The sequence below is a fragment of the Equus asinus genome, chromosome 3, assembly GCF_041296235.1.
Source record: "Equus asinus isolate D_3611 breed Donkey chromosome 3, EquAss-T2T_v2, whole genome shotgun sequence".
NCBI lineage: Eukaryota > Metazoa > Chordata > Mammalia > Perissodactyla > Equidae > Equus > Equus asinus.
The window spans coordinates 44197249-44269337 of record NC_091792.1 but is presented as its reverse complement, the minus strand read 5'-3'; positions in this window follow the sequence as shown (position 1 = coordinate 44269337).

Genomic DNA, 72089 nt, shown 5'->3' with positions numbered 1-72089 from the left:
CTCCAGGTCTTTGCTCACCTTTTTTTCTGTCCTTGATGTCCTTTTGCTCACCATTCTTAGCCCCCTCCTCTATCTCCACCAAGAACCCCCTGTAGCACTTTTGTTTGCTTTTGTAGCCAAATAGTCTTTAATACTGTGAAACGTCCAACATGTAATTAAAATAAAATCTCAGCTATCTAAATAGATATATTTATCAAAGATTTACTCTTATTCAACTTTTTGGTTGCATGTTTCTTTTTCCATATTTTAAGTTAAAAGTTGAGTCAAAGTTTACAATTTTTTTTGGGGGGGGGACAGTTGTAATAGATCAAATATTGTAACGCTCAATAAATGCCTGACAAATCAGGTTAACAGAACTTAATATAAATAAATAAATATGTATATACATACACACATGTATGTACATATATATATACAAGGGACTTTTAAAAGAGAATTTTTAAGCAAAGGTAAACTTTTTGCCTTAGGACATAGTTCATGCTGGTCTCTGTGCCTCTTGAGTTGATGCATTATTTTGGTGCAGTGTAAGAGTTTATTTCATCCTGAGTTACCCTGTAGCATATTCTTAACCCTATCCTAACATTATATTGAAATCATCTCTTTGTGAGGCTGGCTCTTCCACTAGAATGTAAGAATTTTGAGGGTAAGGATTATGTTTTCTTTTTCCCTCTTATGCCTTCTGAACCTAGCCCAATAACTTCACATTTTAAGTGTTCAATATATTTAATAAATGAATAATTAAGGTTTTCAACTGATAGAAGCACACTGGAAATAAAGTTTGTCATCTTTTTTGAGAGAGACACTCTCCATTATGTCTAGACCACTGGTTCTCAGGCATGGGTGCGCATTAGAACTTCCAGAAAGCATTTTAAAAAATACCAATGCTCAGGGCCCAGTATTTTAATCATCCGAATCCCTGAGAGGTGGTGCCCAGACATGCACATCTTTAAAGGTCCCGGGTAATTCTGTTGAAACACCTTAGTCAAGAACTCCGGTCTAGAACAACAGATTTTCAGTATGCCATTCACAAGAATATTTGTAAACAAGTCTAAAATCCTCTAATCTGAATCCTTACCTCTAGTAGTATGCCTTTAAAAAATTCTGATTAATAACAAGTATTTAAAAGGTTGTGAAATTGTAGGTATTATTAATCAATTTTCCAGTCATTTTATGGAGCTTTTCCCCTACAGCCGTGGAAATTATTTTTTGTTTCCGTCAGGTAACCTGGATGAGTTGAGCACAACTGTGCCTGCAGGGTTTTATTTAGCTGCAGAATTAGGTTGTGAAGATGTCAGTCCTTGGATGTCCTAACTTCCATTTGGGTCATGGTAAAAAAGTCCTGGGTGAATAATAAATTTGAAAATTTATGTAAAATTTTCCTCTCCTGAATGTTTGATATGCATCCCAACTTCCCAACTAAGACTCCAGTCACTGAAACATGATTGGTAAGGTCAAAGTTAGAAATGTCAGCTAGACCATTAATTATGTTTATGTTATAACAATATTTTGCATTATACAAATATTTAAGTCAACATAGCAGAATTCATTTTTAATCCTTGAGATTTTAAAGATATTAGAGTCATAGACTTTGGTTTAATTTGTTTTTAAATACCATATCTATTTCTAGAAGACTTAATTCATGTCAGCATTTTGATAGAAAAATACTGCTATTACATAAATTCTTATATTGTGGAATTTTTGTCCTCATTTTCTTTCTTTCTTTCTTTTTGGGTTTTTTTTTTTTTTTTTTGGTGAGGAAGATTCACCCTGAGCTAATATCTGTTGGCAATCCTCCTCTTTTTTTGCTTGAGGAAGAAGAGCCTTAAGCTAACATCTGTCTCAGTCTTCCTCTATTTTTTGTATGTAGGATGCCTGCACAGCATGGCTGAGTGGAGTAGGTCCATGCCTGAGATCCAAATCTGCAAACCCAGGCTGTTGAAGTGGAGTGCACAGAACTTTAACTACTCAGCCATGGGGCTGGCTCTCTTTATCCTCATTGTTTTACTGTTTATAAAAGCTTGAATGTCCTACAAAATAAAACCAATGAAGCTATTGTAATAGCTTCGATGTCCTTTATTTTTGGAATTTGTTCATTTATTGATCAATATCAAATTTTCCCATGTTTTCTATACTCAGCTGCAAAGTTGAACTAAATTTAATTTTTTAAAGTGTCACAAAACTTGGGTGAATAATGTAAATATTAGAAAACGAATTGTGATAATCTAGTTTTATTATAAAAATGAGATTTTTCTAAAGGTAGACCAGAAAACTCTTCTAAAATTGAAAGATAAAAGTAACTTTGGGACCAAATGTCCTGAGAAAACTGGAAAAGTTAAAAAAAAAAGTTAAACGATTCTCACCATTTCAGTGCTAAAACTTACTACTTGTATGGGGGATCAGAATTGGCCACCCCTAAATGTGTCTCTTTGGCTTGATTATTTTTAAGGACAGAAGACTCTGAAAGAAACTTTGATGTTCTCCCTAACTGCCTAAAAGAAATTAAGATAGAAGGCCTGTCCCCAGAACAGGCACCACCGTAGATACGTCTGGGTATAGTAGACCGAGAGGATCCTTGCTAAGCCCATTTTTATCAAAGCTCTCTCTCTCTGGTTACATTGTCTGTAGATGGCCGAGCAAACATTTGTTTATCAAACATTTGCTTTTCTGTCTCCATGTAAATTGTCTTCCCCCTCTTTGAAATCCCAAACCACCACCCCCAACATCCTCCTTTGTCTTTAGCTGAAGATGGTATTTAAGGTGGCAGCTTCGGCCATTCTGGCGAGTTACTCAGCTTTCCTGGGTTCCTCTCATGTATACATGTTATTAAACTTTGTTTGATTTTCTCCTATTATTCTGTCTCATGTCAATTTAGTACTTAGACCAACCCAAAAGACCTAGAGGGTGGAGTAATGATTATTCCTCCCCTATACCTGTTAGAGAACAATAGGCTTCCCACAAGACTAGCCAAAAAGTCAGGAGGCAAGTCTGTGGAATAGAAAAGATTTATTCATTTTTGCCAGCAAAGATGGAGGGTGGTGGACTAGTGTCCTTAAAGTCTATCCTCCAGAACAAAGACTATAGGCCAGTTATATAGGGGCTGGTCTCTGGGTGGGGCAGACATCTGGTCTTTGTTCTTGATAATCTTTTGTTTTTCTTCCCTTGTGACTGATGTTCCTGTTTTCAAGAGACTGGATATGCATCAGATACTGGAGCAATGCCCTATACCCTGATTTAGTTTAAAGATAATAAGACCAAAAGCTTTAATATGTATAGTAAATATGACTCTTTAGGTGAGTGGCCTCAACACTTCCAACTTAGATACCACTATTTTGTTTATAAATGTTTAACGCATTAAAAAAAAGGAAGAAGGAAGAATATAGGGGATTTCAATCAGCCAAGCTGTCAGTCAGTCTGTCAGCTATACACTAAGTTACTTCTTTTTTTAATGTTGTCTTCTGGGTTTGAGTACTATTGCTATTGTTGAATCCTAATGCCCAGTTTTCAAATTGTGCTTTGGCTTCAGAAGACACGAACACTAACAAGTCCATTCATATTTATATTCACATCATACTATATAGTCTCTGAAGGAAGTGTGCTAGTGAAGGGCTGATTGAGCAAGCAACAGTTTGAATATAATAATTGAAATTGTGTGAAAACTTATTTTAATTAAGTTTTCTTCACCTTGTATAATATTAGAGGACTTTTCTCTGTATAATTTTATCATTTAACAGTTGGTGAGGGCCAACCTACACACATTTTTCTCATAGGCTTCAGAATCTGTACTAGGTTCCAAGTTATATTTCAGGACTGCATGACTGAGCTCAGGAAAACTTGAACTTAACTAACGGTATGACTTTGCAGTATTCTCAAAATATATTATGCAGTCAAACCACCTGGGTATGTTGTTAAATAAATATTCTGATTCAGTAATTCTAGAGTGTAGATGAGATTCTGCAATCCTAACAAGCTCAAGTGATGTCAATGCTACAGGTCCATGGACCACCCTTTGAGCAGCAAAGAGCAGACTATCAGGAGATTTGCAATAGCCTGAATTTTTCAGTCCCAGTGCTTCATTACACAGATGAATGTCTTTTTTTTAGATGGTAAATTTGTTAATAAGCAGACAACGTTCACATTCTGTATACATTTTCTTCTATGACATCTACCAAGTAAGAAAACATCTTTAGAAAAATCTTTGAAGTAATGGAGAAAGAAGAAGACCCTTACCATTTACATGTAATTGATTAACTGGTGACAAGGATGACTATTCCTAGTTAATTCCAAACATAATATAATTGCACTGCTTTTAACAAAGGTTGTGACTCTGCCTCTACCACCATAACCTTCAAGATATTTATTTCAAGATATTATAACCTTCGAGATATTTGGCAATCAACAATAAGTTCCAAGTCGTAGTTAGACAGCATGAGTGATAAAACTTGGGTTTTGGGATAGATATTGTACTGTTAAGTCATATAACTAAGCCACATGATCCAGGGTGGGTGGATTTTAAATCTCTAATCATTTCAAACTTTTATATCAAATACATGTATGAAAAATTCCTGCAAAATTCTTTTGACATTTTCCTGTAAAACAAACGCATCATATGAGATGATAATCTTCTGTCTTTTCACTAAACATTATCAGAAGGCCATTTTAAGGGAAAAAACCCTGTTCCCCCCCGCACCCCCCCGTGTCGGGAAAAACCCAGTTCTTCCCACTGTGTTTGTCTTCTGTGAGTCTTTACTCTCACACGGAACACTTAACTGACACTTCTGGTTACCAAATTTGTGGGTTCCACCCCCCCAACAACAAGCAAGTCTCTGAAACCATCTGGGTGTCCTACAATTTCACTATCTACTCAGAGATACATAGCACAAGGTCTGGGAGGATCTTGAGCACAGGAGCTTCTGTCCCCATGCAGCTGGGGTGCATCATCTTCCTGGTGTGGATGCATTTGCCAGCTTGAAGGCTCTCTGAATCTCGTACTATTGGGATTTTATGGAGGCTTCCTCGTGTAGGCATGATCTATTATTAACTCCATTGCTCTCCCCTCTCTGGAGGATGAGGGGCGGAGCTGAAAATTCTAGGCTTCAAATCATGGCTTGGTCTTTCCAGTAACCAGCCCCCATCCAGGAGCCCACTCAGAGTCACCTCATTAGAATAAAAGATGCTCCTAGTCTTATTATGTCTTAGGAATTTGCAAAGGTTTTAGGAGCCCTGTGTTACGGACAGGGTCAAAGACAAATATTAGAACAAAAGATGCTTCTAGTGTTCTTATCACTTAGGAAATTACCAGAGTTTTAGGATCTCTGTGCCAGGAACCAGAGACTGAGGCCAAAATATATTTTTTCTATTATCTCACAGCTACTACAGCTGTGTAGTTTTCCTCTAATTATAAAACTCTGATTTCATTCAAAGAGTAAGTGTTCTCTCCTAGTACATGGATGATAAATAACAAGTTCCTTTGTTTTCAGCTTTATTGGAGTATAATTGACAAATAGGAATTGCATATACTTAAGATATACAACTGGATGTATTGATATACAGATACATTGTAAAATGATCACCACAATCAAGTTAATTAACATATTCATCAATTCACATACTTATCATTTTCTTTCGTTTTGTGTATGTGCCGTAAAAACACTTAAGATTTATCTTCTTAGCAAACTTCAAGTATACAATACAGTATTGTTAACTATAGTCATTATGCTGTCTATTAGATCTCCAGAACATATTCCTCTTGCATAAAAGAAACTTTGTATTCTTTGACCAATATCTTCCCATTTACCTCTCCCTTCAGCCCTTGGCAACCACCATTTCACTCTCTGCTTCTATGAATATGACTAGTTCAGATTCCACATATAAGTGAGATCATGCAGTATTTATTTTTCTGTGTCTGGCTTTTTTTACTTAACATAATGTTCTCCAGTTTCATCCATGTTATTGCAAATGGCATAGTTACCTTATTGTTAAGACTGAATAATATTCCATTATATATATACCACATTCTCTTTATCCATTCATTAGCTGATGGACTTGGCTGGTATGAATAATGCTGCAATGAACATAGGAATGCAGAAATCTCTTTGAGATCCACAAATTTACAGTCAACTGATCTTCCAAGAACAAACAGTGTGAAGGATACTCTCTTCAATAAATAATGCTGGAGAAACTGGATATTTACACGTAGAAAAATGAAATAGGACCCTTTATCTCACACGTATACAAAAATCAACTAAAAATGGATGAAAGACTTAAATGTAAGATCTAAAATTGTAAAACTACTAGAAGAAAACTTAGTGGGAAATCTCCTTGACATTGATCATGGCAATGATTTTTTGGATATGACCCCAAATGTACAGACAATAAGAGTAAAAATATACAAGCGGAATTGCATCAAACTAAAAAGCTTTTGCACAGCAGAGGAAACAGTCAACAGAGTGAAAGGCAACCTATAAAATGGGAGAAAATATTTGCAAACCACATATCTGATAAGGGGTTAATATCCAAAATATGTGAGAAACTTACACAATTCAATATCAAAAAAGCAAATAATTAAAAATGAACAAAGGACCTGAATACACGTTTTTCTAAAGGAGACATAAAAATGGCCAACAGGTCATATGAAAAGGTGTTAACATCACTAATCATCAGGAACATGTAAACCAAAATTAGAATGAGATATCATCTCAGATCTGTGAGAATGGCCATTAGCAAAAAGACAAAAATAAACACGTTGGCAAGGATGTGGAGAAAAGAGAACCCTCAGACACTGTTAGCAGGAAAGTGAATTGGTGCAGTCACTATGGAAAATAGTATGGAGATTCCTCAGAAAATCAAAAATAGAACTAACATTTGAGACAGCAATCCTACCTCTGCATATATATCCAAAGGAAATAATGTTACTTTTAACATTTGTATTCATTTTCCTTATTCTGTTTTAATTAAGGATAATGCCGTAAAGTAGACTCTAAAATAATTTACATAATAAATGCTGATTATCTTATATATATTTTTTCTGTGTGTTTTCCAAAGAAAAAGATATATGAATGGGTGTGCAATTCCCTCTTTGACATAATTTTGTTGTTTTTTTCCCCTAAGTGTCCTGAGTACGTTTACCCTCTTCTTTTCTCTTTCATATGTTTTCGTTACACTGCTTCTGTTTAACAAAGATTTACCAAATAAGTACGTGAACATGAATTGATAGGGAAGCAAAACAATAAAATACTAACTTGAATATGCAACAAAAAAAATTAATCACATTTACCTCAGTTTAAAACCAGTAATTGGAGATCAAGAACTAATACTTTCACATTAAAGTTATGATTATTTGATAAGTAGGATTAAAATTGAGTAAGATTCAAATGATTTGATTGCTAGTAAATGGGATAATATTTTTAAACAATTTAAAGATTTCGGTACTAACATCAACTATAAGCAATGAAATAATGCTTATGAAACCAAAACTATAAATCTGAAGTATTTAGGATAGAAATATAAATGTAATACAAACAGACTCTGGAGTAACAAATGAGCAGTATTTAGATTTGGGGCAAAATTTAGAAATAGCCTATCTTCAAATAATAAGACAAAATGTTTAGATGGCCCCAGACCCATTATGGAAGAAAAACATCTATTTTTGTAGCAATTGTTGCTGCTTTTCTAGCCTTTTAAACAGTCATAAAGTGCAGATTATCCCAAAATCCCTGGGGAAATGCACATCTTTCCCTGGCTTTGGCTGTTAAAAATAGATAAATATTGTCATATCTTAAAGAAGCAATATTTTTGTATTTAAAGTTTAGAGAAAGGTCAAAATTCCAATATTTTGAAGGTAGACATGTCTCTCCATAGTAGTAATTAACTTCTAAGAGTTGTCTTATTAATTATTTTACAATGTGTGTTTTCCCTCTGCTTTAACAGATTTGGAATATGCAGCTTAGCTGACTTCCTGACGCATCACAGCTAGAGTGGCAAGATACGGACTGAACCGTGGTCTGTCTCTGACACCCACTGTCATAGCTCTTTCCCTATAAATCAAAAGAGAGGAATTTATTGATAAAAAAGAGGAGCAGTGGTACATTGAGTATCTGTCATGTTCTAGTCCCTGTGAGAGCAAAAACTTTTTTCATCATTACTTCTTTCATTGCAGCGCTGTATGTTATGAACTCTCTATTAAAGCAATTATCATCTGGTGCAAACTTACTTAACATTTTTAACTGTCTTTGTCTGTGACGTTAAGTTTTAAAATAAGTTTTATGAAATCTATGCATCGAATCTTCTGAGAACAAATGAGACAATATATTTAAAATATTTATTAAAGAATCTGGCACACCACAAGCCTTTAATAAATGTTGGTTATAAAATTACAATTCCAGTATTGTTATGATTATTATTTAATTCTTACAATAGTAATGAGGGTAGATATAATGCCTATTTTTGTTAACAAAGAGCTGAGGTTCACCTTTTAAGTAAATTTTCCAGAATTCTCAGAGCACAAGGGAAAAGTCAGGATCTCAACAGAAATCCATCTAATATCAGTTCCCTACATGCACTGGGCATAAAGGTTAATGAAAAACTCCAAACCCTACAAGTTGTATATCTTTGATTTAAAACTTCTTCTCTTTTTTTCAAATAACTTTACATAAAACACTGTATTTACTTTATTTTTCACTTCTAGCCCCTAAATACTTACACAGGTGTATGTATTTGATTAGGAAAATAAAATGAATCTAGAGATACATTATAAGTGGGTGTCATCAACTTTCTGTATAGCAAAGATATATGTGTTGCAGTTTAGAGAAACTTGTAGATATTCTGATAAATGCATTGTGAATAAATCGCCAATTTTTAGAAGTAAATATCTTTGAAGGTTTTAACTTGGCAAGCGCTTTTGAAATGATTTTGTGTATTCTACAAATACATTTTTGGAAAGTCTTAATAATTTTTAAAGAGTATTTATAGCCTCCTTGAAAATAGAAGTACTAGAAATTATATGATAAAGGTTTCATGTGACTTCTATGTTTATTTGCTATATCAAAGATATTAAAATAGGTGCAAATATTATTATTTGATTTATTCATTCTCATTTGTTTTAATATTTGTATAGTGTATAGTTAGTACCAAACAAATAAGTGCATTACTAATAGTACAATTTAATCTTTGCAATTTTGCTGGTGATTGTTAAGATTTAAAGTGATATTAACATAGAGAGAAGTTGATGTGTGATGGAATGAATATGTACTAATTTTATATTCGTAAGCCATGCTTATGTAGCTGACTCTAATACCCAGAGAATTTGAGAAATTCATATATCAATCTAGATAATTCAAAGCAAAAGAAATTTTGCAAGTCATTGAGCTCTGTCTCCTTTTTCTATGAACACTTCGCCAAGAGATACTGAAAATATATTCAATCGAACATTATTCCACAGACAATATAAGAATTCTACATGGCAGGACTAAATGTATATTTTTGTGATCTTTCCATACATTTTGTCTTCTAGGCTTAAATTTAGTTCCTTGTTTTGTTTCGTATCATTTTGTTTTACAGTTTCTTATTTGTCCTTACTGAATAAAAGAAACCTCCTCTTCAAGTGAAATGTCCAGGGCTAGTCTGGGATTTCTATCTGGACTATAATTATGATTGTTTTTAAGTGCCAAGGATGGAAATATAAAATTCAGCATCTTTCCCACTGTACAATATTCCCATTATTTGAGTAAAGACTATAGCTCTAAAGAGTTATGATAAATATCTTTTTGGATTTTCATCAGCTCAAACTGCATTGTCTCTGCTTTTGTCACCTGAACACCTGCTACAGACATAGTGACAACAGAAGCTAGCTAAAAGCACACCGCACATTTCAAATTGAAGATATTTTTCATCATGAATGGAAACTGAGGGGGCTTGTATCCGAGAGATGCTTTCTGAATTTTTGTTCTTTTATGAAGACCCTTCCAATAACACTCATATGGGGAAAATACTTATTGGCTGGATTTTTTTTATGATGATACTAATGTTGGACTTCACGCAAACAATATACTTAATCTAATCTAGTTTACGGTTACTGTTCCCCAGAGAAAAGAGAATTGATGATAGAGTCAGATCTGAATATTTGCAGAAAATAGGACTGGCCAGCAGCAAGGAGGCAGCAGATGAGGAGACCTTTTAAAGTTGGTTTCCAAGGGAACATAGGAGAGGAAGGGACGAGCTGGAATGAGTTACTGCCTTCTCTATTTTCCTCCCACTCCCACTGCCACAAGTGGATAGAGGAATAGCCAATAAAAGAAGTAAAATAATTTTTTATTGAGTAATAACTATAGCCCAGGACTTGTGATAAGTGCTTTACATTTATTATATCATTTAATATTTTCTAATGAAATTTATTTTGAGGGAGAGGAAGGCAGATTTTTCCCAAGTAGATCAGGACAGGGTAATTAATTTAGAGAAAGGAAACTAGAAGACAGATACCTGTTACCTTGAAGTAGGGCAAAGTTTAGGATTCTACCCAAGCGGAATTCATCCCCTTGGGTTACCAAGTTACCTGTTCAAGTTGGTAGTTCTAAGGTTCAGGAACTGACCCTGGGGGAGAAAACAGGATCAAAACATACGTTCCTCCCTTTCTTCCGCCTTCTGTCTCTCATTCTGTCTGATCTGTCTTACATTTCTCCTGCCCTGAGCTGTTGATGTCTTAGAGACCCCCCAAGATGCGTAGATTGGGTAGTTTGTTTTCACCCTAAGAATTGTCTGTAAGGATAAGCACTAGTTAGTATGTACTAAAATATTAACTAAAATCTGTCAGAACATTTTTCAGTTAATTCTTATAAAACGTTCATGCAGAAATCTGGCCCTCTCAGAAAAAAGAAGGCAAACCAAAATGCTTGGCTCAAGAATCCTAATAAAACATCAGCTACAGTATTCAAATAGGTCAAACTAGCAAATCACAAATCCGAAACTTTGGATAACAATACAGAATAATGAAGCTTAATGTCAGTTACTCGTTTGGCTTCATAAAGATTTTTTAGATAAGAAAAAGTAAATTTAATACTTTTAAAAGTCTCAAGTATTAAAAGAAGAAAATTTGGAAGGGACTTGAATCCCTGGGGAATACTGACAGTGTTTTATATCTGTCACAGAAGCTCACTCATTAAAATTATGAAAATGACAACATGAATGTAATGGATTTTGACATCTGGTGCATCGCACTGAAAAAATGTTTCTAAGCAGAATGTCTGAATAATCACTCTTAACTATGACTTTTTTTTTTTTCCTTTTTCTCCCCAAAGCCCCCCGGTACATAGTTGTATATTCTTCATTGTGGGTCCTTCTAGTTGTGGCATGTGGGACGCTGCCTCAGCATGGTCTGATGAGCAGTGCCATGTCCGCGCCCAGGATTCGAACCAACGAAACACTGGGCCTCCTGCAGCAGAGCGCGGGAACTTAACCACTCAGCCATGGGGCCAGCCCCTTACCTATGACTTTTATGTTATAAAAGTGTCATATAAAGTATTAGAAAAGAAAACTATTATATTTTTCCTCTAGATATATAAAAATTTAAATTCTCAGGGTTTCTTTTCCAGTTCTTTTCTTAGACATTCAAAATATTTTTTGAATGCCAGCTGTTTAGTATTCACAACTAATAAAACAAGTGCCCTGGCTTCAAGGAAATTATATTTTTAGCATTTTATTTCTCTCATTGGCAAAATATAAGGTTTTGAGATGAAGTATAAAGTTGCTTCTTTTGATCTGACAGCATTTCCCAGATTGGAATCCAAATATACCCAAGGTTCTAAGAATGTCTACTCTGAATACATAGGATTCCATTGGCAGCAAAGACAGACTATGATGGCACCAGGCAAAACAAAATTGGTTTCAAGGAGAGATGATTAAATTTAATTATGATGGCAAATTATTTCTTCATCATTCATTTGTGGATTCGAAATTCAGTTATTTTAAGTCAAATCTACAATGTCATTGAGAAGTGAAACATATTTGGGAAATTGACACTTAATATCTCCTAGAAATTTGACCTTGATGCTAAAGATTACCTGCAGATGATGTGTGAAGTTTCTTGCAAATTATTGCATGAAACAAATATCCATGTAATAGTACCCTCAAATCTACAGTGAAATATTTTCTTAACCTCTTTAATAATCTTGTGCTAACATTTAATTCTTTAAATCATTTTATCTGAGTAGGAAAAATGTAAGTATAGCTGTATATATACATTTATATGTCTACCCAGTCTCTCCCTCCATACACACACACACACACACACTCAGACACACTTATGTATAGTGCCAAATGCATGTTAGATACTGTATTAGCTATAGGAAACATAAAAATATATATGACATATGAATCTGCATTGTTTTTTCACATAACTTCAAAATTAAGAAAAAAATCAGATCTATTAAAATGCATGGCAAAGATCTTTGCATGCAAACACGACATAGTAGCTGAGTCAGTTGTACCTTCCCACTGTGAAGCACTATTTAGGCTAGACAAGCTTTAAAAACAATGCTAGTAGTTTTTGGACAGCAACCAATATGGGCCTATAATGCTTGAGAAAAGAACACGTAAAATGAGCCTTGTATTTACACAGACTTTATCTCTGACAGTATTTTCCAAACCATGGCACAAGGAATGAGATTGATAGTCTCAGTGAGTAGAAGAGAGAGTGACACGAGTGTGAAGATTCCAAGGCAGCTGGGATTGGGGGGCAGGATGCCAGTGAGAAAGGAGCTATAAAAGTGCTCCCAAAATCTATGCAAAAATTCTCCTCAAGTCTTTAGCCAGCTTCTACAATGCACATACACACAGTGAGGTTTTAAAAGATGTAGCTGAAAAAACCCTAAAAGCAGAGATTTCAAGAAAATTTTGAATTTTAAGCATATCGAGAATACATCTATCTTTCAGATGGGAACCCTGAAAGGGTACTCCCTAAGAATTACAGCTATGCACTAGGAGAAAAAAACCATTCTGTAGAAGTAAGGGAAACTAAATGAATGCGGTTTAATGAGGCTTAGAACCAAGACTCAATAGGATCTACACAATTTGACTGATAGTCCTCCGCAGAAGAAGACTTCTTCACTCAGACTCTCCACAGCCTTTCATGTGCAATATTGGACACAACAGAAAAAAATTGTTAAACATACTAAGAACTAAGAAAAGGTGACTGATATTTGAGAGATAAATGAATCAACAGAGGCAGACTCAAGGATGATCCAGATATTAGAGTTAGCAATCAACGACTCCCAAATAGCTAAAGAAATAGATGGTTAAAAATAGATTAAAACATAAAGTATTTCAAAAGTTGAGTCAATTCAATAAAAATAATCAAGTTAATATTCTAGGGCTGCATAATACAATATCTGAAAATCAGAATTAACTGAATATGTTTCATAGCTCACTGGACACAGCAAAAAATAGACTCAGTGAACTCAGAGAGAGGTTAGGAAAAAAATATCCAAACTAATACAAAGGGAGAAAAAGAGGAAAAAAAGATACACGTAAATATCAGAATTCAGGTGTAACACGTGAACATGCTTAAGAAATGTTATAGGACATGTACAGTTATAATACAAAAAGAGGAGAGAGAAAGAACTGGAAGACAAATGTACATCTAAGGAAATAGTAGGCAAGACTATTGAAAATCTAGTGAAAGACATCAAGCTACAGATCAAAGAATCTCAGGAAATGCCAAGCTAGTCCACTAAGAACTTGTCCACTTTATATAGGGCCTCTTGTTTAAAAATAGTATAGGCAGCTGGGAAACATTGTGGTAGCATTGTAAAGTACTTAGTGAGTCCTATTTTTGACTTTATCACTAAAAATAGAATTGTACAACAATCCTTCAAATGATCATAGAGGTCACAATGTTTGTGTATACCACTGGCTATCTAGCCCCCAAAGGTGTCAATTAACAGACCCAAAGGTAACTTACCTTTGGCATAAAAGTGGTGATACTCCTCTAGTAAACTCTGATTAATATGATTGACTACTTTTCTCCCGGTTTCCAAACAGTTCAATGGATATTTTAGTACATAGTTTTATTGTATCTTTTATATATGAGGTATATAAAAGTTTTAGATATTCAAAACTTTCTATTCAATACAAAAGTCATGCACCTGAGATGGAATGGCATAAAAAAGCACTGGAGCATGGAGTCCTACTTGAAAAATTACCTCTAATGTATTTACAAACTTTACCACCTTTAGTTAACAAGGATATGTGTACCCCAATGCCTTTCAAAAAATTATAATAAAGGAATTAAGATACTACCTAACACAGAAAATTAAAATAAAATATGAAGAGTCATATGTGGATTCCGTAGAGTTGTACTGTCTAACATGATGGCCACTAGCCAAATGTGGCTACTGTGCGCTCAAAATCGGTATTTTTACCATTTTCTGTCTGCCTGGAAAGAATATATCCCCTACGGTTTTTACCTACAGTGGTCATTTAATCCAAAGATTATTTGGTCAAAATATCATTACTGCTTCTTTTATCTGTTTGTTACATTCAAAAATCCCACAAATATTTTGGGTTTGTCGTTTTTCTTGTAATTTTGGCAATTTTTGCTTCATATATTTTGAGGCCTCCATAATAATTGTATATAAATTTAGAAGTCCTACATCTTTCTGCTAAATAAAACCTTTTTATCCATATTAAATGACCCTTATATAACTACTAATGCTTTTATAACTACTAATACTAATGTTTTTGGTTTGTCTTGAAGTCTATATTGTCTGATAAGAATATATTGATGGCTTTGTGGATGAGACTCCAAAGATAATGGAAACAAAAATAAAAATAAACAAATGGGACTATGTCAAACTGAAAAGCTTCTGCATAGCAAGGAAACCATGATCAAAACAAAAAGGCAGCCTACTGAATGGGAGAAGATATTTGCAAATCATACATCTGACAAGGGATTAATATCTAAAATACATAAAGAACTAATACAACTCAACAACAAAAAAAACCAAACAAGTCAATTAAAAAACAGGCAGAGGATCTGAATAGACATTTTTCCAAAGAAGACATTCAGATGGTCAACAGGCACATGAAAAGATGTTCAACATCACTAACTAGTAGGGAAATTCAAATCAATACCACAATGAGATATTGCCTCATGCCTGTCAGAATGGCTATTATCAAAAAGGAGAGGGTGTGGAGAGAAGGGAAACCTTGTTCACTGCTGGTGGCAGTGCAAACTGGTGCAGCCACTGTGGAAAGCAGTATGGAGTATCCTCAGAAAATTAAGGATAGATCTACCATATGATCCAGCTATCCCACTGCTGGGTATTTATCCAAAGAACTTAAAAGCACAAAGGCATAAAGATACTTGCACCCCTATGTTCATTGCGGCATTATACACAATAGCCAAGACACGGAAGCAACCTAGGTGCCCATCAAGGGACGAATGGATAAAGAAGATGTGGTATTTATACACGATGGACTACTACTCAGCCATAAGAAATGACAATATCTGGCCATTTGTGACAACATGGATGGACCTTGAGGGTATTATGCTGAGTGAAATAAGTCAGAGGGAGAAAGTCAAATACCATATTATCTCACTCATAAATACAAGATAAAAACGACAAAAAAAAACACACACACATAGCATTGGAGATTGGACTGGTGGTTACCTTCGGGGAAGGGAGGAGGGGGGAGGGCAAAAGGGGTGATTAGGCTCACATGTGAGGGGATGGACTATAATTAGTGTCCGGGGGGTGAACATGATGTAATGTACACAGAATTCGAAATATGATGTACATCCAAAAAAAATAAAAATTAAAAGAAAACAACAAAAAGACAAAATAACAAGTGTCGGAAAGGATGTGGAGAAAAGGGAAGCCTCATACATTGCTGGTGGGAATGTAAATTGGTGCTGCCACTGTGGAAAACGGTATGGATACTCCTCAAAAAACTAAGAATAGAGCTAGCATATGACTCAGCTCTTCCACTTCTGGGCATTTATACAAAGAACATGAAAACACTAATTTGAAAAGATGTATGCACCCCTATGTTCATTGAAGCATTATTTACAATAGCCATGATGTGGAAACAACTTGTGTCCATTGATGGATGAATGGGTAAAGAAGATGTGATATGTATATATACAAGGGAATGCTACCCAGCTATAAAAAAGAACGAAATCTTGCCATTTGCAACAACATGGATGGACTTTGAGGTTATTATGCTAAGTGAAATAAGTCAGACAGAGAAAGACAGATACTGTATGATTTCAATCAAATGTGGAATCAAAAAAAAAAACCAAAGGAACAAACAAAAACAAACTCATAGATAAAAAGAACAGATTAGTGGTTACTAGAGGAGAAGGGAGTTGTGAAGTGGTGGTGAAATGCGTGAAGGGGGTCAATTGTATGGTGATGGATAGTGACTAGATTATCACTTTGTAGTGTATACAGATGTCGAATTATAATGCTGTACACCTGAAATTTATATATTACTGTATATATATATAGACACTTCCTTCCTTTTGGTTGTGGTTAAATGGTACACTTTTATCTGTTCTTTTCCTTTGAACCTTCTGTAAACTCATGTTTCCCATGTCACTTATGAGCAGTCAACAGCTATTCTTACATAGTGTTTGTCTTTAACTAGATAATTTAGTTCATGAATATTTAACATAAGTGCCAATTTTTTTGAGATTCATATCTGCTATTTCACTACATACTTTCCCTTTGCTTACATATTCCATATGGGGTTTCTTTTTTACCTTTTATTTCTTTCATTGGGGTTATTTATCATTTCATTTTTAAATGTTTATCTTTAATCTATTATTTTTTATCTTTGCAAAAGATTGAGATCTTTTCTAATATTTCATTAGTAATGCATTAGTAGCTGCCCTAGAAATTACAACATGCCTCTTTGACTTATCAAAATGTGTCAGTTGGTACTTTTCCTGACAGAAGGACCTCAGAATACTTCAAATTTCTTTAGTCTTTTCTTTTTTTATGTGGTATCTTTTATAAAACATTTCTATCATATAACTTCATGAGATATCTTACACAGACAATATTCATTTATATTTACTCACATATTTTCCTCCTTTCATTTTTCTTCTTTCTTTCATTTCTTTACTTATTTACAGTCTTACATCTTGAACAATTTCTCCTTTGCCTGATAAAAGCATCTTTTAGCATTTTGTTTAGTGTGGTTCTCCTGATAGTGAATTCTCTCAGTTTTTGCCTGTCAGAAAATATTTTTATTGATATTATCCTTGAAAAATATTCTGCAGGGAATAGAAGACTAAGGGCATACTCATTTTCTTTTATACCGTTAAAAATATGGTATTGAGATGTCATACGTTATAATATTGAGATAATTGTGCTTTCCAGAAGTTAATGTTTATATTTCCTTTGGTTGCTTTTGAGATTTTTCTATGTTGGTTTTCCTGTAGAGTCATTGTAATATGTCTTTGTGTTGATTTCCTTTTCTTTATCCTCTTGGATTTGTTAGCTTGTTAATTCTATGGCTTGTTTTTCTTCAGTTTGGGGTAATTCTCTGATATTATCTCTTCAACTTTGTTCTATCACAATTTCTCTCTCTTCTCCTTCCAAGATCCAATTAAACACATAGTAGAAGTCCTCATTTTCTTCTGTATAAATTTTTCTTACCTTCCATGTTTCACTCATTTGGTTTACCTTTGTTATTTTGGATAGTTTCTTCTGATCTATATTCCAGTTCATTCATTTTCTTTTTACTTGTGTCTGATATGCTCTTAAACCATCAATATAAAATATAACATTTGTTTTTATATTTTCCAGTTTTATTATTTCTATTCAGGTATTTTTCAACTGTAAAAATACTTTATACGTTTTATTTATTTCCTGAAAGAGAAAGCTTCACATTTTTATATCCATGAGTTTTTTAGTCTGCATCTGGTGATTCCATTATTTGGAGGGAATATAGTCTGTTTCTGCTAACTATTATTTACTTTGGTTCTCCTTCATGTCTTCATATATCATCATATATCTAGATTATTTTTTATTGTGTTCTAGACTTTATATTAAAAAGTCATTATTTTAAAAAGCAATTCAGGCCTAGAATGATGTTATCATCTTCCTGAGAGGATTTATATTCTTTCTGCCAGATGCCTAAAGAAACTATAAATCTGGCATCATCTTAGTCGAGACTAATCTTGAGATTTACTAGGCCACTCAGATGATTCCAATCGGGGCTGTGATATAGCAAGGGATGGTGTATTTCTAGTTTACCCTTTCTCTCAGGGCAGAGCTTTTGAGGTTTCCAATCTACATCCTGGGAGGCCAACTAGGGCTTCACTTTGGGCAGAATATGGGCCTCCATTTGCTTTTCCTCTAACCAAGTGAGGTTATGAAAAGTGTTGTTCAGCCTCTCAACTATCTCTTCTGGATCAACAAACAGACCCAGTGCAAAAATTGTACTTATAGTCAATTTACTCGACATCTCCGTGCCTCAATTTTCTCCTTTATAAAATGAGATAAATATTAGGACATAGCTCCTAAGATTGTAGTAAGGATTAAATGAGTCAACAATACATAAAACACGCAGTATCTGGCACATGGCAAGAGCTTAAATTTTTATCTATCAATATTATTTATAATGTTAGCTCCTCAGAAGTAATTTTGGTAGTCCCAGTTTACTACTGCTGCCTGGACAGCTGCCAACATAAATCAGACTGATTTATCAGTTTTATTCTACAAATATTTATTGAACAATTTTATGGATTAAAGTGCTTGTCAAGATAGACATGGGAAGCACGTACCCTGATGGATTTTACAGACTAGCGATAAAGATGAATATACAGAGTACTGAGGGCAATGGAGGAATTATCAGTCAAGGCATTCAAACATTTCTTGAGTAAGAGACTTCTGAGAAGCTTGTTTTCTTGATGCCATCCAAATAAATGTGAACTTTATATTTCAAATCTCAGTTGTTTCTGGGGGAAAAGTTACTATTTACAATGAAATAATGAAATTTTGGTGGTAAGGCTTAAATCAATTGCAGTTGACTATCAGGCACAGGCTAAAATAACCAACGTTGGAATAGAAGAGTTTTTTGTTTTGTTTTGCATTTTCTTTCTGCTCCATTTTGCTGAGTATGAAAGTTCTTTGGTTAATATACAGTTAAGTTAGATAGGAGAGTAAATACCAACTCAATCATTAGTTCAGATAACTAGTTATATTTGAAAGCCTTATATTAATACATTGTCACATTAAAATAAAGAGTAGTCCCGAGAGGACAGAAAATTGTCATGATTAAGGGTGATTTGGATGAAATGTTAACTGATTAGAACCAGATCATATTATATGCTGATATTAGGCACGGAATAATTTTTCATCCTGAGATGTTTTATTCTTCAGAACTATTATCCACTGAATATTTTAGTCCTACTTTACATGCTATATTACCAACATGATGAATATTCCAATCGTCTCCATGCAGATTGTTTCTTCAATCCCTGTGGAGAGGAAATCAACATTCTTTGTTAGGAGAGCTCTGAGTATCCACTTCAATTTTACAGTTAAATGAACTAACATGAATGTTTATGTCACCTGTATGAGAATCAGGAAAAAATTATTAATGTATTCTATTAAATTGTACATTTATTAAGGTTTCTGAAATTGTGATTTTAAAGTCGTTAACTTGTGAGATGTTGAAGGGCCCCTACAATTCAGTCCCTTCCGATCTTGGAAAGTGAGTGCGTACATTTCCCTTCTGCCTTCTGAGGAATCTGTATCCCGAGTAAATGAGATCTAAGATTTTTCACCACACCAGCAGGGACATAACAATGTTGAAGTGATGGGAGCTGCTCCACCCAGAGTGCAGGCAATAAGGAGGGAAATTGTCTAAAGAGAATTCAAAAACATAATAAAGTCAACCCAAATCAGTCTGCTTTTTATTATCACCATGTATTGGCAATTCTAAATAATGTCATTACTAGTATTTTCCATACCCAAATGTTTTTGTTAGGATAAGCTCTAAATAATTGTTGTGATTGTTGCTATATTGTCCCATAACACTTAATAGCATTCTTTGCACATTGCTTGTGACTAATAGTTTTCATTAAATAAAAACATACAAGATCAAGTGAATAAAATAATTTTCTCCACGTCTACTATGTGTTATTTACACTACAAAACACACAAAATAAAAGGAATTCTATTGAAAGGAAAAACAGACTCTAGAGGCAGGAAATACTATTTGGACAATACTAATTACTATTTTTAAAATATTGTGAGCAAGATCGATTCTTTGGTAACTTTTATCTATACTTTTATGAAAATACACAAAAAACGTCAAAACTTCTATACCTTAAGGTACCACTAGAAACTATACCTCAGGCTGATAATAACCAATAAGTAAAGTTCTTTGGGAAACTTTATGAATGACCCTCCCTGTTCCACCTTCTAAGTTAAATTTTTTCTTTTTTGTAGTAAGATTAGCCCTGAACTAACATCTGCTGCCAATCCTCCTCTTTTTGCTGAGGAAGGCTAGCCCTGAGCTAACATCCGTGCCCATCTTCCTCCACTTTATATGTGGGACACCTACCACAGCATGTCTTGCCAGGCGTGCCATGTCCACACCCTGGATCTGAACTGGCAAACCCCGGGCCACCCAGGCAGAACGTGTGAACTTAACCGCTGCACCACCAGGCCAACCCCTACCTTCAATGTTTATAAAGAAGTTGATTTTTAATGCTTTTTGTTATTCAATTCATCCTCTTAAACCCTTTCTTAATTGGATGTTCTAAAGGAGTTTGTTTTATTGAAAGAATAGATTAGTGTGCAACTAACGTAAGCATCGGTAGCTCTGCATGCTTTTACACTTTAAATCAATGCCACTCATTACCTCCCACAAATAGTAATGATTTTTTATGAGCTTTGTATTAATGAAAATTTATAATAGTTATTTACAGTACTGGCTAATCAGAGTAATTAGAAGAATAAGATTAAGTTCTGAGGCTGCAAGGAATAAAATAATATTAAGCACCAGTACTTAAAATTTAGAAATAACTGGCTTCTTAGTGAGAAATGTTATACTGATGTAGAAATGGAGACACATTTTTCAATGTGCTTCTAACATCACTAAGAAGGGTTAACTTTTGTGAGCAATGGTTTTATGTCAGAGATTGTTTCAATTGCTTTATTTGATTATCTTTTTTAATTCTTGTTAACAACTCCACGAAATGGGAACATCGCAATTCTCATTTTACGGAGTAAATGAAAATGATAGGAAGTGAAGAATTTGCCCAAGGCAATACAGTCTCGTGTAGCTGATACAAATTCAGTTAGTCTGACACCAAAACTAAGTATGTTCTGAAACCATTCTGTAATAAATATGACCTCAAAGTTTAACTGCTGACATACGTCAGTGAATAGAATTTAGTTTGTTAGTATTTGTATTATAGTTATTCATCATGGGAAAAATAGTCATTCAAAGCACTGGATAGAAATCATTAATTCAATTTCAATACTTCTAATTGTGACATATTGAAATTAGAAATCAAGATACAGTCATGCACCACATAACAACGTTTTAGTCAACAATGGACCGCATATACGATGATGATCCCATAAGATTAGTCCCATATAGCCTAGAAACGTAGTAGGCTATACCATCTAGTTTGCTGTAAGTGTATCCCATGATGTTTGTACAATGATAAAAATCACTTAATGATACATTTCTCAGAATGTATCCCTGTCATCACGTGGCACATGACTGTATATTGGTCTTACAGGTAGCTGAAGACATTGGTAATTGCCCAAGACCACATTTCCTGATATTTTCTCCAAAAATAAAATAGAACAAAAAGAACAAATAAAACATCCACACACAGGCATGTACACATGAACACAAGCATGCCCTCAGTGTAATGTGAGGACAAAGAATGTGCAAACTTCAAAATAACTATAATTTAAAAAACATCACACCAAATTCCATCAAGCAGCCTCTCACATACCTATCTTGCCACATACCTTTGCATAGAACAAGGACAGAGTAAGAAAAATAGCAGAAAGGAAGAAGAAGCTAACAACAGGCCACTGGTTGATAAGACATCACAGATACAAAGAGTAAGTCTACCATAAACGTGAAAACACAAAAATAAGTCCCAGGAGAACAGAGTACAGAAGACAAAGAAGAAACTGAAGGGTACATGTGATTTGAAACATCAGTCTTTGAAAAGCATAGCTTCTCAGAGAGTAAAAAGAAAGAAGAGGCACTCATTGGCAAATGGGTGGTAAAGAGGTAATGAAGTGAAAAGAAAAGTTTAAGTTTCAACAAGATGAAAAGAGAATGAAAAAATCAGATAACACAACACCCGTCACCACCACCAAAAATACCAAACTCAAGAAGTTGACTTTGCCACATTACAGAAGAGGGTTTCATTGGACAAGGAATCCTGGAAACAACTCAAATTCAAAAAAAAAACACAAACAGAAAAGAACTTAATAAATATCTGCAAAGGTATAATAAATTTTTAAAAAATGAAATTCAACACTCTTCAACTAAGGAATCCCACTACCCTGCCCCCCAAAAAACAATGATAAAGTAGAATAAACAAAACACAAAAAACTGCGGGACACTCTATTTATCTGAAGACTAAAAAAACAAAAATACTTGAGCCAGAAATGCAAAAATTAAAAGACAAAAGAATTAAAACTAAGATATGAAGAAGAATGAAGTGCAATAAAAAGACAAAATTATCTCAGAAATAATATTAAAGTGTATGGTGGCCAAGGAATAATGGACGCAGATGAAAATCTAACAAGATTGTTGAAGAAATGCAAGAAAAAACCCGAGAATGAAATTGTGATAAAGGAAAGACAAAAGTGGGAAAGAACAAAAGTGGGGGAAATACAAGACAAGCAAAGAAGGAATAATATTTGTATAACTGCAGTTCCATGAAGAAGAACAAAACAATTTAACGTTTAAAACTATAATCCAGGAAAACTTTGCAGTAATAAAAGAAGACCTGAATATAACTATTGAAAGGGTCCACTGAGTAAATGAGTAATTAACCCAAAACTATCAATTCTGAGACATAATCTAGAAAAATTGCTTGACTTCAACAATGAAGAATAAATCTTCAACACTTCCGTGTATGTGTGTTTGGGTGTGCACGTCTGCGTATACATGCATTTGTAATATAAGACTAAGAAATGATGGGAACAAGAGTAGAATTCTAATGTATGAATATTATATATGGTAACAATGTAGAAATATTGCAATTAAAAATAGAACAGGAGAGAAGAAAAGAAGAAAGTGAAAGAATCTCATTGATTGTTGTGGTAAAGGCAGTAGGTGTGAATTAAAGGACAACATTAAAAATTGAGAAATTAAATTGTCAAATGTTAAATAATAAAACAGAGGACTAAGAAGAACATTAAAAATCATGTAAATACTAGAGTAAAAATACTAGAGTAAAAAAAACAACAAGTAGATACCATGTAAATACAACAAAATACAAATCTTAAATATCAAAACAGTTAAGTAAAAAAAAATCTACATCTTATAAAAAAATAGCAAATACAACACAGAGTTGAGAACACATACTAAAAGAAAAAGCTTTTCAATTTAGCTCACAATGCAGCACTCAATATTATGCTGTGTACTAAAAATATACTTAAATGAATTCTGAAAGGCTAAAAATAAAGAGAAGGACAGAGATATATGACCAAATGGAACAATAAGAAAGCAGGTAGTATAGTGATCCTGAGGAGAAATCAATCCAAAAAATATATTAAACATGACAAAGAAAGGCATATTTTAACATTAAAAGTCTCAATTCACAATGAAGATATAACACAAAAACTACAAGAAGGAGAGTTGGCTTTTCTTTTTGTAACTCAATTGCCCAACTCAAGCTTTGATTACTGAGGCAACCACTTCAAAGATGACCATCTCCAATAAACACATTACCACCACACAACTAGATGAAGAGTTAGGCCAGCTCACCTCCTGAGTCTCCTTTGTTTTAGAGATCTTGGTTGAGTTCTATAACTGACCATTTGGGTCACTTGCTTTTTTCTCTTTCTGAGCTTTAAATTCCCGCTCTTATGTTTTGAACTCAACAATAAAGAGTGAGTCCAGAAACCCTAGGCCCCACTCTCAACCAAATAAAAGCAGAACCCCAGTCCGGTGCTGGCTTTCTCTCTCTACCTGTGACCTTGCTGTGTGGCCCCAGGTATGCCATGTGCTTTCCAGGACTTGTGAGTAATAAACCTTTTTTTTTTCCCCCAAGGTTTCCTAACAGTTGTTGCTGAGGGCGGCTTGCAATCATAATAAGAACCACAGGCTGGTCCAGCCACAATAGTGGTTTTCAATCAGCTGAGAATGGCACAAAACAAAGATGTAAGCAATATACTTAATATGATGGATTTTGTGGATGTCTATCAAACTTTACACTCTGATAATTAAAAAGATACCTTCTTCATAAGCACTCATGTGACATTTACAAAATTTATCATATTTTAGGTCAGACACACACAAAAATGGAGTTCCATAAAGTAGGTTTATTAAAAATAACAATCTCTCATCAAAATACAATAAAATAAATTATTAACAAGACTGGAAGTCATTAACCAAATCAAAAGCAAAAATGAAATTTAAAAGCCTAATATTAAACAACTCAGGTAAAAAGGGAAATAAGACTGAATCATGTGTATTTATGGTATATATCCAGGCAATGATCAGAGGAAAATTCATGGCACTAAATAATCTTTTTAGTAAAAATGAAGGCGTCAAAATAAACTCAAAATTTTTAGAAACTTTAAATTAAAATTTTAATTTTTAATAAATTTAATATAATTATGAGCTCAAAAACAGGAAAAGAGATAAGTAAATCAAAAGAAAGCAAAATGGAGGAAATAATATAGATAAAAGCCAGAATTAATGAAGTAGAGAATAGAAAAATAATAGATATAATTAATACATTAAAATCCTCTTTTGGGTTTTGGTTTAAGTTAGCCAACTAGATAAATTACCACATAATTTGATCACGAAAAAATTGGGAAAGCCCAAACACAAAAATGAGAAATGTCAAAGGGGAAATGACCATTGAAAGAGAATATATTTTTAAAAATCATCAGAGGCTACTTCAAAACACACTGCAAATAACTTAGAATGAATGATTAAATAGAAATCACCATTTGGCAAACACCACAATAATTGTTTCAGGCAAGAGTCATCGATGGACACCGAACTTCATGGGTTAAGCAGGATGAAAAACAGGATATTTACATAGTTTCAAATATTTCTGCAGTACATCTTTATTAATTGCAAAGGGAATAATATAACTTTATACTGGAGAAACTTGGACCATACCCCTTACACAAAGTGGTGAAAATTAACACCTGAAATGAAACAAATCATCGTGTTGCTATGATTAATGGAGAAAGGGGAAGCATCACTTCTGCTGTGTCCTTGTCAGAAGTACATAACCTGAATTTGGTCGTGATGAAACATCAAAGAGTAAACTGATGGACATTCTGCAAAATATCTGTCAGAACTTATAAAACTAAGATGGTTACGAAAGACAAAGAATAAGAAACTATCCTAAATTAAAAGGAAACATACAACTAAATGCAGCGTTATCCTGGATTAGATTCCTATCTAGAAAACGAACATTAGAAGGACAATTGATGAAATTCAAGTAAAATCTGTAGAACTAGTTTATAGAATTCTTTCATTGTTAATTTCCTGGTTTCGATAACCGAACTGTGATTATGGAAGACATTAATATTTGGCTAATCTGGGGGCAGGTATATGGAGACCTTTTGTAATATTTTTTGAAAATTCATTGTCTTTGATTTTATTTCAAAACAAAAAGCTAAAAACTAAAAACATAATGAATAAAATAAATGTAAGCAAAATAATCTTTGCTAAATTTTTAGAATCTGGAATCTTATAAAAACAATAGATTAATTTTGGACTTGGGCAAGCCAACTTTTTGTAGATAAACTAAAGAATCAGACAACTTAACTATAAGGTAAACATAAATATTGATTTTTTCAAAGAAACTACTTTGATTTCTGGGATATAATTCCAGAGGAAAATATAATTTTTTAAAGAGAATGTGTTAATAGATAGATAAATAGAATGCAATAACTTGACATAAGCATAAAGTTCTGTTAGGAGATATAAAAATAATTCACTTGAGAGAAAAACGAAAATTGATGAGCTACATTTTAAGGACCTTTAAATAAAGACTGGATTTTTTTTGTCAGTTAATTAGCCAATGGGAGTTTAGATCATCCATTTTTATCTACATGCTTATTTTATGTTGTTGTTTTAAAAATACATTTGTATATGATTCGAATATACCCACGCGTGTAATAGTTTTGCTTTATTAAGGATAAAAACTTCAGTTCTCACCAAAATATTGCTTCAAGCTTTCTTTTCGGTAATTTATGGGGAAAGAATGGACAATTTGAGGACATGACAAAAAGTTTTAATTACTCATTTGCCTATAAACGAAACGCATAAAAGATGAGAAGGAATATTTTCTTTGGGGCAGCTGTATCCTATGAATTTTTACCTAGTCATTGTGAATTTAAGAAAATATACAGTTCTAAAACAATGAACAAAGTGAACTGCCAACTTAAGTAGCAAAGCATCTTAAATCTATATTTTAAATGTATATTTTAAAAAGTGTTAAGAAAAGGCTATCTCTAGCGGATCAATTCCTGTATGCCAGCTTTAAGCCAGTTAACTATACTGGAAAACAGCCCTCATTTCATTTATACTGACAACCCACCTGTGGGTAATTGAGTTTAGCTTCCACTGTTTCTCCTAAGATTTAGAGGATTTTAAAACTGAGCATTATAGTGTGATATTAAAGTTGATGCCATGCAATTCCATACACATAAAATGTAGTCAGAGGATTTAAAAGTAAATCACTTGAGATAAAATGAAGATGATTTTTAAATAAATCTAAGAACCGTGAACTTACAGTAAAATCCAAGGTGCGCAAGACAAACTATGAGCACATAAAGTTCATCTATAAGGCCAAGCTATGAAAATAGGCAGCATGGAAATCAATATTTCTTGTGGAATTAAGAGATATCGCCCATGGGTGGTAAACATCCTGGGTAAACGAACATGACGACAGACCACAAAATATATTAAATGCACCAGTAATACTACGCACGTAACCAGAGCAGCATCTACCTGCACATTTAAAAAGAGAACAATTATCGTCATGAGATAACTACCATCAGGACTGAGGCTGGAGAACACCCACCAAGAGTCAAGCAAAACACATCAGATTTTAACTTGAACATGGAGAAAAATAGTCACATTTTTCTTAGTAAATATAAGACAATTTCAACCCAAAACTTCAAGAAAATTACCATTTCAATCAACTATCTATTAGAAAAATTGAAATAATCTCGTGCTAATAATCCCACGGAAGCTTTAATTATATTTTTTACATGTTTTCAGAAATACAGAATTATAAAGGGATATACTTTTAAGAATTCCTTTCTATCCGAGGGTAAATTTTTTTAAATATATGAGGAAAGAAAGCAACAATATTTATGAGTATAATACTGGGAGAGAACAGCAGTTACGTGGGTCATTTTTCAAAATTAATTTTTTATATGGTAAAGCTGAAATAAATTACCCAGCTTTCTTTAGCATGTTGTCACTCTTAGTAGGGTGAACATATCTGTATTTCTTGAGTTGCTTGCTGTCCCAGTATAGTTACAAAAAATGCCTCTTTTTGTTCTCAAAATGTTGCAGTTTAGACAACAGGTTAATTATGTGATCTCCATACTATAACCTATGTAGTGGAGGATACTGTAACTCATCAGGGTTAAAGAATTGCCAATTAATTGACAGACACTCTGTGATCATTCTCATTAGCCCACCTGCATGTTTAAGGCAAGTGCAATACATTTTACCTTATGTCCCCTAAGGAAAAGAAGCCCATTTATTGGAGAAATAAAAAGATAATTCCTTTATTCCATTGAGAATCTTGTTACTTACATTACAGTCAGCCAACTAGCAGTACTGGCATCACCTGGAAACTTGTTAGAAATACAGAAGATGAGGCCATCTTAGACTTGCTGATCCTGCATTTTAACAAGATTCAAAGTGATTCAGATGCGTATTTTAATTTGAAAGGCACTGGTTTACAGAGTCTCTAGAAAAGAAACTGCCTGAATCCAAGCTTAGTTCCCCTCTGGATGCAAATGGACTACTGACAACACCAAATTAATGGCTCCTTCTGCATCATGGTTGGGCAGTGTTGGTACCCATCATTTCCAAGCCAATCAATGGAGAATATTTATTTTCAAGATGAATTCCTAACGAGATCAACAAAGAACATACAACTGCCTGCAATAGCCCTAGGGCCTCTTCCAGCTCCTGTGATCAGAGTTGTCATCTCCCTCAAAACAACTGTATAAGAAACTAGGATGAGGAAGAGTGTTAGGGTGGATCTCATTGGCTTCTTTCCCCAAAGACTCATGCATGAGTGGGAGTGCTCTAACTTATGGCGGATCAGAGTGTTTCTTATTTAGGCAAGCATAATTTATGAACTAGATTATCCTTTTGGATGGGTAGGATTAAATTCAAAACATGTTTTATTTTTGTTCGTGGTACATTTTGAGCTAGAGCCACTGTTTAAGTGTACCATAGGAATCTATTTCCATCATCATTTCCCAGGATGGATCCGGAATGGGTTTGTAGGGGTCAAGTTCAGTAGATGGGGCATGAAAATTGTTATCTGCAAAGGAATATTTGCATAAAAAGCCTTAAACTGGATTCACTCTTTTCTTTCCAATTCTGTAAAATAATCATAATAGCAGATTTAAGAAATGATCTTAATAACAGTAAATTTGCAAGCTACTGTTGTTGCTAGCTACTTTTTGGATCTTTCGTTTTTTCAGGCTTCAAATATGGAGTAGCTATCTATAAAGAGGCCTTAAAATGCCTCTTATTATCACCACATGCAGAGAAATCATTCAAAAGAGTGACAAGTCTAAATGAAGGAATTAATAGCCAGAGAGGACAAAATACTTTCTTTCATCAAATGCACATAGAAAAGCAGCTAATAGAGAATGTAGACCCAGCATTTGCAGAAACAATAGAAAGAAGCAATACTTTTCTTTTTTTGCCAAAAACTCATCACAACACCTTAAGAAAAGATATGAGCAAAGAACGAATATAGGTTGAGGTCCTGCAAAGATGATCTTTTCCAGTGGGTAAGAGTTATTACAGTTCCTTAATAAACAGGACCTGAGCACTATTATTTAAGTTGTATATGTGTATAAAATTGTAAAGTTCTGGTAATCTTTTTGAATCTAGGTGTGATAGTCATCAAGTCCTGGGCTGGAGTTGCTAGTGAATATTTGATCATCTTTATCTGATTAGCATCAAGTTTCAGGTATTGAGAAGGAAAGAAAACCTCTAAGTAGCTTGCCTTAGAGAATTCAGACTGAAGAAAGTTTATTTCCTTCTGAGGGCCCCATATATCACATTAAATTATTGGAAGCATTGTATTATGCAAATTGGAAAAATCTGCCAATATCAGAATCAAGGCTGTCAATATCAGAATCAATATTATAGTGCATTCTTTCCCAGTTAAAACATCTTCCCTTGTTCTCTTTCGTCAGTTTTTCAAAAGGAAGGTGAAGGTGGTAAAATCTATGGAAGAAAAAGAAGAGGAAGACATGAATTATGTGAGGATATTGGGAATGAGAAAAGCGATATTTAATGCTTAAAATAACATAAATATCAAAACAACAATTAATCTAAATAATGAGGCTGAGAGACTGATTTATTTCAAGCTACAGACACCATACGAAAAGTCAGATATGAATGTTTCCCATCTCATCTACTTTGACTCCTTTAAAGGAACTTTGATGATTTCTCTAGTAGAATTCTGTGCTTTAAGAATCAGCCATGTGTTGAAGCAGTGTAAGTTCCCTCTGGTAGACTAAGAGGGATTATATTTCTATTAAAAAAAAAAAAGAAGAAGAAAAGCAGGACAACTGAATTCTAGGTCAACTTGGACTGCAATGTAGGTTACTAAGAATTTCGCTAGCAGTGTGAGCTATAAATAACAAGCCTGGCAGAGAGAGTCAGGGCCTGAGGTCTAAGAATTCCCCTTCTTTTGTTGCACCGCTTTGGGAGACGTCCCTGTCCCACTTCTATTCCCTTTCCTGTATCTTTTACTCACAATCATTTTTCCCTACATACCTCTCCCTCCCCCTATTTCTTCTCATGGTGAATACTTTTGTCTCCTCTTACACCTTATGTTTGGTGCCAGTTTCATGCTGGCATGTGTCCTCCAGTCCCATCCTGTACTCCACTTTCAGTCAAAAATATATTTTTGTAACCCCAATAGGAAAATGTATACGCGTAAATGCAAAGAATCAATAGCTTCTACCCTCCTCAAAGCTTAATCCATTCCTTGGTTTCTAAAATGTGGACTGAACTCTATGAAGGGCTAACTAGAAATATGGGATAATAAGAAAAGATCACAGCCAACAGAGAGAAAGATTTCAATATCAATTGATGAAAGTGCATTAAGTTTTTCATTTTAAGGAGACATAATGATTCTATAAAGCTATCAAATAACATTTAATAAGCTAGTTTTTTCTAGACACTACATTATCTCCCTGTATATCTAAAATGTTAATAACCTTAAAAATGAAATCAAACATTATTTTTGCCTTTTTCTTAAAAAAATATTAGAAGTTATCTTTTTCAATTTCTTTTATTATATTCAGATGTCTATTACTTCACTTCAAACTTGCTGTTTAGTGATTTGAAGGATCTCCTCTCTTTTAAAACCCCTTCTTTCCAAAGATATAATCAAGCTTATCAATATATTAGTATGTTCTTTTTAAAGTACAATATCTTTTGGAATTTAATATGATAAATGTCAGTTTGGTATTTTATAAATATTAAAGATACAAAATCATTAATTTTGACACATTTTTTAATTTAAATCCCTTGTGTAATTTATTATTAGACTAGAGATGATATTTATGAATTATAAATATATTCTTTTCATATTAGCATTTTATTTTTCAAGCATATTTTGAATTAGAGTCATATAATATTCACCTTCCTCCTTATTTATATTGGAGAAAACAGATTCAATAATCAATTTCCCTATCCTTGAGGAGTTCACTGTGCAGAGGACAGATGACATAAAATACAGCATGAGTGCTATACCATTTTAAACCATGGTTCAATCCGACACAGAGGAAGACAGAAGTCAGCTGCAGAAAACAATCATGGACGACTTCTTGAAGGAGGCAATATTTGTCCTGGGTCTGGTTAGATGGGTTCAAATATTAAGAGTGTTGAGAGCCAGAGGGTATTCTAGGCAGAAGGACAAGCATGATTAGATGCATGGAAGTATGAAATGATACAATATTTGGAAGGGAAAAGCAGGAGTTTTTTGTAAGTACGTTTTTTGTGAAATATATTTGGATTTTGTTTGAGGATGCAACTAAAGAGAAGAGATGAACTTTCTGTATCTTACTAAGGACCTTTTCTCATAGAAAAGGGAATGTCAGTAAAGATATCTGAGGAGAGAGATACAAAATTTTTTTAAAAAAAAGATATCCGAGGGAGCATTTTGAAGAACTGATCAGACTGAGAGGGCAGACAGTGCAATCACGAGATGGCTGCAAAATCCCGTGAAGGATGAAGGCTTCAAAGGGGAGGAAGTGATGTAAGAGGCCAGGGGGAAGAGTGAGGCTATCAACCTGACGGCTGACGTATTACATATTGTGAGAGAGGAATGTGACACTGAGTTGACGATAAGGATAGTAATCATAGTTGAGAACACAGGAAGAGGAGCAAGTGAGAGAAGTACTTTTTGGAGAACTTGGCTACCCCAGATACCTCAACTCCATTGACAGGTGTCAAGGGGAGCTCTCAGAATAAGGCGGCCCTTCCCTTGAGAGTGATCAAGAGAAAGTTTCAAGCACTAGAACTAAGACGATATTCCCCTACTTCTTCACTTTCATCAGCAAGATCAAAAGGGAGCCCCAGATACCCTATCATCCTATAACTCAACCACACATCATAGCCATCCCCGTCCGTCTTGAATCAACCAGGATCAAGTTCGTTATGCCCTTCATGTCTCTTTTTATGTCAGTCACAAGAGAACGCTTGACACCCAGGTCACTCCTCACCTTCTGTGCACTGAGTTCCTTAACACTCTGGACATTGCCTATGTGGTTCCTTTCCACTGTGACCCCAATTGCTGAAATTATCTATGCTGTAGAGAATTCACGTTCCATCATGAGTAAAATCTATTTTGCAAATGTGTCTTGAGGGTTTCTTTCATTTTCTTACTCTAATAGGAATGTGGTTCTCCTCTAAAGACACCGCTTCTCCTGTTGTCTTCTCAACTGCTATTTTTTTCTCCTACAGCCCTCACACTATTGTCACTTTCAGATCAATTCTTTTCTTTCCCCATAAAGCACCTCCTCCAGCTTTGAATCTCATGTCATCCAGCAGAATTTATCATCCACCACCGCTTTTTGTTGCTGTCATCTACCAAGCCTCATTTTCTGGGCAATTTTTGTTTCTGGTTCACTGTCACTCGTTCCAACATTCTTTGAGATTTCAACATCCTCTAGATGATTTTTCTAATAGCCTGGTTCTTAGTCCAATAACTCTTCTGCTCCAAAGATCATGTCCCTCACATTACCTCCACCATTCCCTTCCATGTCATGCTCATTACCAATAACCGCAATACTTCCTAATCTCAGTTTCACAAATGTTCCCCACACAGCTCACTCATTATAGTCTATCAATTTCAGTAACACTTCTATCTCATGAGAACATCCAGTCTGCTGATCCTATTAGCATTTCACTATCATTCATACAATTTGCATCCTCTTCCCTACCTCCTTAGCTTAAATCCATGACCAGTAAGTCTAATTAATCATTTGCATTCACCCTCAACTATCCTGAATTTCTCTTGTTTTGTTAATATTTTTTTGGCAACACCTCAAATCTAAGTCCAAATTTCCATCTCATCTCTGTTGTACCTGAATGTCTATAAAGAAAAACCCAACCATACTTACTCTCCTTGCTTTGAATTCATGATCATGATGTGGCAATTTTCTCTTAATGATGGATAACAATCATACTACCTTTCCCTAACCTGTTTACTTTCACATCCTCTTAGATATCTATTTCACACATTTTCCTGTTGCCTTGAACCTCTAAAACCTCCTCTCCATCCTCATTCTCAAAAAATAATCTTGCTTTCTATTTCATGAAAAAATTGAAGCAGTCAGGAAAGAACTTCCACAAACTCCCAAATCTACTTATCTGCCAGTATGTCTATGCCCTAGCTTCACATCTGATTTCACCACGTGTACATAATCTATTCCTCCATCCCCTTGTACAACGACCTTACAGTATCATCCCCTCAGCAAGTCTCTCCTGCATCATCAATTATTCTCACTGTCCTGGACCATCTCCACAAACATGCTGGCATTTCTCCCATTTTTGCTTTTTGTTCTTTCTGTCGAACCAACTTCTCCTGCCTCTTTGCCACTTTGCCAAACAAAAGTCAAAACAAAACACAACCTTAAAAATGTACTATACTTACTCTCCCTAATTCCTCCTCTTTTATTTTCTCTCAAACTCACTTCAACCAGACTTGTGCTCTTTCCTTCCACCAAAAGTGTTATCATCAACTCCTCCTGTCACTGTCAGTGTTTGAGTGATAAGTTCTATCCTATTGCTCATCAGTTTTGGACACAGTTAATCGCTTCCTTCTCTTTGGTATACCTCTTTTACATTGCTTCTAGGACGCCAAATGCCCTTGGCTTCTGTACTACCTCTCCTGAAGGTTCTTTCCATTGATCTTTGCTAGGCCCTTCATTCTTCCTTACCTCTTAATGTTAGAATAACCAAGGCTTCAAGATCTCGTCAAATCACATGGCTGTAATTGCCATCTTTTTGTTAATGATGTCCAGACAGCCCTCTCAGGCTTGAATTTACAACTGCCTGTGTGGCTCTCTAGTGGATGTTTTAAAGTCATCCCAAACTTAATATGCAATCTCCTAAACTCCTCATCTCCTTCCCCCTGCATTTGTTTCACCAGAAGTCTTTTCCAGCCTAGTCTCAGTGGCCAATATGTTTTACCTGAATTAATGCAATTCTTTCCTAAATTATCTCTTTGCTTTCACCTTCATCTCCTAGAGTGTCCTCACAACACTGCAGCCAGAGGCTTTTAAAGTAAAAATCAGGTCATATCAGTTCTGTGATCAAAGCCCTGCAGTACTTCCCTTTCCCTCTGGGTAAGTGTCAAACTCTGACAATGACTTTAGGACCCTACACCATTTGCCCCTTAATTATTTCATCTGTTAGTATCCCTCATGTTCTTCAATATTCTTCTGTGCGTTAGCCTTCTTGCTGTTCTTAGAACATACCAGACCTTCTTTTGTATTAGTCTCTGTGCAATGGCTATGCTCTTTACCTGGATGCTCTTCCCACACATATCTGCATGGTCACCTCCCTAATGGCCCTCAAGGGTTTATTCAAGTATTAAATTCTCACTGAGACCTAACTTTACAATGCCTATTAAAATTACACCTCCTACTCCTAGCAATATTCTTATTCCCTTTGTTCTGCATTTTATTTTGTTTTCCTAACCATACATGGCCTTCTAACACACTACTTACTTATTATATTTATGATATTAGTGACTTTCTGTCTTTTCTTCCTTAGAACATAAGCCTCATTAAAGCAGGAATTTTTGACTGTTCACTGATAAAGTCCAAGAACTTATAACAACAACAAGAACAAGAAAAATCTTAGCATTTGGTATTTGATCAAAAAACACTACTTGAATGAATAGACAGATTTCAATACAAACATTTAGGACTCTATGTAAAACAATATGACAAAAAATATTTATTAGAAGTCAAACTAAGTCTTTTCTATTGAAATACAAATTCTAAACTATTTATAGATATTTTAAAATGATTTTTGGTAATGTTCTAACCAAATCAAGAACAGCTTCTGGTACCTTACTTTTAAAGCAAAATGAAAGAATGTATATAAATATTTGGTTGCAATATTGAGGTCTAAATAGAAACATTCTAAAAGTTAAGTGAAGATATTTTGTGGGACTCTAGTCTTTCAATTGTATATGCACCACTAAGAAATGTGTCAAAGTTAACCTTAATATTAAATATATGAATAAATTTGAACATTTAAAAAATATGGAAATAGTTGCCAGTCAGAAATATTACAAGTCAAAGGAGGACTCTGTCCTTCTGTCAATTACTTCTCTAAAAGTAAAACTACTGCCAGGAGTCTAAGCAAGACAGAGGGGAGTGCGCGTGCCTAAGGCCTCCAGTCTGAGCTGGAAAAATAGAGGGAATAGTGGGAAAAGGACAGGGAGGAGAAACTCTAGCTGAAACTGCAGCCTTCCCCAATTCAAGTTTAATGTTAGCAAGAGAATCCGAGCTCTGTGAAGAAGCATAACATCAATTTTAACAAATAGCTTTGACCTTTCCTCATCAATAAATCTATGTGATTTTATTGTTTTTAAACTATTTTGAATATATTATTTTTACATGTTCAGGTGACCTTTGTAGAATAATAAACTTGTTTCTAACTACTGGATATAATTTTAACTAAATAAGTTTATATTCAAACAATTTGAAGATGTATAAACTAGTATTTTTCAATTGCTATTTGCTATATGCAACATATCTTCCTATTATTCTGGCTAAAACAAATTTTACTCTAAGTAATTACTTCTTAACATAATGTTATTTTTATGCCATATATTAAATTAGGTAAAAGCTAGCTAAATTATTAATTTACATTTTGAACACAATTACTCTTTAATAACCACAGCAAAGATCAATATTCTTTCATTTAATACATTTATGGAGCACGTATTACTTGCAGGACATTATTTTGGGTACTGTTTGGAATATGAAAGCCACATAGTATATGGCATTGAATTCAGTTTTGTAGAGGAAATGAAATACATATAAATATTTATTAAAACAAAAAGGTTATCTGGGGTATGAGCCAAAGAAGAGAGATTAGTTATGTACTATGGATGTTGTCAGGAGAAAAGCAGTGCTTCTGGCTAAGGAAACCAGAAAGGATTCACACCTATGGTGTTCCAGAGACATGCTAAACATGCATTTTCTTATTTTACATAAAAACATTTCTAAAAAAGGTAAATGTTAGACCTATTTTATTACTAACAGTTTTTTAAAAATAATCAGTTCTTGGGCTGGCCCCGTGGCCGAGTGGTTAAGTTCGCGCACTCCGCTGTAGGCGGCCCAGTGTTTCGTTGGTTTGAATCCTGGGCACGGACGTGGCACTGCTCATCAAACCACGCTGAGGCAGCATCCCATAAGCCACAACTAGAAGGACCCACAACGAAGAATATACAACTATGTACCAGGGGGCTTTGGGGAGAAAAAGGAAAAAAATTAAAAAAAAAAAATCAGTTCTTAGTCCTAATCTTCTTCGCTAATAAGTGGGATATGTTGAATTCCAAAAGAGATGTCTCATTTCAAATGCCACATTCTTTCACCTATTACAGTTTGTGGAGAAGGTACTATTTAAATTGATTATGAAAGAAGAGTGAAAATTTAACGTGAAGAATGGAAAAAAGAGAGGGAGTTTCTGGTTCGGGGAGGGCATGAGCAGATCTGAAGTCAGGAAATTTTAGGAATGGTGGGAATAGTAATGGATGTTTTTCTCTAGTTGGATGTAAGATATATGAAGAGAGGTGGAGCGATAGATCTTTGAAAAGTTGATTTGTGCCTGGATCATAAATCCCTTTGCATACTGGGATGAGGACTGTCCTTGATTCCAGAGGTAACTGGAAGTTCTTGCAAGTTTTTGATTAGATAAAAGGAAATCTGTGGAACTGTACTAAAGAGTACAGCAGAGAAAATGGAGGTAGGTAGATCCTGAAAGAGACATAATTAGGACATGAACCAGAGTAACAGGAATGCAGTGGTGGGGAGCAAAGAGCAGAATTTCAAAGGCACAGATAGTTTCAAATAGAGAATACGGCATATTATTGGACCTTTGTCAGATACTGCAGAAAATGAAAATTGAGAGTTAATGAATGGTTTAAATCTAGATTACTAGGAGGTATCAAAAAATGTTAATAGCTGAGCTCCTGAAAAGAAAAAAAATGAATAAATTTTTAAAAAACATACACTCTGTTTATAAGAGAGATTTGTTGGATGAAATAATGCTTAAGGCTTACAAATAAATATTTGGAAAAGATAATGAGGGAATTGCCAAAAACACATGAAAAAGACATAAAAAGAAAGTGAGATAAAAATATTAAAATTATAAACCATAAAATCTTTTCAAAATGTACACGTGAAAGTTGTGAGAATTTCAAATACAAATTTCCAAAGATATACTTTAATGGGTAGTGTCCTCCTCTGTTCTCAATTTTGAACATCATGTTAACTACCAACACAACAAAACTATGACAAATGTCTCCTCAGAAAACCTGATTTTCAAACACAGTCAACTATTGATCATTTAAGAATAAATAGGACAGCTGGAAAATTAACCCTAGTTTACCTAGAATAATATATTTGAACTGTGTAAAGAAATCAAAATAGCTTCCAGTCAGTAAAATTACTGTTCTTTTTCCTGTCAAGTCATTTATATCAGCAGAGTGTTGTAAACTGAATTCTTAACCTGGGGTCAGGAAACCTCACTCTTACCTCAGCTCTGGCTTTAATTAGCTGGTTATAATGATCATGCCAATTTCTTTGCAGTTTCTTTCCTTTATTTTTAAAACTTGGAGAAGTTGAAATAAAAAGGTTAAATATCAATATAATACTTTCCGGAAAAGAGGTTAAAACTATCTTAAAACTTTTCCAACTAATTAGTAAAGTTCAAGAGGGTACTTACAGATAAGAAATTCAGAAAGTATCTGTTTTATTTCTCAAATAAAAATGAATATCCCAATTTGGTTATCAAAGGAAAATTCTTCGCATAATGGGCAATTCATTCTCATTGATGCATGTAGCTAGTTATTTCTTTTTTTCACTTAATATTATGTTCTTACGATCAACCATGTTGATGGATATAACTATAGATCATTCACATTTTCTGCTGCATGTTATTCAATTAATGAATATACCATAACGTATCCATTATCAAATTGATACACTTGGTAGGCATTTGAATTGCTTCCAGTTTTGACACTATACATATTTCTGCATTAACCATGAATGTATCTTCTGACCATTTGCAAGAACCTCTTTGGATTTTTTTTTTCCTTTTTCTCGCAAAGTCCCCCCAGTACATAGTTGTGTATTTTTAGTTGTGGGTCCTTCTAGTTGTGGCATGTGGGATGCCGCCTCAGCATGGCTTGACAAGCAGTCCCATGTCTGCAACCAGGATCCAAACCTGTAAAACCCTGGGCCACAGAAGTAGAGTGGGCGAACCTAACCACTCGGCCACGGGGCCAGCGCCTGCAAGAACCTCTTTGAATGTGTACCTAGCTGTTGAATCATATGGTATGAATCACTTTCAATTTTTCTAAATAATGTCAACCAATTTTCCATAATATTTCTACAAATTTACAAACCAGTAAAAAAGTAAAAGTAAACATATCTTTGCTCCACATCCTTATATTTGTCAGACTTTTTAATATCTGCCAGCACAGTGGTTAAATGATGTCTCCTTCTGGTATTAAAATTTCCAATTTTCTAATTCCTAATGAGCTTGAGAATTTTTCCTGGCAACCTATTTGCTTGCTCAAGTACTTTGCCCATTTTTCTACTGTATTTTTTTCTTTGTTATTTATAAGATACACATACACACATCTATTTAGGGCTTCTTCAATGTTTTCCTATATTTTGGAATTTTGTCCATTAAGATATTGTATATATTTTGTTAGATTAAGTCCTCAGTATTTAAAAAATTTCGTTGCTAGTATAAATAGTGTCTTTTTAAAAATTATATTCTTGAGGCTGCCCCGTGGCTGAGTGGTTAAAGTTCCACATGCTTTGCTTCGGCAACAGGGGTTTACAGATTCAGATCCCGAGTGTGGACCTGCTCCACTCATCAGCCATGCTGTGGAGGTGTCCCACATACAAAGTGGAGGAAGACTGGCACAGATGTTAGCTCAGGGCTAATCTTCCTCAAGCAGGAAAAGAAAAAAACAGGAAGATTGGCAATGGATGTGAGCTTAAGGTGAATCTTCCTCATGAAAAAAAAGAAAATTACATTCTCTTGTTTTCTGGTGGATGAAATGTAACTAAACTGAACTTGTACATTGTATCCGAAACCTTTGCTATGCTCTCTAATGAATCTTAATTATTTATCTAGATTTTCATTTAGATTTCTATCAAAATTACTATACCATGTTAAAATAACAATTTGATGTATTTTTCAGTATTTTAATATTTACTAAGTTCATTGTGTGATTAAACCTAACTTGGCCATGATGTATTATTTTTCAATAAATTGTTACATTTCGTAGCTAATGTTTTGCTTAGGATTTTTGCATCTGTGTTTATCATTGAGCTTTATTTGTGGTGCTTTTATCTCCATATTTTTGACTGATTTTGATATCGATGCGATACTAGTCTCATAAAATAAGCTGGAGATTGTTCAGTTTTTACTTGGAATAACGTGTGTGGTATACCAATTTATCTAATCTTTAATTGCGTTTAGAACCTCCTGGTAAATAGGTAATGCCATTTGTGGGTTTTTCATTTGTGGGAAGATTTTTAAACTACTGATTCCATTATTCTAATAGTTATCTACTTCAGGTTTCATGTTTCTTCTTCAGTTAATTTCGGTAATGGAATTGTCCATTTCATCTAAGTTTCAAAATGCATTGACATCAGGTTATTAATATCTTCTTATCACATTTACCTGTGTAACATCTGGCATTATGTCCTTTCTTCATTCCCAACAAAGTTTATTTATACTATCACTTATTTTTCTCCGATGATCTCTGCCAGAGTTTGATCTAGTTTATTTTACACTTAAGAATAAAATTTAGCTAATAGGATTATAAGTATTATATGTTTGCTTTATAACTTATTATTCTCTGTACTTTTATTCTTCCTTCTTTTTAATTTCTTACTTTTTATTCACTAATCTTCAGTCTTTTTCTTTTCATATTAAACCTATACATTTCCTTTTAGCACTACCTTAACTGCATCTCACAAGAATTGATATGGAGTACTTTTATTTGTCAGCTCTAAAAGTGTCCTCATTTCTATTATGATTTTATATTCAATAAGAAATTATTTCGTAGTATATTTACTTTTTAAATTAGGTAGGATATTTTTTGACTCTCTTATTATTTAATCAGCCTAAGTATATGGTTATCAGTAAACATCATCTGAAGGATATCAGTCTTGAAATTTGGTAAGATTTATTCGATGTTACAAAATCCATCTTGAAGAAGCTCTCAGATTGCTTGAAGAGAAGGAGCAGGCTTTCATGTTGCAGGCAATATTTTATATATGTTCTATCAATCAATTTTATATTTCGTGAATTCTATTCTTCTATTTATTACTTCCTTTCTGCTGCTTACGTAGTGTATAAATTGTTCCTTGTTCTCTAGGTTCTTGTGGAGGAAGTTCAGATCACTGACTCCAGGCCTTTCTTCTCTTCTAATACAGGCATTTCATGCTCTAAACTTCCCTCTAATAAACATTTTAGCTACATTGCACAAATTTTGATTTGTTGTGTTTGTGTTTTTATTCTGTTCAAAATGCTTTCTAATTTTTCTTTTCATGTTGTCTTTGACCTCTAAGTTATTTAGAAGTATGCTTTCTAGTTTATAAATATTTGGAGATTCTTTTTTAGTTTTCTTTCTCTTATTGATTTTTATTCCAGTTAATTTGGTCAAAAAAGATTCTTTGTATGATTTGAATCCTTAAAACTTTTTTCATGGAAAAGATATATTCTGTCTTGTTATATATTCCATCTTCACTTTAAGAAGACGCATTCTGATTTTTTCGAGTGGATTGTTCCGTAAATGTCAATTAGGTCAATTTTGATAATTGGTCAAGTCTTATATGTGATTACTGAATTTCTAAATAGTTTTTCTTTAAACTATTAAGAGCAAGGTGTCAAAAATCTCAGATTATAACTGTGGCTATGCCTATATTTCCTTATAGTTCCATAAAGTTTGCTTCATTTATTTTGAGACTGCTATAAATTACATACACCTTTAGGATTATTATGTCCTCTTGATGAATTGATCCCTGTATTAGTTGTCTATTGCTACAAAACAGATGACTCCAGAATTTAGCAGCTTAAAAAACAAAAATTGGTTATTTCATAAGCATGTGAGTCAAAAATCTGTGCATCTCCTAGTTGGATGCCTCGGTCTCAAGATCCCTTATGAATTTTCAATCAAACCTTAATACAACTACCCCAGTGGTCTCTTGTGAAGGCTTGACTGATAGAAAACCCATTTCAAAGCTTACGCACATGATCATAGGCAGGTGTTGGCCTTACACTAGATGAGCCTTCCCACAGGAATGCCTCATGACATAGCTTCTGGTTTCTCCATGGATAAGTGAGCAAGAATCTGAAACATGAGCAATTATCTTTTTAACTCCTAATCACAGAAGCCACATTACTTCACTCTGCCATGTTCTATTTTATAGAATCAAGTCAGTAAGTCCAGCCCACACTCAGAGCGAGGTCGTTACATAAAGGCATATATACTAGGTGATGAGATGATTGAAGGCCATCTTAGTGGCTGCCAAGCTTGGTCTTTAAAGTAATCACAACATAAGTCGATGCCCTTGGGGAAGAAAATAGCCGGCAATCATTAGTTTAGCTCAGAAGATCACTTTCCTCACTACAATTTTAATTCATCTGGTCTTTGTGGCTTCTCCAGACTTCTGATGTCTTCAAAATATCATTTTTGTAATGTATCTATGTTTTCTAGTTTTTCTGCTAAGAACAATATCCGCTATTACCTGCTACATCCTATCTGGAAGTGAAATGTTTGATCTTAGTTAATATATTCTTCATTTCTAAAGGTTCAAATTGGTTCCTTTTCAAAACTCTTTGTTCATTTTTATAGTATCTCTTTCCTTAATTATATTTTCAATTTCCTCATATTTCTGAAAATATATTCTGAAAATTCTATTGATAATATCTTCTGAAAGTGTTAGGGGAAATACATAGTTAATGCTTCACTTTACCTGTGAAGAAATTCATAATCCTCAGAGATTAAATATTAAATGAAAGCAGACATCCATAAAAGTATATAAACTCTAAAGCTGGCTTTTTCTTAAAAACAGATCAAAATTTATGTTTTAATAGCTTTCATTCTATTGTATCAATTACAAGGAAGTAGAAAATATATGTAAGAAAAGAGTGTGTGAAAAGTGGATTGAATGAGTGGGAAAATATTTCTTCTAATCATAAAACAAAATATTCAGAGATACAGTGTCTTTCATATGCCACCTCTTCTTAAGAGGAGCATTCTGATCATTCATGGAACAAAATATTTTGATTTTGTAATTAAGACCCTCTACCCTCTACATTGTAGCCTCTGTCTACCTATTCCATTTTTCTAGTTGGTTCCTCTGTTGTACCTAGTGCTGTAATATCAATGTTTATATTTTTACACACTCCATGTTATTCTATATCGCAATACCTTTGCTTGCTGTTTCTTCAGTCTATTTCCTTCTTCCTATTTCTCATGCATAATTTATACTGTGTATGTGACTGCTTATCATTTATTCCAACCTCTCTCTAATATGCCTCCTTGAATTGTGGAAGGTAGAAAGTTAAAACAATCTTTCCCTAACTCCCTTGCTTTCTCATGTAAGTCTGGTAATCATCTAAGTCTTGAGTTCAGAACTTAATAACTGGGGAGAGCAGGAGAGGCAGAATGTAAAACATTGATTTTGTTACACCACAAAGGCAGATTCAGTTTCCTGATTCGGGCAGCTTCCTGACTGTAGCAGAACAGTATATTTCGAGAGCGAATACCTGTGGTGATAATTTCTCAGATCAGCAGATGGCTTCCTGAAAATGGCAGGTAGAGCAATTTGATTCACAGCCCAATCCTGTAGTGTGGTTTTGGGAAATTTTTCTGGAAGCTCAGACTACAGTCCATTTCATCAGTACTCCCAATGATTAAATGTCATTTAATGGTCCATTACAAATCCCTTTCTCTTTGAACAATCCAGAGAGTATTACATTCTCTGGATAATAACCCTGATTGGCATACCCATGCTTTAAAATTTGGCTCACGTAATATCTCATCTCACTCAATATTTCAACAAATTATATGATTAGCTTTTATGTAAGTCCTTCACAGAAAGCCATGCTGTTTTAACAGTGCATTAATTTCTGTCATTGCGCTTATATATTGTATTGACGTTATATCTTTTCAAATCTGTTTCCCCATTCGACTCTAAACTCCTTGAAAGTATACTCCGTTTCAGATTCATACTGGGAAAGCAGTTTAAATAAACATAGGTTGACTCTCACTATGGTAAAAGTCCTGGTCCGCGGCATTGCCTTTGCTTTCTCTCTTTTTTAGTCCTTTATATTTTGTTAATGGACTATCAAACACTAACGCTAACCCTTCTTTCAGTTCATTTCTTCAAATTTATTTTTTCTTTAACTATGTATTCAAACTTATAGGACAAAACCATTTAAAATAACTATTTTATACAGAACTTTCCTGCCTGTATTTATAGTCAATTTCCTCCCTAATATTTAAAAGTCATTGTGTTGATAGAAAAGCCACTAACTGAAATTATCATATTGAGTATCAGATATGTTGCTGAATTATCTGATTTATCGTATAAGTGCTATGTAAGTTTTTATTCACTTTATTCACAAATCCCTTATAAGTTATATATAACTTTATATATGTAGGTTATATATATACATATTTAGATATGTTATATAAACTATAAGTAAGTTGCACTATTCACATTTTAAAGATGAGGAAACTGAAGTTTCTGGAGCTTAAATAATTTTAAGTCAATACGCAGTAAGAGCTTAGGAGAGAATTTAGAACTGTCGGCCAACTACAAAATCAGCGTTCTCAATAACGATCAAAACTTCTTATACAGACGGACCTCCGGAATTTCTACAGATGGACCTCAGAGACTACCACAGGGGGAGAGGAGCTGAAATGGGTGGCTAATCACTCCTCCCCATCCCCTGGTTCAAACAGCTATATTTTTTATCTATTTTATATTTTGGGTCTTGACAAAGACTCCCTCCTTGACCACACTTTAGTCAGGCTCCTCTGAATCCTGTTCTCAGTGAGGCCTTGACATTTGGACTTCTGTGTTTGTTTTTGCATTGTCCAATTTTAGCAAAAATCCTACTAAGTTATGATTTTTTTTTAGTACATATTCCCCCATTCTCCATATCTGATCACCGTTAGATATCTGATCAGGTTCCTCATCCCCCACTCTTGGTATCTCATCACCCTGGTCTGCCTTCAGCAAGAACCCTGTCAAGTCAGTTTAGCGAGTTCCTCCTTACCCCTAAAGTTTTCTCTTAGTAATTTTCTATCCACTGACCCCCTCCCTGCTTCTTGACTATACATTCCCACTTGTCCACACTGTATTCAGAATTGAGCCCAGAGCTGTACTGAGGTCTCTTTTCCCCTATTGACATAGTTCCTGTATAAAATCTGTCTTTACCAATTTATCTACTGTCAGGCTCTGATTTTCTTCAACAGTCTCCACTTAAGATGTCATAGAAGGAAAGCATCATATAGCTAAAACTTCTAATCTATTGATGTTTGTTACATATGCAATATTTCTTAATGTAGAGTATTCCTAAAAATAATTGTCTTGTATATTAGCTGCCTGTAATATTTGTAGCCTTTGATTATTGACTTTAGAGTCAATAGTCTTGGATTTTTTTAATAACATAATCATAAGTAATTGAGATCCAAAAAGTAATGTGCTACCTTGATTTTTTTTCTTGTGGAAAATGCTTTAAGATAGTCCACTAGGGAAAAGGGGCAGGCAGCCAGGTGTGAGAAGCTTTCCATTTGCCAATCAAGCTTAGCCATTGGGGTTATTAACATAACAGATCTCAGAGCTTTGGACATCTGCTTGTTAAAGGGTAGCCTTTATTGCTGATTCCCTTGGAAAATACCTCGACAAGTGACTGCTACTTTTATGACTGTTGTTATGTGGTACACATATTATTAAGAATTATATAAGCCATTAAGAGGCATAACATGACATTACTGAATTACTCTTGAGCATTTTACTTTGAGGATGATTTGCTTAGTATTTTCTATTACATTTTGCTCTGAAGATCATCACATATAAACATTTATGAACTACCTAAATTGAGGAAGCAGAATTTATACATAGGCCTTTTATTTAAGATTATAGTTAGTTTGATGTAGTTCTATATTAGCCCACAAAGTCAACATCAGACTCATTATCTATTGATGAATTATTTTAGGATGTGTATCCTTAGTCTGTAATGAATATTCTATAATGGAAAATTTGAGGCAGGAAGGAGGAGTATAAGCTGTAAATTTTGTCCAGGGATCTAACTTTCAGACTTGGGTCTGCTTATACTAGTGTCGTGAATTGGTAAGTTGGTCAAGCTCTGCAATGTGCTGAAGAGATTTCAAAAGGGCAGACTACCATTCAAAAGAACAAAAAAGCACATGTACCATTGAGAAATTATTTGATTGTTTACTACTCTCAACCAACCTACATCAAGTAAGCAAGTAATTCTTCAGTGTTTGTCATGGTGGAGATTGTCAATGGCTCTAAAATATTTCTGTTACTAGTTGCATCTCTGTTTACCCAACACAGTTTAAGTCATTTCATGATGCTCTGAACCAGCGCAAAGACTAGTTAAAAAATCAGATTCCTTTGGTTAGGATGATATTCATTAGGACCTTAGGTTGCAAAACACTAACTCAAGACTAATATGGTAGATCTTTTCATTTAAGTCCAGTTTGGAAGATAAATCAAGGATTCAAAGTATCTTAACATGGCTGGTAGTTATCCGACAGTGATGCCAGAATTTGCGATCCATACAACTGAAAGACTAGCAAAGATTTAATAGATTAAAAATAATCTGCTTTCTGGTTTATCATAAGATTTTCAATTCCTTTGAGAACTGAATGGAATTTCATTGGCACTACATTGCTTTTGACATGTACTATTTTAGCCACAAAACAAATGTTATCTCAATTAACACACTGGATGGTATCTATTCATGTCTCTATTTTGTAGATGAATAAAATGTCTCATGAATTAAGATTTTTATCTCATAGATCCCAAACACCAAAAATAAGCAAACTCCAATGGGTTTCATGAAACTTGGAATTAGGTTTACCCTGTTTTGTCTCACAGAAGATCATAGATATCTCCCTGTTTCTCTTTTTCTTCTGAATTTTCATGATAAATAAAAGCACAGTATGATGGTTATGCTGACAGCTCCAGAACCAGACCATGTGGGTTCCAATCCTTGCCCTTCTACATACTAGAAATGTGATCTTAATACAGTGATGTAAATATTCCATGCCTAAATTTCTTTATCTGTGAAATGGAGAAAATTCCAATCAAATAATGGTAGTTGGGAGTGTTCAATGAGTTAATAGAGTTCACACAGTAAAGCACTTAGAGACATATAAATTAAAATTGTAGATAACAGAGAACCTGATTGATTTACTTTGCTCAATAAGAGGTTAGAGGTGGACGATGATGCTATCAAAGATCCATTCTCTTTCTAACTTTTTTGCTCCCCCATTCTTTGTATGTGATTTCTGTTATTATCATTGCAGGATGAATATTGTATATCAGTACAGATGTCTGCATGTCTGACTTTATTCATAAGAAGAAGAGAGGAAGGCAAACAACAAAAGGAAATCCTCTACAGAGACTAAAGTTTATATCTCATCAGCAAGAACAGATTTAAATGTGTAGCCTAGGTGCTGAGAAGCTGGGTAATAAATATTTTAGTTTTATAGCTTCTATGAGAGAGAAAGACAAATGAATATGTGATATTTAGACTAAGTGTTGAATAAGTCAATTGACAAAATATGCTACAGGTACATAGTAAGAATTAAAAAAATGTTAGTAAATAGAGTCATGTCTTCTCCCTGCCCATCTCTTTGCATTAGATTGCTAAACTTATTCATCAGGTCCTAGTCCAGAGTTTATTTGAATTTTTGATTCAGTTAATTAGCTCAGTCTTTCCTAATTCCAATCCAAATTTCTAAGAGAGCAATATGACAGCTCTGTGGTTGTCAAACTTCTTTTCCTAAACTGGATATGTTAAGCCAGGTTTGTAGAATATGGTTCTAATGCTGTTGCTAAACCAGCCATGTATGTTGGGATTGGCCTTGGTTGGTGGCGGGGGCAGGGGGATACCTGTAATCAAGGCTATATGTCTCCCACAATCCATATAAAATTGAGTATAATTTCTGTTGATAATTTCTAAGATATCAGAGAACAAGTAAATCTAGTTTAACATGCCTGGTATAGCACAGAAGGGGTAAGATAAAAGAGCCATTAGAGTGTTTGTTAATATTATTTCTTCAATATAATCATAAAACTTTTTCTCAGACTCTAATAGATAGTGCATTAACTATATGTGAAAAAGTATATTACTACAAGCTTATTGAGCTTATGCAAAAAGTAGTTCCTTGAAACGTTACCTATAGATTTAATTTGTGCAAAATATTTCATGGTAATTAGATGCCTCTCTAAAAATCTATGCTTTCTCAATGATAAATAACTCATATACCTAAAAGCATATTATTAATAATTAGTAGTATTGGAGGAATCTGACCACACATTTCAAAATCTAATCTAATATGTATAAGGAAATTTCCATTATATTTCACTAGTTTTATAATCATTAAAGAATAATATCACTCACATATCCAATATATATCATTTTCTTAAATAGCTAATTAAACATAATCATTTTGCCAATACTTATTGAGTATTCCTAATATGCCAGATACCTTTTCCAATGATATCACTAGGGAGGACTTCTGACATATTGGAAATACTCAATAAATGTTAGCAAAACTTTTATTATTTATTGTTTAAGGAAATCGTATATAGGATATGAGGATGACATTACATATTTTATGGATATATGTGTATTATGGATATATGTGTACATATGTGTATATATATATATATGTACATATGTACACATATATATATACACACATTTGGTCCTCCTGACAGCTCTGTGGATGCATAAAATTATTATACCTATTCTATGGTTATAATTCATCCAAGGTAACACATCTAGAAAGTGATGGATCCAGTTTTAAATCCAGAGGGTCTAGCTTCACAGTTATCATTCTAAAATGCAATGCTCTATAATCTATAAATGTTTTTCTTTTAAATTTAAATGATTGCATAATTATTAATAATGCCACCAGTGAGATTTTAGAAAAAGCTCTAAATCTTGTCCATTTCCAGCATTTTATTGCAAGCCTTTTGAGAAAGGAATTATGTTGTATCCGTGCTTTGTGATGTCTAGCTGAGTATTTGACACATAACTTCTGTTGTTGAATGTTTTTCTTTAATTATTAATAGCCATGTCAAAGAAAGTACAATGTAGATAATATGGATAAAAGTGAAAATATGTATCTCTAAAAGAATGTATAATGAAAAAGCTTTTAGAAATATGTTTAGTCATCTGTTTCTGTACCTACTATAGACAAAAATTACAAGATGACAATAATGTTTCGGATATTTCAGTTTAGTAATGATCAAAAGCAGATTTAGTGTGTAGGTGTGTATGAGTGTGTTGGCAAGGGTAAGAAGTAGATGAGACATGGTTTGTGATGTAACAATCTATTTGCAAATGCAAAATGAGAAATATAAAAATTAGTTATAACTACAATGCGAAGCCAGGAGGACAGTCATTAGCGATATGAACTAATGGCTAGGCTGGGGAAACAAGCAGGGCTATGGTTCATAGTGAGTGTGTGTTACTATGTTTTACACTTCTTTTTTTTAAATTATGGTTTAAAGTTACAGTGGCAGAAATTGTTAACTATTCAATAAATGTTATATCCTTTCTCTTAACTAACAGAATCTAAATTTTGTTCAAGGTCCACATGCCACGTTTCTGAGTATAATTGAACCCCAAATAAAAATAGGTCTCTGTTAGTAAGAAAGAATATGAGAATGGATATAGTAAGAGCACAGAGGACATGTAGGGCAGTGAAAATACTCTGTATGATGCTATAACAGTGGATACATATCATTATACATTTGTCCAAATTCAGAGAATATACAACACCAAGAGTGAACCCTAGTGTAGACTATGGAGTTTGGGTAATAATGATGTGTTAATGTGGGTTCATCAGTTATAAAAAATGTATCAGCATGGTGGGGAATGTTGATAATGAGAGTGGCTATATATGTGTGGGAGCAGAGGATATATGGGAAATCTACCTTCCTCTCAATTTTGCTGTGAACCTAAAACTGCTCAAAAAAATAAAATCTTAAAAAAATTGTAGTAACCACAATGGTATGAAAGTTTAAGCTTAAATTTATGAGCTGAGCTGCTAATATGCTAAATACAAGCCAAAAGAAAACAAAATCCCATTGGCCATTTTGGAGGATTCTAGGTCAGAATTTGGCAACTATGACCCATAGGGTCTAATCTGTCCCAATGCCTGATTTTGTAAATGAAGTTTTATCGAAACAAAGCATGCCCATTTGTTTGCATATTGTCTATGGCTGCAATTCTCATTACAACACTACAATTGAGAAGCTGTGACAGAAACTGTATGGCTTGCAAAGCCTAAAATATTTACTATCTGGCCCTTGTCATGAAAAGTTTTTTGATCCTTTTTCTAAGTAGTCAAGTCATTATTTTGAAAACTAACATATAAAAGGAAAGAATCGAGCAATTATCCTGCCCTTCCTTCACGAAGGCTACCTCAAATTTACCAAATGTTGAGGGGACAGTTTCTTTAGAGATGTGTTTTAGCTTATAAATGAAAATGGAATGATAATATTAGAATATCACTATTTTTCTACTTCCAATGGAATAATGCATCAAATGATATAATGATCATCAGAGGCTAACACCATTGAAAAAGACACAACCAGACCTCCTGTGCTTTCTGATAGAATTTAAAGCATCATCTGTGAAGTAGACTTGCAAAAAATCAACCCTAAATCTGATCAAAATTCTAGATTTAACTACCATTTACAAGAAAAACTGCAAGAGAAGGAACATATGAAGCCACACCAAGTGGACTCAATTGGCAATATCAAGAGTATGGGAGTCTCTGTAGGAAAAACAACCTAGTTTTAAAAACGATGAAAATGTAAGAAAAAATAATAGAGGAATATTAAAAAATCATTATTTAAAATGTTAGATGGGAACGTGAAACTGTAGCTAAGTTAAAAAAGAGAATTTTTGTATTTTAGAGACATGTTAAAATGTGTAGATAAACTAAAATGATGCTGATGTTTGAAATTTGCTTCAAGATGACTCAGAGAAAGAATGAAGAGAAGAGGGCACCAGATAAAGCGATACTGAGATTTGCTGATGTGGGATAATTATATGATGGTTCTTTATACTATTTTCTCTATGTTTACAATTTCCCATAATTAAAAGTTAAACAAAGAGAGAATAGGAAGAAATTAAGTCAAACCGGGACCTATAGAAAGAAGCTTTTTTAGGAATTGTTGGTTAACATTTCATTCTTATATGATGTCTGTAGAACATGGAATTTCGCTTTGGACCAAGGGTTAAGTCAATAATGAAAGGGAAACTGGCCAACATGGCTGTGAGAGAGTCAAAAAACTTATTTACAAATGTAACACTGCCCAGTTATAGTCAGTTCCAAATATCTGTCATTTACTCTACCCATCTGTTTAGTTTTTACATCCAATATTCTCCACATTAGAGTAAGGCAGAATTTCTGTTCTAAAAAGTATTTGGCATATGATGATAAAATGACTCAGTGTGGATGACTTAGGGTGCCTGATGGAAGTATGGACCTGGATCAGCTAGTAATTGCATTAACTGATGTTCACGTAGGGTCAACATAACACTTCCTTAAATAATACAAAGATTTATTTTTCTCTTGTGAAATTCAGAAGTACACTGTCTAAGGATACAGTGGCTGTGCCACTGTTATCACTATTGTCCCAAACTACATCATCTTTCTCATCCAACCATCAAGTCTGTACACTGAGCAGGAGGAAAAAAATGTTTCCCAGCTTAGCAGCCCCCATGTTCACGAAATTTTCTTGAGGTCCCAGGCAATCATCTCAATTTCCATTGCTGTGCCCATCCTGATCTGCAAAGCAATCAAAAACAAGGTAGTTTATTAACTCAGAAGATTCCCACTTGGAATAATACAGAAGTTTACTTATTGAAAACGAGGGAATGTATATTGACTAGGCTACTGATCTCTGAGCCACGAAAACTCAGGCTACACTCTGATGTGAGATATCCACCTTATGTTTTGGCTACTGCCAGCAAACTATCTAAATCAGTACTTAGAACAGAGAACTTTCTACTTGCATATCTTTCCAACATCAATACTGATAGAAACTATGAGAGACAGAGGCAACGCTTTTTGGAAGTGTAAAGATACAGAATTGTATGAAATATTTTAATACATGAGAATATGGGAGAAATAACTTTTATTCTAAAGAATGTAAGTGTGACTTAGTAACTGAGTGTCTCTGAGATGGATTTAACCTCATCATAATGCCCTTTCAGGAAAAATCGTCCAAAACTTGGAAATGTGTAAAAAAAAAAATGTTACTGAATGTCCTTTCACCGGAATGTTGTCTGTCTAGTGGAGCCTCAAAGAATTAGCTGATGCTCTAAGAGCTGTACACTTCTGAATGTCTTTGCATCACTTAATGATTTTGAAGAGCTAGAATTCAAGTTGTAGCAAACTGGCTACAGTGCAAATGTTACCCGTCCATAGCAAGGCGAATGATTCCTGTTCTTGGCAATGCAAATGAAATTTGTCTGGTAGAGAATATAAACCCCTATAACTCATGTTCTCATTGAAACTAGTTTTGACATCTGATTGATTTCCTCATTAATTAATGAGTTAAATAAAACCTTTGACAGGTTGTCATTTTATATTTGAATGACAGCTATGATTTTACCTTTTTGAAAATCAGTCTTCAACAGTTTTGGAGATGCCACCAAGATGCTAAAATGGACTGGCTTGATAGATCCAAGTTAAGCGTGTTGCTGGAGAAGTGCAACCAATCGACACATCTTATCTTGGTTCCCAGAGTGAATCCTGAGTGTCAATAGAACTTTAACTATAATGGTCCTGAGTTTCTCTAGTATTCTCTCCTCTCAACAAAATTTTTCAGATTAATTACAAAATATTTTTCAAGTTATTATGTTCCATGCTCGAACAATTTCAGTATTTTCCAGTGAAGATACTTCTGTTTTCTTCCAGGAAGCACATTCGAACATTGTAAAGAGTGCTAGGTTAACATGTAAAGCTGGGTCCATTTACATAACATTTTCAAGGGGCTAGAAACAAACTTCAAAGGAGAAATTTGAATTCTTTTCATTTATCACAATATCCAAAAGAATAACCAAATATATCATTAGTTTATCTCTGTATTTCCTCTTAAGGTGTATTATTTTTCATAACAATTGGAGGAATTATTTCTTGTACCAGGCATGAGAAAATACTGAGGACAACCTCTTACAGAGTTTATTTACACATTCTGGTTGCCTTATGTGTATGGCAGTAGGGTTGGAGATGGCTAAAAGGAGTTTAATTTTTCTATTTGTGTCTATATGTTTCAGGCTAGTAAAGGTATGATGTGAACCAGTGATTTTAAAAGAAAAAGAAAAACTTTAAAAAAAAAAAACCCTGCAGTGAAATGTTTAACATTAGCCAACTTCTGAATATTTCATTTATACTTACTCAAACATCTTAAACCACATTATCATAAGTAATTCATAGACCTTTTCTAAAATATGAAGGAGTTATGAGGCAACTTTTCACATTTGGAGAAAAGTAAAGAAAATGCATTCTTAAAAGTAGTATGCTTTATTTTGCCAACCACGTCTTTACAAACGTTAAGTAAGATTATACATTACTCAGGACACTGTAGTCATTATCCGGTTTTGTTTTCCTGAAGAAAAAACTTTTGTGCCAGAGTTGATAGTTGTCATGATGCCTTTTGTCCCATGTATTTAAATTATCCATGTTACTTCCCCAGCTCTTACCTAGCCTGAGAACAGAGTTAGGAAACATAGGGTGTACAGGGCATGTTCTGTTTAACCCTGAAGATCTGTTTTCCACCATTCTCCAACCTCCTTTCTGCCTTACAGGCTGGTCTGTGGACCAAATAAGGGGCTCTCTTGACCTCTCACTTCCAGTTGGGTTTGGCCAATGGGATGGCCCAGCAGGAGACTGAAATTATGGAGTAACATTGGGTATTTATTCCTCTGGCTCCCTTCATGCACAGGCAAGCTATGTCCATTGGCGAGGCGGGGGGGTTTCTTCATTTCAATTGGCTCTTTCTGTAGCATTCTGTCTTTCAAGGTATAGTGCCCACTTTTTGCTCTTTTCATTTGTACCTGGGGTGGGAACTGCTCTGCTGTTCCAGACCATGGATCTGTAATATCCTTTGTGGATTCCTAATGCCCTGTTTATACCTTTATATGTGGTTCTTTTAATAAATTATTCTCAAAGTATTTATATTTGAGCCTGACATCTGTTTCCTGCCAAGCTTGCCGAAGAAACAAATGAAAAGGAATCTCTAATTACAGCCTAAATATCTACAGGTAAGGTTTATTCAATCCACTTCTAGTCAGTGAGCATGTAGTGAGAGCTTTTGAAGCAATGGACTTCTTGGAAATGGAGGTGAGAATGCGGAGGTAGAAGGTGGAACAGCAAAACAGTGTCCGGTATGTACTCTCAAGAGAGCACAAAGAGCCCTTTACATTTCTCCTTTTGAACTGTGTACTTTTTCTACAACTCCCCTTCTATGTTTTCTTTAAGATATTTGCCTTCTTTTCTAAGATATAAAGTCTCTATTGGGAGATAATATGTCTTTTCATACCTTACAAACCATTGTGATGATGTTGGTATTGGTGCGTACTTGCTATATTATGGCTCTAAAAGATGTTCCTATCTTGTAAATGTGATGGTTCTGCACCCAAAACCTAAGGTTCACAGGTCACATTAATGTAAAACTGAGCCTTTCCTTCCAAATGTGCCTCTGCTCCTCCGCTGTCCTTGCCACCACCAGACGCCCTCACCCTGGGACCAGAGTGTGACTTGAAAATGTTTTTCTGGGCCGGCCTAGTGGCGCAGCAGGTAAGTGCACACATTCTGCTTTGGCGGCCTGGGGTTCGCCAGTTTGGATCCTGGGTGCGGACATGGCACCACTTGGCAAGCCATGCTGTGGTAGGCGTCCCACATATAAAGTGGAGGAAGATGGGCACGGATATTAGCTCAAGGCCAGTCTTCCTCAGCAAAAGGAGGAGGATTGGCAGCAGTTAGCTCAGGACTAATCTTCCTCAAAAAAAAAAAAGAAAGAAAATGTTTTTCTCCCTTCTGATTAGTGAATGGCTTCTCCTTCCCTAGTGTAATTCTTCATTTCTATTTGTTCAGAAGTTTAGACTAGCTATTACCAGAGCTTGAAGCAAAGTAAGTAAACAAAGAAATGAATAAATAAAATAACACATACATATTCAGAAATATTCATATTTCATACTCATTATGACATGACTCTCTAATCAGGCTTTTACCTTACTCTGATCAAGAGAAGTAAAAATGAATGTTTTAAAATAGGAATATCTATAAGTAAGGGAGATTTTTTCAGAATAGTTCATCCCTATTGGCAGGTAGAGGAGTGGGATTATAAGTAGAAACACTAAGAATATTTATTAATAAGTCTAGGAAAAATATAATCTCGTTATAGATTCTAAGAATTTAAAACTTTGACATCAGGGGCCGGCCCCATGGCCGAGTGGATTTCAGGTGCTCTGCTTTGGCGGCCCAGCGTTTTGATGGTTTGGATCCTGGGTGCAGACATGGCACCACTCATCAGGCCACGCTGAGGTTACGTCCCACATAGCACCACCAGAAGGACCCACAACTAGAATCCACAACTATGTACTGGGGGGCTTTGGGGAGAAGGAAAAGAAAAAAAAAAAAGATTGGCAACAGATGTTAGCTCAGGCGCCAATCTTTATAAAACAACATCAACACACTTTGACATTCATTCTTCATTTTAAAATACTCAGTTTTGAACCATGATGGCAATTCTTTCAACATGATAAAAACTTTTCTTATTAAGATTAATGTTGTACTTAATAGTGAAACATCTGAACACTTTTCTACAGTCAGAAACAAGAAATAACACCTATAACTGCTTTTATTTAACACTGTACTGAGATACTATTATCACTAATTATCTAAGATACTAAGATTAGCTTACCCAATTCGACAAGGAGAAAAAATAAGAACATGAAATTTAAAAATGAGATGACACCATTTGCAGATTATGTGATTATATATTGAGGAAAATAACCCTCAAAATATACAGTCATTTGGAATATAGTAGAGTATAATATTAACTTACATAAGTCAATTGTAGTCAAACATAAAAACTATAGGAAATACAATGGAAAAAGACTCAAAAAAGATAAAATTCCTAGGCGTACATAATGAGACATATGCAGCGCCATATTAAAAACTTTAAAACTATCCTGAAGGTAAATAAAAAAATGAAACAAATAGGGGCCAGCCTGGTTGCATAGTGGATGAGTTGGTGTGTTCCACTTCAGCGGCCCAGGTTTGCAGGTTTGGATCCCAGGTACAGACCTAGCGCCACTCGTCAAGCCACGCTGTGGCAACATCCCTTCATAAAATAGAGGAAGATTGGCACAGATGTTAGCTCAAGACCAATCTTCTTCTCATACACATAAATAAAAAACATACACAAGAAAGAAACCAATGGAAATAACAGGAAAACTAGTAATCCCTCATAAATAGATGGAGGATCCCAATTAATATACCATTTATTAACTACATGAATTAGTGCCAAATTTATATGGAATTTTTTAAAAATTAAAATTCTGGAGAAGAAAAGCAATACAGGAGACTTTTCCTAACATATTTAACAAAGCACGTGAACTGAGTTCTGAAAAATATGAAGAGACAGATCAATGCAATAACACAAAATTTTCAGGCAATGACTCTAACACAAGACTTTCAATCAATCTGAAGCAGACAGATGTATTAACCAACAAATGTGTTTTGAAACAACTGTGTTTAGCTCTGGAAAAAAAAAGCTGTTGTCGTATTTGCACAAAGATGAATTCCAAATGTGGTAATGATTTAAATATAGGAAGCCATAAAGTAGAGAAGAACACATGGGAGATTTCTTTCATGAGCTCAGAGTGGAAGACCTTTTTACATTTGACACAGATATTCAGAAGTCATGAACAAGACTGATAAATTTAATGCTGTGGACATGAAGAGCTACTATATAACAACAACAAAAAAATAACCAGTCAAAAAACAAGGACCAACTGGGAAAATACCATGACTAACATCATGTTCAAGTACTCCTAAAAGTATAAAGAAAGCCTACAAGGAGATAAGAAAGCCATTAGAAAAAACAGACAAAAGATAAGAAGACACCAGTCACAGAAAAAAAAAAGTGCTTTTAAGTATAGGAAAAGATGCAAAATCTCACTCATAAGAGAAATACAAATTAAAACTACAGTGTTATTCCATTTTAACCCATCAGACTGACCAACCCCTGAAAGTTTAATAACCCACAATATTGGTGAAATTGTGTGCAGAGCCAATGGATTATCGTCTTTCAGGATGTTGACTCATATTGGAGTGTTGTGAATGGCTGTTCACTATGCAACTCCGGTTGTGCAACAGGGAGGTCTTGAGGGGCAGGGCAGTTAGAGTGAGACTGGCATTCTCATACATTATTGTGGAAGTGTAAGGGGTACAGCCACTATGCAGGGCAACTTTACAGTTTCCAGAAAAATTTAATATGTATATGTTTTTGTGACAGCAATTCTTCTGGAGTTCCTTGTTCATATACACTAATGGATAAGCACAATAGCTTATGCACAAGCTTTTTAATTGTAGCATTATTTCTAATAGCAAAAGGTTAATGCTAGTCAAATGACATATGAGATTTCCCTACAAGAGATACCACTCAGCCACAAATAAAGGATCAGAAAGCTCTCTATGTCTTGATAAGAAAAAATGTCCCAATGTACTATTAAGGCAAAAAAAGCAGAAAAATGAGTAATATGTCACCGTTTGTGTAAAAAGGAAGAGAAAACAGAATATATATATATAAATATATATTACATGTGTAAGGTTTTCATGGCCAATTTTTTCCAGAAGTGAGTGGCCAGGTCCTTCTTCCTAGTCTGTCAGTCTGGAAGTTCTGCTGAGACCTGTCCACCATGGATGACTGTACTAGTATTTGAAATAGTAGCGGCATAGCTTTCAGCATCACAGCAACAGCAGCCTCCATTATATGAGAACGCACAGACAGGTGGTATGGTGCCCTGAGTGGGAAATAAACCCGGCTCTTGGTGATGAGAGTGCCAAATCTTAACCACTAGACCACCAAGGCTCTCTCTCTCTCTCTCTGTCTTTGTCTCTCTCTCTACATATATATACACATATATATGTGTGTGTGTGTGTGCATATATATGTATAATATCTATACTGGTTCATATATATGTACACAGAAAAAAAGCACTAACAGAAAGAAAAAAGTAAGTAATACTAGTGGGTGACCTGTTGGGTGGAGGTGCTAACTAAGCGGATTTGGACGGAGCGGGGAAAGTTGTCTTAGTGAATTTGGGCTGTCAGAACAGAACTCCACAGCCTGAGTGGATTAAACAACAAACATTTGTTTCTCCAAGTTCTGGGGCCTAGGAAGTCTAACATCAGGCTCTAGCGGATCTGCCATCTGTGAGGGCACCCTTCCTGTTTTCCAGATAGTCTTCTTCTTCTTGTATCCTCATGTGGCTGAAAGAGAGAGCTCTGGTCTCTCCTTCCATTTATAAGAGTGCCAAACCTATACGACATGACCTCATCCAAACCCAATTACCTCCCAAAGGTCCCCCTTCCAAACACCACCACACTGGGGATTAGGACCTCAACATATAAATTTTGGGGGACACAAACTTTCAGTCCATAGCAGAAGGGAACTTTGCACCTTTCAATATTTTTTGATGTTTAAAATTTGTGATTGTTTGTTACCTATCCAAAACTTTAAAATGCAAATATTTTCCAAGGATAATAGAGATGAGTGGTACCACATCAAGAATCAAAACCTGAATGAATAGGTGACAGAGAAGGGAAGCAAGAATTTCAACAAGGGACAATGGTATATCCCATTCTTTTGTAAACTAATGTTCCTGTTGAACTTGTTACCTGCTTTTAGCCACCATTTCAAAAGGGTTAGATTTCCTTTGTGGATAGCCATTTTCTCCTTCAAATCTTCATATTTCTCCAAAAGCCTGGAATTTTTATTAATAATTTAAATTATTCCAAAATTTGCATTTAAGTGATTCCATAGATTATGAGACCCAAATATCTATAATATTTTAAAGATGCAAAGATGTAGAAAATGCAAATTATGAGTGAATTATAAAAGAAAACACTCCCTCAGAAAGCAACACCCCAAAGGTAACAACAGACTGTTGTGTTCTCCATGAGCTGGAAGCCCCAGATGGCCCAGCATTCTGGAGAGGGTAGGTAGTGCTGAAGAGTAGGAGGTGATAGAAAGTGGTATTTTGGGGAATTTGAACCAAGGGAAAGCACTGAATCATTTGGCCCATGGCATTCCTTATGCATATGAGTATAAGTAGTTCTGTCTGCCATGAATACAGAGAGGACAAGAGAGAATTATTTATTTCCAGATTTTCTATGATAGATATGGTTAGTCACCGGGATTTCCCTCTCTTCTAAAATGAGAAATGCATTGAAATATGCACCACATACAAACTTGAAACTGCACATTGGAAAAAATGAAGAGTTTCAGGGTAAAATGTCTCCAGAAAGAATATCTGAGCTGGGAGACAAAAGGTATGCTAAGTTAGTTATTTCTGAAAAATTTATTGAAATCTCAGTCTTCTAATATCAAGTGAGAGTGTTGGATTCATAAACATAAAAATCTAGATGTCAATAAATTCTGAAATGTTTGAAAATAATTCTCTCCATAGTCATAGCCTCTAAGGTCATGAGACTAAGACCTTTGCCAGCAAAATCTTAGGAGACTTTGGGATGTATATATATAAACATATGTATATTTATATATATTTAAAATTTTACTACAATAGTCAAACAATGTCTTGGTTCAAGCCTTACTCAGAGAGAGCAATTTTATAAAAAATTTAATCAGCCGAATGTTTCCATTCTGCTGTCAATATTATCCTCCTTCCAATATAAAACAACAACTTCCAAAGACAGGTGGAGGTTAAGGGCACCCGTCACTGAGAATAAATCTGTCTGTAGCTGGAGCGTTTATTCTTTTTCATGAGAATATCCTTCCAAGTTTGCCCTTGAGAATTCCTCTTACTTTATGATCTTTAGGAAATTCCATTAAACAATGAAAATCTAGTTTTTATTAGACATTTTCTCACTGGGGTCATTACTCCATGTCTATAATAGGGCAGCAGGTGAACAAATCTCAAATTCATGATTTAATACAACTCTTTTCCTATGTTGTCTGTAGACTAGAAATTCTAATGTGGTTGACAAAACGTACACACTCCTGCTTATTGATCTAAATTTAAACTCATGACTGCTAACTTCCAGGGGTTCAAGAGTGCTACATTCAATTTTACTGTGTTTGCCTAGTCTTTGGCTACCCTCCCCCAACTTTTTTGCCCTTGGTTAGATCATTTCCATCATTATTCAAGTATGCTGTATCTGCATCTTAAATATCCTCCTATTATCACAGAAGAGTTTTCCAGGCATTGCCTAATGTCCTTATTACCTTTATAGCAAAATGTCTTGTAAGAGTTGTCAGTTTCCTGTCTTCATTTTATCTCCTTCTATTCTCTGACCAAATGCAATAAGACTTAGCCTCCACTGATACTTCTCTTATCCAGGTCACCCATTTTTCTATTACCAAATGCAAGGGTAATTTTTAGTCTTCCTACTCTATGTATCAAGCAGCATTTAATGGAGTTTATCATGTTTTATTTGTTAATGACTTTCTTCCTGTGTTCTCTAGAATATCACCCTCTCTTAACTCTCTTCTTACATTATTGGCTTCACTTTCCTCAACTTTCTATATCAGAAAAGATCAGGGCTCAGTCTTGGATCTCTATTCTAGTAAACTCGCTCTAAACATAATCTATGTCCCATGATTTTATATTCCACCTATTTCTGAGGACTAAAATTAAATCAACAACCTGGATTTCTACCTAAAACTTAAGACATAAACTTCTACAATACCACTGGATATCTAAGCGGTATTTAAAATTTTAAATGTAAGATGCACAAAACCAACTTCTTGGTTTTGATTCTCACTTGCTCATAAGGTAGTTTCTGTCTTGGTCTTCCTCATCTCAGTAAAGGGAAACTTCATTCTGCCATTTGCTTAGACCAAAATTGTTTGCAGTATCCTTGATTCTTTTCTCTCACATGCCACAGGTAATCCTCTAAGACACCAAAAATAGAGCACAAGAAGAGATGCAATGTCCTCAGAGCCTCTCACTGTCTCCTCCTTTGACTATAATGTTCTCCCCGATAGACACACAATTCACTCTGATATTTCCTTCAGGCTGCTGACCACATAATTCATTATCAGAGTTCTTTCCTGAATGATCTGTAGGTAACTACAGCTCTCTAATCTTTCTCCAGTGTCCTTAGACTCCTTACCTCCTAGCTTCTTTCCTTTCTAGAAAATATAGAATAAGAGTGAGACACTAGTGTGCACCAGAACATAAGCCCCAGGAGGAATAAGTAGACAATTTGGAGAGGTCTGGGTTTCTCTAGCCATTTGGATTTGGGGTTTTGAGACAATCTTACATAAATTTCAAAGTTCAGTGAAGACTCCATTAACATATGAGCAGCAGTTATAAAACACTTTTGACTTTTATGTCCGGTTTTACTTCCAATATACAAACCTGTATTCTGCCTTTCTTCTTTTCGATTTGAGTACCCCACATCCAATTTGAGTACCACTCAACCCACTTTTCTCTCTGCCTTGAGTTGCTTTCTTGTTTTGTCATTCCTTTATGCTTGGATTTTTTTCCTCTGCATTAGCAGTACCAAGCACGTGGTAGGCAGATTGAAATGAATTGCACTCTCTGAGAGTTAGACTTTGATAGTGTTTCAAGTAGATGAGGTTATAGAAAATGTCTGTGATTGTAAAACCCACGTGAAATATTCTTTCCAGAGACTATAAACTAGCTATTCACCTTGGCCAGACATCTTGTTTCTAGGCTCTTGGCACATTGGAAAGAAAGCACACATGGTTTAAAAATATCACTGCCATTAAGAGCACTGTTATCTTTCTGGTAGTAACAATGTAAGAAGAGAGATCACCCTGTCATCTGGATGATAAGTCTTCCCTAGAATAAAGGCACATCCTACACCAGATTTCTGGCTTGGATTGATATGTTTGTTACTCTTTCAACATAAAAATAGGAAATTAAGGTCTTTTTATTCTGAATTTTTTTTCTTTTTCTTTTTCTTTGTTTTATGGCAATACAGGCAGAAGTTAAGCTCCTGCAGATGATGCTGTGGGGTAAGTCTCTTGATTCCTTTGTAATGCAGCAAGAGTTTACAACCGTACCTCGTACTGGCAATTTATCAAACCACTTCCACAAATGCAGCGTTTACTTTAATGGATTAGTGCCCTGTGGTGAGCCAATCAAAACATAGCTACAGAACACTTTAATTTGCTTCAGATAAGTTTATTAAAACGGTGGCATGATCATTTCAAAGAGACAGACTCTGTGACCGTATTATATGACCATAATTTGTTCTGCCAAATACATGAATCATTTTAGGGATCACCACTGACCACATGTTCCATGTTGCTGCTTAAGAAAGCTGAAACTTTCTGACAAAGAAATAATTTTTATAGAAGCAATCTTTTCAAATACTGTAAAAGAATTATCTCCATACCTTACTTTGGGTAATTATATCAACTGAATAATGTATCATATTGAACCCAAATCAAATATAATATGCAAAAATACTGAACCCTTATACCAAAATGAGCACATACAGAAGGTCAGTGTTGCTGTTTTATGTCAATCACCACCTGTCCTAAAACAGGACCTATTTAATAATAGTTTATCTTTAAACTTTCTGTGGTAGAGAGTGGAAAAGAAGTTTTCCACTATCCCATTGATTTGCTAAAAGGAAAATTCAATTTAAGCAAAAGAATAAATTTAAACACTTAACCCCCTTTTGCTGAAATCTGTCTAGTGCAATGGTATCAAGCTAGGTACTAGTTAGTACTGAAGGGTCTATATTTAAGCTGTGCCGTGACAAGCATCCCACATACAAAATAGAGGAAGATTCGCACAGATGTTAACTTGGGGACAATCTTCCTCAAGCAAAAAGAGGAAGATTGGCAACAGATGTTAGCTCAGCCATTCGATGATCTGAAGTTGATAAATCTCCACAATCTTTTCAATGTCTCCTGATCTTTAAGAAAAGATAAGAGTGCAATAAACAAATTTCAAAATGTGACGAAAAGTTACAGTAAATTATTTAAGCCATGACACGAAGTAATGTCTAATTCTGGGCTTTGCTAAAGTGTCAATTTGGAGAGGAAATGTAAGCATCCAATTTTAGCTGCCTAATGTAATTTGAGTAAAATGATAGAACCACTGATTCAATACCATTACTAAATTAGTTTGTCCTTAATGTCCAGCATAGCACTCCATTTAATTATGCACTTATTAATGATACACTTAAAAACGTGTTTGTAGAAAGAATCCTCACACAATTTAGTTACAAACCACGATTTAACCTTACAGTCCAATATTACTTAACATGCATCCTGTGCTTATCCAGGCTGAACTGTTGCTGTTACACGAATACCCAGAGTGCATCCCTTCCGTTAGACCCTCCATTCCCTCATCTGACAGATATGTTCTCTATTAACCATCTCTCCCTAGAACGACCCTTCAAGCATCAACTCAAATTTCACCCACCGTAGAAGGATCATTGCAACTACAAGTGACTTTCCTGCTTCCACCCACTCACCCACTTCTGTTCACCACACCTTCCAGTCGGACAGCTACTAGTAGTGTCACCCTCTCCTCACTCAAATGTTTAAAGTCACCTCTCCTCATGTAAACTCCATGCTGGCCAATCATAGGCAGCTATGAGATTGTTTCCTAATGATTTGCTCCAGAGATCACTGCCGTCTTCCCCTCGCTAATTCCCAGATTCTGTGGCCACTAATCATATCTTCCTCCAGTTCTGAAGCTGGACTGTGTGCCCTCTGTTTGACACTTACTTCTCGTCTTCAGAAATTAGTATTTTTACCTGCTGCCTCTACTATTTAAATTTCAGTTTTTCCTGTTGACTTTTGCTCAGTTTACTCAAACTTCTTTTTTTTTTCATTTTGCCTCATTTTCCCTTACATTAGTTAGTTGATATGACATAAAATCATCTACATACTTAATATGAAATTTTATAGAAAAACATTTTTTTCCTAGCTTTACCTTTATATATATATATGTGTGTGTGTCTGTGTATTTAGAGTATCAATAGCAAAATATGTTATCATTTTTTTTTCTTTTTTGAGGGAGATTGGCCCTGAGCTAACCTCTGTTGCCAATCCTCCTCTTGTTTTCTTTTTCTCCCCAAAGCCCCAGTACATAGTTGTATATCCTAGTTGTAGGTCATTCTAGTTCTTCTATGTGGGATGCCACCACAGCATGGCTTGATGAGCAGTGTGTAGATCCACACCCAGGATCCGAACCAACAAACCCCAGGCCGCTGAAGTGGAGTGCGCGAACTTAACCACTCAGCCATGGGGCAAGCCTCATGTTGTATGATTTATAAATTAACAATGCTACTAATACTCTGGTCAGAAAAATGCCCGAGGCTTTATCTTTCTTTCTGCCAGTCCTCTGTGCTCACAGTTCAGTTGAAGGCTTTAATTAAAAATATGAGATAAAAATCTTTAGTCTTCAAGAACAACAAAGGAATTTCCAAGATTTTGTCACTTGAATAACCCAAAGTAGACTCTCTGATTTCTACAAAATCTTTTAAATTCTTTGTTTTCTCTCAAATCACTTATTACTTAGCAGTGATTTATTACTTATTTCTTATTAGTATTTATTAATTAAAAAATATCAAATTAACATAGGACATATTCTTAAAAATATTTTTTTATCTTGCATTTAAATTTTAGGAATTAAAAATATTCTTGTTCTTAATTTGTATATAATACTAGGCTAAATTTATAATGTGAAAAGAAACAATTGCTTTCTAACTATAGCCTAATAAATCAGTACATTGCAACAGCTGCTACAGGCAGTAAAGCACTGGTAATAAATATAATAGTCATGAAACAATATAATGACTTTAATTATGCCTCACTGTTCAAGGATATCATTTTTTTCACAGATCCAATTTTAAAAGAGAGTGATGATTGATACTCAAGGTAGTCAGCTGTCAGTCTGACAGTTTATTTAAAAAATAAAAAGCTTAATATTTACTGATATACAAAGATATTAAAAGCATATAACTGTTGCAATATTTGTTAAAATATTTAACTCTATACTGATTATAATTTAAACAATTATAAACTAAAAGTGAAATAGTCCTATATTTTGGCATCTAATTCTATTTCCTAGGTATATAATTTGTTCTAGAGTCTATGTTCTCTCTCTCTCTCTTTTTTGCTGGGGAAGATTCGCCCTGAGCTAACATGTGTGCCAGTCTTCCTCTATTTTGTATGTGGGGTGCTACCACATCACGGCTGCCAATGAGTGACATAGGTCCCATGTGGGAACTGAATCCAGGCCACCAAACTTAACCACTAGGCCATGGGGCTGGCCCCTATGTTCTCTTTTTAATGAGAATTTTCTAATATCTTAGTGATTTTTAAAGGAATGATTTTTCTCTAAGTAGTTTTAGGACTTTAAAAAATGATCAAGACCAATTTTTTTACTATTATTATTTTCACTCAGCTTGTCTCCAAAATGTATGCATCGCAACAGGCTTTGGATCAGACAGTCCTAGGTTCTTCTTTTGGCTTTGCTGCTTATTAGTCATGTAAACTCAGACAAATGTCTAAACTTCTCAAAGTTTTATTTTCTCACTTTATGAATGAAAGATAATAAAAGCACCAGCCTTATGGTATAGCTGAGGTTATTTTTAAAAATAAGCTTTGCAATGCATTTAGTACTGACACATAGGAATAGTCAAAAAGCATTAGTGCTGTTTTTTAAGTTGTCACAAGCATCTAATTATTTAATTGTCCCCTCAGTTCTTTAATGGCATGCTCTTCAGAAGCATGAGCTCTTGAGTGATACATTAGAAGGTTTAAAGAAGAATAATTTTGCCTTGTTTGGTGTTTTTCTCAGGGGAAAGGCAAGGACACTGAATGAGGTTTTTTGGAATTCTTTTTGCTTGAGGAAGATTAGCTCTGAGCTAACATCTGTGCCAATATTCCTCCACTTTATAGTGGGATGCCACCACAGCATGACTGACAAGTGGCTTAGGTCCATACCCGAGATCCAAACCCACGAATCTGGGCAGTCTAAGTGGAGCACATGGAACTTAATGACTACACCACGGGGGGCTGCCCCCCTAGATGAAGGTTTTTTAATATACTATCTAGAAGTGAGTAGTAAAACCCTCTCTCCTGATAGTACAACTCCTGGCAATACTGTTATAGCTAAGAACTGACTAATATCTGATCATTTAAATGACCTTTCAAGTTCTTGCCTCACTGTTCTGCCTTTTGCAATTTCCTTGTTTCTCGAATGATGACCTTCCCTACACCACCCATTGGTCAATGACTAAATGATAAAGCCATCTGTAGGCAATAAGGATCACAGAACCGACAACCGCTTCAGCAGATATTTCAATCATCTTAATAACTGAGTTACATTTGTAAAAAAAAAATGCATTTTTTTACCAAAAAGACAAAACAGAACCCTATATCTAATTTGAAAAGAAATTATAGAGAATATTTTTCTGTTAGTGACTTTATTCCCTGTACAAGTTGTCCAAAGAATAGTTTAAGTAATTTTTAATTCAACCTTATTTTTGCCCTAAATGTTAATTTATTTAAAATTGCTCAAATAATATATGAACACATGCTTGTTGTTAGAACAAAATCAAACAATATAGAAGTTACAGTACAAACCCACCTCTGCACCAAACCCCAACCCTCATCCCCCCCTCACACACCTCAGTCTCATAATGGCCCTTTGAGAGATAATTATGAACGACAGGTTTGAATGCTGCCTTCCAGGCTGTGCCCACACATTTCTGTTATCTATCTGCGCTGTTGTTGGGTGCAGAATTCCCACTTCATTGAAATGGGAGGATGTAAGAACTATATGAAAAAAGTTTTTAGGAAAGATTAAAAAGGAAAGAGAGCAGCAACAGACCACAAGGCAGTTTTCTACACGTTAATTAATTGATTCCTCACCACAGCCCTGGGAGGCACATGGTGTTATTCCCGGGTTCCACTAGAGTCAGGTAAAATTCAGGCTAAGAGACATCCTCAAGACACATTATTGGCAAAAGGCGGAGATGGAATGCAGCCAATTTCTTTCTGATTCCAATACTTCAACTTAGCTGTTTACGACGCTATTTCTCACTATTTTTTTTCTTTTGGATCTTTGATTTTTTTTTTTTTTGACAACAGGAAATTTCTTCTACGTATACATGAACACATACATATATGTGTACATGCTTACATACATGCATATGAATCTCAGAATACAAAGAAAATAGAAATTATATCTTTGCAGAATAGAGATAAGTAATCACAATAACTTTTTGAGATTATTGATTAAGACCATCTCCAGAGAACAGAGGGAAACAGGCCTTTTCTTAATATGTCAAAATCCAACTAATAAACAATTAAATACCTACCCATATTTATGAAAAATTTTGACTCAACAAATAGTTGACTGTAGGACATCATTACGGAGTGACTGTAGACAAGGCATTCAGCTTTCCATTTCAGTGTCTTGATGTTTTCAGAGCTGTGAGTACTCAGTCTTGGTAGAAACTTTCAGTTGAAGCTGATCGGTAAGTACCACTGGATACTTTCTCAATGAGACAAAGAAACAAGCTGATTCCAATATGTTTCTAGTCACAGTTTGGTCCTTCACATTCAGGGTCTCCCTCTGGCCAGTCTGTTCTGCTCCTGCAGAGCACCCTACAGCTTTGGGTATAGGCATTCAGGCTATTTCTTGGCACTGTCTTGGCACCTTAGTGAAAGGTGGTAGTTAGTCTTTCAGAGATGGAAATTGGATCGCTCGCTGAGCTTGAGCCTACAGCATACAGCTAAGAAGAGATGATCGTGTCCACTGCAAGTTTATAGCTCCAGAGCCCTTCTCCTATGTATCATCTTGTGTTCAACTCTATTAACAAACAGAATACATCACCTTTTGGTTAGCTCCTCTGTATGTTTCTAAATGAAATGGCCATTTATCAGGTATGAGACCTATCTGAATGTTTTCGGCAATGTTCTGGATTTGTGAAAAGTAAGAAAGATTCTCACAATTACCAAGAAAAAGGACAAAGGAACATTTAGGATAGATGAGTTAAAAACACATTTACCTTCATTAATATAAAGGTATTTTTCCACTTAATATACATATTAATGGTTTTTGAGGGCAGAGGAAACAGGATGAGAAAACAAAGGTAGAGGAAAATAATATTCAGAGAAATTTTGACTATGTAATACGAATTTAAAGTATACTTGAAACATATCTAAAATATAAACCTATATAATTTTGTCCTGCATAGTTTTCAGAATTATTGAAAATTCCAAGTATTTTAGCTTTTGACAAATAAAATTCAACTGAATACTAGAATATGTACAAACACACTTTGTGATTAATAAAAACTTGAGTCACCATCATTATTGTTTTTACTTCACAATCATTTGCTGCTGACAGAAACCAGTGAGAGTTCTTCTACTGATTAAACATATTATACATATTTCTAATGATTGGCTGCACTTAAATTATTTAATAAAAATATTTGAGAGTCTCAGTTGATAAAATGCTGAGTTCAAAATACAATATGTGATTTCTCATAACTAACACACTTTTTGCTTAAACTCTTTCTCTTATGAAATATTTAGTGGATTATTTCTTATTCACTTTTCTTTTGAAAAGCACACAATCTTTCATTTGGATAAGGCCTTATGGAAATGTCTAGAAGGAATAAATGCATAACATATCAAATGAAGTCCTGTAGGCAATGCGTAATTCATATCAAAAAGTAGAGCTTCATTTTAAAAATTCAGAGATTTATTTGTTGTTTCATAATGATATTCTTCTTTTCAGTTCAGTGAACCTGAGAATTATTTTTAAAACAATTTAGCACCTTTCTCTTCTGTTTTCTAATTACAGTACGCTTTTACTAAAAATTACAGTGAATTGATATTTTGCAGGTGCATATATACTCTCTGGAATGTGTACACATTCTCCCTAATCTAGCACATACTTTCCAGATCTGAATACATAAACAGGTGCACTTTAACAAGGAAAATAAGCACACACATTTTCCCAAGGCAGCAACTTGCTTCCCATCTTTTATTTCATTTCTACGTATGCCTAAATATGTTAAACATAACATTTTAGAAAATGAAACTAACGGTAACCTATGGTTAGGCTTGTAATTCTCCAATTGTTTGATCATTTTTGATTCCAGGACTTCTTCGACGCATCCATACAATTAATTAACTAGTAATCACTGGCACATGCTTCTTCTCTTCACCATTAAAATAGCTGGAACATGAAAAAACTAAAACAAACAAAACCATGGAGAATATATTTGCCTTATTACTTTATGACATGGGGCAGACCACTTTTTCACTTGGCTCACATTTTAAGCACCTTGTTACTGATCCATTTGCTCATTTCATTTTCTTGATGACACTTATTACCCTGATCACTTTATTTAAAGTTGCCACACTTCCATTCCATTCCTTGTATCTTGCTTTTCTTTTTCTTTTTGCCATAACACTTACCAACATTCTCATACCTCATTAGAGCAAAGATCTGTGTTTGGTACATTGATATATCCTAGTCGTCTAGAACAGTGCCTGGCATATAGCTCACTGTTACTAAATTTTTGCTGACTGAATGACTCTTCATTTTGCCAATGAGAAAACCAAGGCATAGAGAGATTAGAGGGTTTTCCAGGGTTATACAACTCGGAAGAGGATCCTGGTTCCAAAATCTCAGCCCCTACGCTGGAGCATCTTGTCCTTGTGAAGAGAAAACTTCACCTGTTTAAGCAGCCTGGCACTCCACTGCCCCAACTCCCCACTGGGGCACACAGAATTTTGCATTGTCATGGCACAATATTAAGAACAGATTGATTAGAAGAATGAGTATTAGCTTTGAGGAAAATCAGTTCTGATGAAAGTTTCTTTCTTAACAGAATAAACTGAGGTAAGTTTTCTTCGAAGTCTGCCTACCAGTGGCATACCTAGCATATTTCACAACTGGGCTGGATCATTCTTTCAACACCTGCCCCACCAAAATTTGTATCTTGAAGTCCTAACCGCCAATACCTCAGAATGTGACTGTGTATGGAGACAGGGCCTTTAAAGAGGTAAAGAAAAAAGAGGTCATAGGGTGGGCCCTTATCCAATATGACTGGCGGTCTTATCAAAAGAGGAGATTAGGATGTGATACACACATACCGAGGGGTGACCAAGTGTGGACACTGTGAGAAGGCAGCCAAAGAGAGAGGCCTTTACAAGAAACGAAATCTGCCGACACACTGAACTTGGACTTCTAGTCTCCAGAACTCTGGAAAAAAAATTCTATCGTTAAATCACCTCGTCAGCAGTCCTAGCAAGTCAATCATGAAATAAAGTAAATAATTTTAGCAAAAAAAGAAACAGAGAGAAAATTTTTTTCTGCAATTTGCATGTATAGGTGTGTGTGTACCAGTAAATAATTTTTTTTTAAAAAAGCAATGAATTAATACTTTTTCCAACATTAATATTCATTTTGAAAGAAAAGGGAGAGATACATGAAGAAATGTTTCCCAAAACACAGAATTCTACACGGTCCAGGGAATTTTTTGTACAAAGATTGCCAGAATTGAAGTAAAGTTCTGTCTCTTCTTCTTTAGAATCAGGGCGCTATTGTGGACTTCAAATCTACCATTTAAATATAGGAATGCTTAGTAGCACAGGGATTGGAGACACAAGCTCCACCCAAAAATAGTTCGACTGATTCAAAACTATTAGAAGCTTACTCTCAAAGCTAATGCATGTCGCCGATTTCATGTGTGTCTACATTATTGGACTTCAGACCAACAACAGATTTTTGGGGGGAGGACTATTTTATCACTCATATTATTTAAATTTGCCAGTGCATTGTGATGATAAAAAGGCCAGCTTTTAACTGATATTATAATTATTTTTAAGTTTTCTATAGATGTTGCAGCTCTAATTGCTGCATTGCCTCCTTCCCACCTCATTTATTTTATTTTTAATCATATCTTAATGTTTCTCCTCAACAGGAAACTTTCCTGTTTTCCATTCTGGAATAATTTTCAAATAAAATTTGCTTTGTTTGTCTACATAACATATGATGAATTTTACCAGCATAAAATGAGGATGCAGTGGCTTGAATATTGACAAAGTAAATGATTCCTTTTGGCTCTGTAGTAAGATGGCCTATTTTATCGTGAGTTATCTTTTCCCAAGAAATTTTGAAAATTCCGAAATGTCCTGTGCGGGGCATTCTCTCCTTCCCAGCTGCATGGGAAGTTGTCATCGCTGTTGCCTTCCTGTCTGTGTAGAAGATTCTCAGATGCCTCAGGTACCCCTCTTCCTGATGATACGACTTCTCAGAAATCACTTTGAAATAAGAGAAAGAAAGCTCTTTCATTCTGTGTAATGCTCAGCCAAAAGGCAGAGCGATTGAGAATGAGAGCAAAGCTGCATTGACAATAAAATGCTACAGTCCTTTATGTTTGTTTATTTAGTTGACAAATATTAATGTGCCAGGTATTACTCTAACTTAATAGTAATGTATTTAGTATCTGTGACAGCATGAGTGTGACAGTATGTGACAGTATGAGACAGATAGTATTCCTATTTCCATTGCACAAATGGGAACATTAAAGCACAGAGCTGTAAATTAGTTTGCCCAAGGTATACAGTTAATAGAGACCTAAGTCAAATCTGCAACCAAACCACCTGTCTCTAGAACTTGTGCTATTGGCCTCTGCAACTTTTCACAGGCACACAGCCATTTTTCCCAATTAGCCAAACGCTTCTCTAAAAGGTGAGTTGAGATAGTTTCTGAAATCATGCACAAATTCCCTCTGAACCTTTACAACTATCTATTTCCTGGTGCTGAGTCCAGCTCACTGTTCCCGACTCCCCATGTGCTACAATCTGCCCTCTTCTTTTTAGAGACATTTCTCTTCCATACTCTGTGTCTTTTCCTGTCATCTAGGCTCTACTAAGGTCACCCATGCCCATCACATGTAATACCTGCCTGACTATGAGTAGAGAAAGACAGACCATTATGGGATTGTGTGGGAATTTAGGTGAATAAGGCCTTAGAATACAGTTAGATATTTTTGAAAATAAATTTCTAAGATAGGAGGAAGTTACCAGATGTCTTTGGGAGATCAAGAATGTTGTTGGGGATCCTTTAGATCCAATGCAATAAGTGTTGGAATCTAATCGTGAATATCTCCAAGACTCATTTACTCCTTCAGTGTCTCCAAGAACACCAAATCTACGTGGTTTTTTTTTTCCCTTTCTTGACACCCCTGATATTAATCTGCTGCCACATAGGATTTCTTGGTCTCTTGATGGATCAATTTAAATGTATTTGTTTTATTTTCTATCGTCTCTCATTTTGAGAATAAA